Source organism: Cornus florida, unplaced genomic scaffold (assembly GCF_030987335.1).
Source record: "Cornus florida cultivar Cherokee Brave unplaced genomic scaffold, ASM3098733v1 CherokeeBrave_3.0.0_Hap2_Chr06, whole genome shotgun sequence".
Classification (NCBI taxonomy): domain Eukaryota; kingdom Viridiplantae; phylum Streptophyta; class Magnoliopsida; order Cornales; family Cornaceae; genus Cornus; species Cornus florida.
This window is the reverse complement of record NW_026775576.1, coordinates 87,405,007-87,477,095: the sequence shown is the minus strand read 5'-3', so window position 1 is coordinate 87,477,095 and position 72,089 is coordinate 87,405,007. Positions and strand designations below refer to the sequence as shown.

The 72,089-nt window shown below is 32.7% G+C and overlaps 5 protein-coding genes and 2 pseudogenes across 12 annotated transcripts; 4 read left to right on the top strand and 3 right to left on the bottom strand.

Annotated features, from left to right (window-relative positions):
- The first annotated feature begins 14,083 nt into the window (after window positions 1-14,083).
- LOC132314517 (phospholipase A1-IIdelta-like) lies at window positions 14,084-15,394 on the top strand. Its single transcript, XM_059813374.1, has one exon. It carries the CDS (start codon window positions 14,084-14,086, stop codon window positions 15,392-15,394), a length of 1,311 nt encoding a protein of 436 aa, XP_059669357.1.
- A 1,137-nt stretch (window positions 15,395-16,531) lies between these two features.
- Window positions 16,532-16,828, bottom strand: LOC132314516 (stamen-specific protein FIL1-like). The gene has a single exon (XM_059813373.1). It carries the CDS (start codon window positions 16,826-16,828, stop codon window positions 16,532-16,534), a length of 297 nt encoding a protein of 98 aa, XP_059669356.1.
- A 3,117-nt stretch (window positions 16,829-19,945) lies between these two features.
- On the bottom strand, window positions 19,946-24,024 carry LOC132314998 (probable methyltransferase PMT15). Its single transcript, XM_059813757.1, has 6 exons — window positions 23,217-24,024; window positions 21,660-21,870; window positions 21,235-21,532; window positions 20,641-21,033; window positions 20,476-20,553; window positions 19,946-20,384 (listed from the first exon to the last, which is right to left on the bottom strand). The coding sequence occupies exons 1-6, from the start codon at window positions 23,925-23,927 to the stop codon at window positions 20,144-20,146; spliced, it is 1,932 nt and encodes a 643-aa protein (XP_059669740.1). The 5' UTR covers window positions 23,928-24,024; the 3' UTR covers window positions 19,946-20,143.
- A 2,387-nt stretch (window positions 24,025-26,411) lies between these two features.
- LOC132315118 (U2 spliceosomal RNA) lies at window positions 26,412-26,540 on the top strand (annotated as a pseudogene).
- Window positions 26,541-39,195: 12,655 nt separating this feature from the next.
- Window positions 39,196-45,577, top strand: LOC132312622 (DNA-directed RNA polymerases II, IV and V subunit 6A-like; annotated as a pseudogene).
- Window positions 45,578-49,043: 3,466 nt separating this feature from the next.
- Window positions 49,044-55,467, top strand: LOC132312621 (E3 ubiquitin ligase BIG BROTHER-related-like). Of its 8 annotated transcripts, none has more exons than XM_059811055.1 (11): window positions 49,111-49,187; window positions 49,963-50,026; window positions 50,447-50,512; window positions 50,623-50,640; window positions 50,754-50,957; window positions 51,055-51,292; window positions 52,771-52,829; window positions 52,925-52,981; window positions 53,414-53,538; window positions 54,411-54,519; window positions 55,153-55,467. In XM_059811055.1, exons 5-11 carry the CDS (start codon window positions 50,832-50,834, stop codon window positions 55,189-55,191), a joined length of 753 nt encoding a protein of 250 aa, XP_059667038.1. In that variant the 5' UTR covers window positions 49,111-49,187; window positions 49,963-50,026; window positions 50,447-50,512; window positions 50,623-50,640; window positions 50,754-50,831; the 3' UTR covers window positions 55,192-55,467. The 8 variants fall into 8 exon arrangements, with proteins under 8 accessions (XP_059667040.1, XP_059667037.1, XP_059667033.1 ...); XM_059811051.1 differs by having other exon boundaries at window positions 50,623-50,660; XM_059811054.1 differs by lacking the exon at window positions 49,963-50,026 and having other exon boundaries at window positions 49,104-49,187.
- A 563-nt stretch (window positions 55,468-56,030) lies between these two features.
- LOC132312620 (probable transcriptional regulator SLK2) lies at window positions 56,031-67,266 on the bottom strand. The gene is made up of 10 exons (XM_059811049.1): window positions 67,186-67,266; window positions 65,156-66,553; window positions 64,775-64,906; window positions 64,480-64,528; window positions 63,036-63,250; window positions 62,875-62,943; window positions 61,306-61,406; window positions 57,795-57,888; window positions 57,619-57,688; window positions 56,031-57,238 (listed from the first exon to the last, which is right to left on the bottom strand). The coding sequence occupies exons 2-10, from the start codon at window positions 66,200-66,202 to the stop codon at window positions 56,316-56,318; spliced, it is 2,700 nt and encodes an 899-aa protein (XP_059667032.1). The 5' UTR covers window positions 66,203-66,553; window positions 67,186-67,266; the 3' UTR covers window positions 56,031-56,315.
- Between the last annotated feature and the right edge of the window lie 4,823 nt (window positions 67,267-72,089).

Sequence of the window (72,089 nt, the reverse complement as noted above, 5' to 3'; positions counted from 1 at the left end):
TGAAAAACAGCAAGCTTGTGCAGAAGCAACAAACAAAAGCAACATTAGACACAACATTCCATCATGCAGGTGTAAACTAATCCATAATAAACCAAAGGTGGCCCCCAGCAGATGAGCAACCCGGCAAAAATAATTGATGAAGACCAGCCAGAGAGTCTATCCTCCTTAGCTCATTGCCAGTTCTCAGTATAATTGTAGCAAATCTAGCTCAAACGGTACTTTTGATGAGTGATATGGTACACTGTGGGGGTGAAGAGGTGTTCCTGAATGCTCTTGCATTCCTCTCCTGCCATATGAAATATATTGCTGCAGCAAGAGTTTGTGGGTGATGAAGCATGCATCTTGTTGTCCAATTACAACTACACAAAATAATTGACTCATGCCAGCTGAAAGGTTGCAAAGAGAAACCAGCTGTTTGCTGGACAAAATCCCATATAATAGAACTGTATGTACACTTAAAAAATAGATGATCAAAGGACTCCCAATCTGACAGGCAGAGGTAACAAGCATTTGTGTAATGCTTGCTAAGCATTGGCTTGGTGTCTAAGGTGTACAACCTTTTCCTCATTGCCAGCCATGCAATGGGGTTGTGCTTTGGGATATGGTGCTTGACCAAAGTATGTGGTGCCAAGGAAAAGCTTTGGAGGGAGGAATAAAGTAATCCCTGGTATGTTTCTGTGAGAAACCTCTTGTGGGACAAGGAAGCCAGTCCACCAAGTCAGGAGCTGTTGAGGGGGTTGGAAGAGAATGTAACTGATCTATGAAGGAATGAGACTATAGGAAAGGAATGTGATGAAGATGAGGTGGCAAGACCCAATGATTGTTGGAAATTAGACTATCAACTGAGACATGTGTCCAGTTGAAGAATTTCCACATCATTAAGGTCCAATTGCAATATTTTTTTCCAAAAATAATAAAAAATCAAATTGCTCTCTTCTTTCAAGGACCGCATAGCGGAATATGTAATCTATTGTCACCAATTTTCAAAAATATAATTTTGTTTAACGATATTTTTGTATGAATATAACGAATAGTAATATTATTTTGGCCTAAAATAATCTTATGGGGAAAAAAAATTGAATAAACAAAATATTGATTAAACACATTTGTTTTATGCTACTACACCATTGGTTTCAGCCAATCATCATTTAGCAGTTACTCAAATTATTGAATAAACACTTTGTTTAGATGGCAAATGGTGATTGATCCGAGACCATGTAATAATTTCTTGAAGTACAAATTTTTTTTTTAATATTATCTGACTTTATGAAAAGAAAAAAAAAAATGAATGAATAAAATAATTAACTCTACAACTGTCCCAATTTTTTTTTTCTTCATAAATTTAATATAGGAAAAGAAAAAATATATTTCCATTCCACTTTCATTCAATTGTAACTCTAATAAATAAAATGGGTATTGGGAAGTAGAGTATCAACTAGCCTCAAGGGAATATCCTAAAAAAAATTATAAAAAAAAAAAATAACGAAGGAGAAAAAAAAAAAAAAAAAAAAGGATATAGCTAGTATCAACTCAAAAAATTTGTTTCATTATAAGTATTTGACATTAGGATTTCCCTAGCAATTACGAAGCTTAAAATGCCCTCAAATTTTCATTAATATGCCGTGCTTGCATATTCTATTATTGCTAAATCCATTTCAGAGAGAACCTTCAAATATCACTGGAGATGTAAGGACCTAGCCATCTCCCATGCAGATGATTTACCACTGTTTTCACATGGAAGTCTTGATTCAATTAACACACTGAAGCATGCCAACACTTATTTCTCTGGGCTCCATATCAACAATGGTAAAAGTCAATTTTTATTGTCTAGTGTAAGTGCCCAATTGGAGTCAAATATCCTTAATCTTCTTGGATTTGACAAAGGCATCCTACCTGTGAGAAACCTTGGGGTTCCCTTTGTTACCTCAATGCTCAGAGCCAAAGACTGCAGATCCCTCATTGATAAAATTACAGCAAGAATTGGCCATTGGACAAGCAAGAGTCTATCCTTTGCAGGAAGACTCCAACTCATCAGGGCAGTGTTATACTCAACTCAGATGTACTAGAGCTCTAAGTTTATTCTACCAATGGCAATCATTCATGAACTTGAAAGTATTTTTGGAGCTTTTCTTTGGTCAGGTCCTTCATTGAAGAGGACATGTGCTAAAATGGCTTGGGACAAATGTTATCTTCCAAAAAGGGTGGGCGGGCTGGGACACAACTGGAATGAATATGCAATTATGAAACACCTTTGGCACATAATCTATGCTAAGGATATGCTTTGGGTGAAATGGATTCACAATTATCTACTGAAGGGAAGAAGTGTTCCGGAAGTAAAGGTACCTGGACAGTACTCTAAGAACTGGAAAAGACTGCTGAACCTAAGACAATCCATGCAGCCTCTTGTTAAACTTGAAATTGGTGATGGTTCCATATCTAATTTTTGGTTTGACAAGCGGTGTTCTCTTGGACCACTTCACCTACTTGTTACACACCAACAGTTGCTGGATTCAAGTTTTGATACGAAAACAAAATTGAGCGCCTTCATAACCTCCAGTACATGGTCCTTTCCATCCACCATCACCACCTTATTACCACAGTTTTATTGCACAACAACCTTACCTACCCCCAAACCAAACTACAAAGACAAGTTTTTATGGATTCCTTCTTCCTCTGGTGTATTCTCCATCTCCAAAACACTAAAACATTTCAACAAAAACCTTGCCACTTTACCATGGACTCACCTTGTATGGTCAAAACCATTTACACCAGAACACTCATTCACTCTGTGGGTTGCAATCCAGAAAAGACTCCCAACATTGAATAGGAGATGTACATCTCATATCAATTCATCCACATGTGTTCTCTGCAGCACCGAATTGGAGTCCTATGATCACTTATTCTTCAAGTGTTCCTTTTTCAAGCCCTTGTGGTCATTTATTCAAGCACGATGTGGATTTCATATACAACCATCATCTTAGAGGGACCTCACTGTTTGGGCTTCCCATCATTGGCGTGGTGTCTCTGATTTTCACTATTACTTTGTCTCCAAAATGAGTTTGGCATCTCTTGTCTATTATGTTTGGAATGAGAGGAACCGCAGGATATTTCAGAAGAAAGCTGCTTCACCCAACTCAATCCTTCGATCATCTCACACTCGAATCAGTCAGAGCTAAGCTTCTCATCTCTTCAATCATTGATTCCCTAAACTCTAGAAGAATTTCACTTGAATGGGATATCCCAGAATCAGTTATCCGTCCTCCAGAGAAACCACCAGACTAGGGACTCAAATTGCATTCGTCGGAAGAATCTCCCTTGTTCACCGGATCTAACTGCTGGCTTGTAAAGGTCATGTGCTTTGTTGGGCTGCATGAGCTGTTCCATGGTTAATTTGTGGCTTTTGGGCCTGCTTTGTATTTGGGCTGTGGCTCTATAATTAGCACTGTGCTAGCTCTTAGACTGATGTACTGTTTTATTTGGCAATGAATTATCTTTACTTTTCAAAAAAAAAAAAAAATTTATGCTACTAATTTTCGGATAAAAAAGTTTTTACGTATAAGGTTTACCTTAACTTCAACGTTTGTATTTTTGTTAAATATTTTAGGGTTTTAGAGTTCAATTTAATGTTAAAGTTTGAGTTTAGGGTTTTGGAATTTTAAAATTACTTCTTATGGCATAAGTTAGGTTTACAAACTTAGGTCTTAATTAGTTTTTGTACTATAAACAAAGGTTTTAGGGTTATGCTCTTGCAAAATCGCATTATGTTTCAATTCAGAACCCAACAATTGATTTGAGCATGTTAGAAATATTGTTTGTTAAGATTGGATGCAATCGACCTTACAGTAGCTGTCCAACGACCACACTTAATCAACTCCTAACTGAAATAAAATAAAGCAGCGGATTTCTTTCATGCAATTACAATGTATCAATTTGATTCGAGTTTCAAATTATATTATTCTCGATTTCTTAGCTCTTCAGCCATATAATATAAAAACTTTTAGTATTTAATTTCTTTTTTTCTTTCTTTAAATGTTCAAGCCAACTCATACACGTACACTCATAATATTACGTCTAACACTTAATTTCTTCTTGCGTAAAAAAGATCATACTATCTCGATCAATGCTCTCATTATTGAGTTTTAGCAGTTTAACATAAGAAATACAGTAAAACTACTAAGAGATTCCCCTCACAATGTTAGCAGTGGATATTAGCTCATCCAGTGATAACAGAGTGGAGCTTTATAAATCTTTGATGTAATTGAGTTTGATATGTTGTCTTGGGCGTGGTTGGCTACCTCATGCCTCTTTGTAATTTAGTGGTCAAATATGAGATAACATTATTTTAAAAAATTAAATCAACAATTGTACCGTTTGGTAGACTGAATTCAATTAATGCAGACATATATGAAATTCACAAATTCAAATTTTTGAATGATGGAGTCATCTATTCAATGCCTTTGGCCCGCCTCATCCACCACCAAAAAAAAAACCACTGTTCACACCTTAGCCCAACCATTTCCTCAATTTATATTGATCCTACCATAGCTGTTTTATATTGTATCATGATTTCATATCTCCTTTTAATTTTGATCTGCCTTGCAAAAAGCTTGTAAAATTTAGTTAATTTACCATAATTTGGCGTCTAGCTCCTACACTTCTTGAAAAAAATGCGAGGTTAAAATTTATCTAATACGTTAAACCAAACATTTAACAGGTTTGAAAAAAATTATTTTCAAACTTAAACATTTTCTCACATGCACTTGAAAGTTTATAGCTTTTTTGCTGTACATATGCACGGACATCATGAAAAATTAGTAGATGATTTTTAATTGAGAAAATGACCATACAATAATGTATTACTCCATAATATATTATAAGAAAATCATAATAACAGTCTGAATTAACTGGTTCGGATCTAGAATGATCTAATAATTCTTAGGACATTTTGTTTACTCAAACTATCAAAATAAATCGTTGAAAAAGGCTCAAAAATGACTAAAACTTCCAAAAAACAGTTGGAAACATTAATTATTTTAAATTTATTGGAGGAATAGCTACCATAGTAGTTGGCCGGAAGAGCTGGACCACATAATCAAAACTAGAATAAATTTATTCAATTAATCATCTAATATAGTCTGGTTCAGATTTTTATAACCCGCCTCGTCAATAACACCACAACAAAAAAAATAAAGCACAAAAACCAACACATCAACCGCTAGCTTAAAACAGGGCTAGGGTTTTTTTCAAATTGTTGAATGATGGGGTCATCTATTTAATAAATAATAATTGAGTGAAATTAAATAAAAATTTTGTTTATTTTATCCCTTGTGTTGATATATATATATATATATATATATATATATATATATATATATATTATTTATTTTTCTTTTCTAAGAAGATTAAACAAATATATAGATACGTTCACAGAGATGTATAGATATGGCCCTAGGGTGCCCAATAAAAAACAATAAAAGAGAGTCTGCTATAAAGACATATAGCTCCCTCAGAGGGAGATATACACACACACAAGAGAGAGACTGGAGAGAGATATTCTCAAGAAACAGAGCTTAAAACGGAGCTAGGTTTTTTTAAACAATTCCGTAAGCATGATATGATGATGATGTGTGTATGTGGAGACTTACAAAATATACAAATATACATTTAAATAGAATGGGAAGGACAGAGCTCGAGATACATTACCTGTGAAGAAAAGTGAAATCCAATTAAAGCTCTTTTTATTTTATTTTATTTTATTTTTGAATAGTCAATTAAAGCTCTTTTGTGAACAAGAAAGTAAGAGAGGCTTAAAGGAGAGAAGTGAAACTCAATTAAAGGGCTTTTTTTTTTTTTTTCTCTTGAATGGCCAATTAAAGCAGGGCTAGTTTTTTAAAACAATTACGTAAGCATGATATGATTATGATGTGTGTATGTGCAGACTTACAAAATCTATAGATGTACATTTAAATAGAAAGGTAGGGAGAAAGCTCGAGATACATTATTTGTGAACAAAAAGGTAAGAGAGGTTTAAAAGGAGAAAAGTGAAATCCAATTAAAGCTCTTTTTTGTTTTTTTTGAATGGCCAATTAAAGCAAGGCTAGTTTTTTAAAACAATTACGTGAGCACGATATGATTATGATGTGTGCATGTGCAGACTTACAAAATCTATAGATGTATATTTAAATAGAAGGGGAAGGAGAGAGCTTGAGTTACATTACCTGTGAACAAGAAGGTAAGAGAGGCTTAAAGGAGAGAAGTGAAATCCAATTAAAGATCTTTTTTTTTTTTTTTTTTTGAATGGCTAATTAAAGCTCTTTTGTGAACAAGAATGTAAGAGAGGCTTAAAGGAGAGAAGTGAAATCAAATTAAAGCTCTTTTTTCTTTTATAATGGCCAATTAAAGCAAGGTTAGGTTTTTTTAAACAATTCCGTGAGCACGATATGATTATGATGTATGTATGTGGAGACTTACAAAATCAATAGATGTACATTTAAATAGAAGGGGAAGGAGAACTCGAGATACATTACTTGTGAACAAGAAGGAAAGAGGGGCTTTAAGGAGAGAAGTGAAATCCAATTAAAGCTTTTTTTTTTTTCTTTTTTTTTTTCAAATGGCCAATTAAAGCTATTTTGTGAACAAGAAGGTAAGAGAGGCATAAAGGAGAGAAGTGAAATTCAATTAAAGCTCTTTTTTTTTTTTTTTTGAATGGCCAATTAAAGCTCTTTTTTTTTTTTTTTTTTTCAATGGCCAATTAAAGCAGGTCTAGTTTTTTTAAAACAATTACGTGAGCACGATATGATTATGGTGTGTATGTGCAGACTTACAAAATCTATAGATGTACATTTAAATAAAAGGGGAAGGAGAGAGCTCGAGATACATTACATGTGAACAAGGAGGTAAGAGTGGCTTAAAGGAGAGAAATGAAATCCAATTAAAGTTCTTTTTTTTTTTTTTTTTTTTTTTTTTTTGAATGGCAATTAAAGCTCCCTTTTTTTCTTTTCTTTTTTTAATGGCCAATTAAAGCACTTCTATTTTTTTTTTTTTTTTTTAATGGCCAATTAAAGCTCTTTTGTGAACAAAAAGGTAAGAGAGGCCAAAAGGAGAGAAGTGAAATGCAATTAAAGCTCTTTTTTTTTTTTTTTGAACAGCCAATTAAAGCTCTTTTTTTTTTTTTGAATGGCCAAATAAAGCCGGGCTAATTTTTTAAAACAATTACGCGAGCATGATATGATTATGATGTGTGTATGTGCATACTTACAAAATCTATAGATGTACATTTAAATAGAAGGGAAAGGAGAGAACTTGAGATACATTACCTATGAACAAGCAGGTAAGAGAGGCTTAAAGGAGAAAAGTGAAATCCAATTAAAGCCCTTTTTTTTTTTTTTTGAATGGCCAATTAAAGCTTTTTTGTGAACAAGAAGATAAGAGAGGCTTAAAAGAGAGAAGTGAAATCCAATTAAAGCTCTTTTTTTTTTTTAATGACCAATTAAACCCCCCCACCCCCCCCCCCCCCCCCCCCCCCCATTTTTTTTTTTTGAATGACCAATTAAAGCACTTTTTTTTTAATGGACAATTAAGGCAGGGTTAGGTTTTTTTAAACAATTCCGTGAGCACGATATGATTATGATGTGTGTGTGGAGACTTACAAAATCTATAGATGTACATTTAAATAGAACGGGAAGGAGAGTGCTCGAGATACAATACCAGTGAACAAGAAGGTAAGAGAGGACTATAAGAGAGAAGTGAAATCCAATTAAAGCACTTTTTTTTTTTTTTTTTTTTTTGAATGGCCAATTAATGCTCTTCTTGTTCATCTTTTGTGAACAAGAAGGTAAGATAAACTTAAAGGAGAGAAATGAAATCCAATTAAAGCTCTTTTTTTTTTTTTTTTTTTTTTTTTTTTGAATGGCCAATTAAAGCTCTGTTGTGAACAAGAAGATAAGAGAGGCTTAAAGGAGAGAAGTGAAACTTAATTAAATCGCTTTTTTTTTTTGAATGGCCAACTAAAGCGATTTTTTTTTTTTTTTTTTGCCTTGAATGGCCAATTAAAGCAAGGCTAGTTTTTTTAAACAATTACGTGAGCATGATATGATTATGATGTGTGTATGTGCAGACGTACAAAATCTATAGATGTATATTTAAATAGAAGGGGAAGGAGAGAGCTCGAGATACATTACCTGTGAACAAGAAGGTAAAAGAGGCTTAAAGGAGAGAAGTGAAATCCAATTAAAGCTTTTTTTTTCTTTTTTTTGAATGGCCAATTAAAGCACTTTGTGAACTAGAAGGTAAGAGAGAAGTGAAATGCAACTAAAGCCCTTTTTTTTTTTTTTTTTGAATGGCCAATTAAAGCCGGGCTAGTTTTTTAAAACAATTACGTGAGCATGATATGATTATGATGTGTGCATGTGCAGACTTACAAAATCTATAGATGTATATTTAAATAGAAGTGGAAGGAGAGAGCTCGAGATACATTACCTATGAACAAGAAGGTAAGAGAAGCATAAAGGAGAGAAGTGAAATCCAAGTAAAGATCTTTTGTGAACAAGAAGGTAGGAGAGGCTTAAAGGAGAGAAGTGAAATCCAATTAAAGCTCTTTTTTTTTTTTTAGTGGCCAATTAAAGCAAGGTTAGGTTTTTTTAAACAATTCCGTGAGCATGATATGATTATGATGTGTGTATGTGGAGAATTTCAAAATCTATAGATGTACATTTAAATAAAAGGGGAAGGAGAGAGCTCGGGATACATTACTTGTGCATAAGAAGGTAAGAGGGGCTTAATGGAGAGAAGTGAAATCCAATTAAAGCTCTTTTTTTTTTCTTTTTTTTTTAATGGCCAATTAAAGCTCTTTTGTGAACAAGAAGGTAAGAGAGGCTTAAAGGAGAGAAGTGAAATTCAATTAAAGCTCTTTTTTTCTTTTTTTCTTTTTTTGAATGGCCAATTAAAGCTCTTCTTTTATTTTTGAATGGCCAATTAAAGCCGGGCTAGTTTTTTTAAACAATTACGTGAGCACGATATGATTATGATGTGTGTATGTGCAGACTTACAAAATCTATAGATGTACATTTAAATAGAAGGGGAAGGAGAGAGAAAAAGATACATTACCTGTGAATAAGGAGGTAAGAGAGGGTTAAAGGAGAGAAGTGAAATCCAATTATAGCACATTTTTTTCTTTTTTTTTCTTGAATGGCCAATTAAAGCTCTTTTGTGGACAAGAAGGTAAGAGAGGCTTAAAGGAGAAGTGAAATGCAACTAAAGCTCTTTTTTTTTTTTTTTTTTTTTGAATGGCCAAATAAAACAAGGCAAGTTTTATAAAACAATTACGTGAGCACGATATGATTATGATGTGTGTATGTGCAGACTTACAAAATCTATAGATGTACATTTAAATAGAATGGGAAGGAGAGAACTCGAGATACATTACCTGTGAACAAGGAGGTAAGAGTGGCTTAAAGGAGAGAAGTGAAATCCAATTAAAGTTCTTTTTTTTTTTTTTTCTTGTTGAATGGCCAATTAAAGCACTTTTGTAAACAAGAAGGTAAGAGATGCTTAAAGGAGATAAGTGAAATGCAACTAAAGTTCTTTTTTTTTTTTTTTAATGGCCAAATAAAGCAGGGCTAGTTTACGTGAGCACGATATGATTATGATGTGTGTCTGTGCATACTTACAAAAGCTATGGATGTACATTTAAATAGAAGTGGAAGGAGAGAGTTTTATATACATTACATGTGAACAAGAAGGTAAAAAAGGCTTAAAGGAGAGAAGTGAAATCCAATTAAAGCTCTTTTTTTTCTTTTTTTCTTTTTTTTTTTGAATGGCCAATTAAAGCTGTTTTGTGAGCAAGAATGTAAGAGAAGCTTAAAGGAGAGAAGTGAAATCCAATTAAAGCTCTTTTTTTTTTTTAATGGCCAATTAAAGTAGGGTTAGGTTTTCTTAAACAATTCCGTGAGTATAATATGATTATGATGTGTGTATGTGCAGACTTACAAAATCTATAGATGTACATTTAAATAGAAGGGGAAGGAGAGAGCTCAAGATACATTACCAGTGAACAAGAAGGTAAGAGAGGACTATAGGAGAGAAGTGAAATCTAATTAAAGCTCATTTTTTTTTTTTTTGAATGGCCAATTAAAGCTCTTTTGTGAACAAGAAGGTAAGAGAGGCTTAAAGGAGAGAAATGAAAGCCAATTAAAGCTCCTTTTTTTTTTTTTCAATGGCCAGTTAAAGCTCTTTTGTGAACAAGAAGGTAAGAGAGGCTTAAAGGAGAGAATTGAAACTCAATTAAAGTGCTTTTTATTTTTATTTTTTGAATGGCCAATTAAAGCGCTTTTTTTTTTTTTTTTTCTTGAATGGCCGACTAAAGCAGGGCTAGTTTTCTTAAACAATTACGTGAGCACGATATGATTATGATGTGTGTATGTGCAGACTTGCAAAATCTATAGATGTACATTTAAATAGAAGGGGAAGGAGAGAGCTCGAGATACATTACCTGTGAACAAGAAGGTAAGATAGGCTGAAAGGAGAGAGGTGAAATCCAATTAAAGCTTTTTTTTTTCTTTTTCTTTTTTTTTTTTGAATGGCCAATTAAAGCTCTTTTGTGAACAATAAGGTAAGAGAGGCTTAAAGGAGAGAAGTGAAATGCAACTAATGCTCTCTTTTTCTTTTTCTTTTTGAAGGGCCAATTAAAGCTCTTTTTTTTTTTTTTTGAATGGCCAATTAAAGCAAGACTAGTTTTTTAAAACAATTATGTGAGCACGAAATGATTATGATGTCTGCATGTGCAGACTTACAAAATCTATAGACGTATATTTAAATAGAAGGCTAGGGGAAGGAGATCGAGAGCTTGAGATATATTACCTGTGAACAAAAAGGTAAGAGAGGCTTAAAAGAGAGAAGTGAAATCCAATTAAAGATCTTTTGTGAACAAGAAGGTAAGAGAGGCTTAAAGGAGGGAAGTGAAATCCAATTAAAGCTCTTTTTTTTTATTTTTTAGTGGCCAGTTAAAGCAAGGTTAGGTTTTTTTAAACAATTCCGTGAGCACAATATGATTATGATGTGTGTATGTGGAGACTTACAAAATCTATAGATGTACATTTAAATAGAAGGGGAAGGAGAGAGCTCGAGATACATTACCTATGAACAAGAAGGTAAGAGGGGCTTAAAGGAGAGAAGTGAAATCCAGTTAAAGCTCTTTTTCTTTTTCTTTTAAGGCCAATTGAAGGTCTTCTTTTTTTTTTTTTTTTTTTTTTTTTAATGGCCAATTAAAGCTCTTTTGTTAACAAGAAGGTAAGAGAGGCTTAAAGGAGAGAAGTGAAATTCAATTAAAGCTCTTCTTTTTCTTTTTTTCTTTTTTTGAATGGCCAATTAAAGCTCTTTTTTTATTTTTGAATGGCCGATTAAGGCAGGGCTAGTTTTTTTAAACAATTACGTAAGCACGATATGATTATGATGTGTGTATGTGCATATTTACAAAATCTATAGATGTACATTTAAATAGAAGGGGAAGGAGAGAGCTCGAGATACATTACCTGTGAACAAGGAGGTAAGAGAGGCTTAAAGGAGAGAAGTGGAATCCAATTAAAGCACTTTTTTTTTTTTTTTTAATGGCCAATTAAAGCTCTTTTGTGAACAAGAAGATAAGAGAGGCTTAAAGGAGAGAAGTGAAATGCAACTAAGGCTTTTTTTTTTTTTTTTTTTTGAATGGCCAAATAAAGCAAGGCTAGTTTTTTAAAACAATTACGTAAGTACGATATGATTATGATGTGTGTATGTGCATACTTACAAAATCTATAGATGTACATTTAAATAGAAGGGGAAGGAGAGAGCTTGAGATGCATTACCTGTGAACAAGAATGTAAGAGAAGCTTAAAGGAGAGAAGTGAAATCCAATTAAAGCTCTTTTTTATTTTTTGTTTTTTTGAATGGCCAATTAAAGCTCTTTTGTGAACAAGAAGGTAAGAGAGGCTTAAAGGAGAGAACTGAAATCCAATTAAAGCTTTTTTTTTTTTTTTTTGAATGGCCAATTAAAGCACTTTTTTTTTTTTTTTTTTTAAATGGCCAATTAAAGCAGGGTTAGGTTTTTTTAAACAATTCCGTGAGCACGATATGATTATGATGTGTGTATGTGGAGACTTACTAAATCTATAGATGTACATTTAAATAGAAGGGGAAGGAGAGAGCTCGAGATACATTACCTATGAACAAGAAGGTAAGAGAGACGTAAAGGAGAGAAGTGAAATTCAATTAAAGCTTTTTTTTTTTTTTTTTTTTTGAATGGCAATTAAAGCTCTTTTGTGAACAAGAAGGTAAGGCTGGCTTAAAGGAGAGAAGGGAAATCTAATTAAAGCGGTCTTTTTTTTTTTTTTTTTTGAATGGCTAATTAAAGCAGGGCTAGGTTTTTTTAAACAATTCCGTGAGCACGATATGATTATGATGTGTGTATGTGGAGACTTACAAAATCTATAGATGTACATTTAAATAGAAGGGGAAGGAAAGAGCTCGAGATACATTACTGTGAACAAGAAGGTAAGAGAGACTTAAAGAAGAGAAGTGAAATCCAATTAAAGCGCTTTTTTTTTTTTTTAATTGCCAATTAAAGCTCTTTTATGAACAAGAAGGTAAGAGAGGCTTAAAGGAGAGAAGTGGAATCTAATTAAAGTTTTTTTTTTTTTTTGAATGGCCAATTAAAGCTCTTTGTGCTTCTTAAAATATTCAATCAATTTTTTAAAATATATATAAATAAATTCAAGTTAATTTTTGCATGAAATATTACCCCAGAATTGGGCAAAACTAGAAAAAGTAAGAAAATTTTAAAGCGGGACCAAGACACATCCAGTAAAATGTTAGACAAAACATTGGTCATTATGTATACGGCGCTAAAGAAAAGGTAACATTAATTAATTACTCGTATATCAAATAGCCTATGGGCATTAACAGCCGTTAGATTTCGGCCCCACATTCTCGTACTAATACTACATTACATATGATTAATAGAGCAGAGTCAGGAGCAAAGTGAAGTAGTGAACTGTCTCAATATGATTTATTTATTTTCATATCTAATAGATATTAAAAAAATAATATTAGCTTGCCACTTTTATATGTTCACTTATTAAAAGTAGTATTGTCAACTTAATTTTTTGGTTAATTGCTGGTATATAACATTATGATTTTCGTGGCAATCACAAAGCTTAAAATGTTGTAAATTCCCTAAAATTTTCATTAATGTAGATAGCCTGCATCCTTTACTAAATATTATAGACCAAATATTTTATGCTACTAACTTTAAGATAAAAAAACATAGTAAGAAAATAGTTTTTGCAGATCAAGAGTTGAAGGTGGTTCCAATAATCAAAATTTCACAATTAGGTTGACTTTAGTGTGGGGATTCTTTATTATTATTCTGAAGAAACCTTTTTAGGGTTCAAAACTTCTAGAGCTCAATTTAATATTAAACTGATGATTTAGGGTTTTAAAATTTTAAGATTATTTTTTAAAATAAATTATACTGATCTTTTGTTAAGTTAGACAAATTACACACGGATAGAGCGTTTGACATTTATTATTTTAACATTCCTTTAGATTTGGCGCATATGCTGAATGACATTCACTGCCGCTAATGAAAATTTAAAAAATGACTAAGTTGTCATTTCTTCAATAATTTTATTTTTTTGACATAAAATAATTTTTTAGAATAATACAACTTTAATCTGATGTCTTATAAGAGTTACGTAAGTAAAAATATAATTCTACAATAATGTTAAAAGGTTCACGACTTTATTCACATAACCCTCAATATTCTTGCAACCCTCTTCGAAGTATGAAAATACTATTTATTATGAAATAATTAAAAGATTAATTATTTTTATTTTTAAGATGTTGATTACCACATGTAGTTAATAGTTGTTGGAAGACTAGGACTAATCAAAAGTCAAGTCACTTCATTCAATCACCATCCAATATACAGTATGTAACATATATGCTTGGTAGTGATAGATATAACCCACCTCATCAATAACGCCACAAAAAAATCCTGACGTGCCTAAATTAACCTTTAACCATTTCACCGGTCTATTTATACCCTACCATGTCACCTCCGCAATGCATGCCCTTCCCAACCAACACCTCTTCTTCAACACATAAATTCTACATTTCTACTGATATTCTTGATATCATGGCACCTGATCAGCAAACACAGCCAACATGGGCAGAACTACTAGGAAGCAATGAATGGAAAGGTCTGATTGACCCTCTTGACCTCAGCCTCAGGAAACTCATCCTGAGCTGTGGTGACATGAGCCAAGCCACTTATGATGCCTTCATCAGAGATCCAAATTCCAAATACTGTGGCTACGGCCGCTACGGCCGCAAGTCATTCTTCCACAAAGTGTTCCTACCTTGTGCATCAGATTACCAACTCATCTCCTTCCTCTATGCCACTGCAAGCATTGATGATGACTTCTTTGACGACGCCATTGTCAGACCGAGGTGCCCCGCCGTCCCACTCCAACGCCAGTCCAATTGGATCGGATACGTTGCTGTCACCACCGACGAAGTCAGCAAGGCCAACGGCAGGCGTGACATTTATGTGGCGTGGCGTGGAACCGTCCGACCAATTGAACTAGAAGTAGATTTACACACTAAGCTCGTGCCTGCCACACCATTAATGTCCGGCTCTCGACGAAATGACAATTATCATGGTGGTCATAAGGAAGATGCCGCCAAGGTCATGGAGGGTTGGCTCACAATTTACACCTCCAGCAACCCGGACTCTCCATTTCCAAAAACCAGCGCGCAGACTCAAGTTCTATCAGCCATCACAAAATTGATGGAAGTGTACAAGCACGAAAACGTAAGCTTGATATTCACGGGACATAGCCTAGGTGGGGTACTTGCTGCTCTAAGCGCTTTCAATGTGGTGGAAACTGGTGTAGTTGCAGATCATGTCCGGGTAGGGGCTTTCGTGTTCGGTTGCCCAAAGTTAGGCAACAAAGTGTTCTGTGACAAGCTTAAGGCTCTGCAAAACCTGCGAATCTTACATGTGAGGAATGTTTTAGACCTTGTACCAAACTTCCCGGTCACAGTGCCCGGGTATGAACCATACGCAGGAATTGAGCTACAGATTAATAGTAACGATTCGCCATTCTTGAAAGCTTCGTTGTCTCCATGGGACTGGCATAATTTGCAAGGTATGTTACATGTAGTTGCGGGTTGGAATGGAAAAGGAGGGAAGTTTGAGCTGAAGGTGAAGAGGAGTTTGGCTCTTGTGAACAAGTCTAGTAATTTTCTTAAGGATAAATATCAGGTTCCAGAGTCATGGTGGGTTGAAAAGAATAAAGGCATGGTGCTTGATAAAGATGGAGACTGGGTTGAGGCCAAGCCATTCCAAGAGGACTAATTATCTGTCCACGAATTTCACCATTATCTGGCTCCATTAATTCATACTCCTGTTGTTGTTGGCTCCTAGTATTTCAAAAATGGTGATGTCTCTGACAATATTATGTGTGTCCTAGGAACATCACTGATTACTTTTTATTTGTTTACAAATTACAGTTATTGTGTCTGCCGGCCTGAATGTGTGTTTGCAACTATGCATATTGTGAACGTAGACTGGTATGAATAATAAGTGAATGAAAGCAATAATTTCACAACTGTTCTCTGTTTGTTTTGATATAAAATATTGTTTTTGAAAAATATTTTTCTATTTCAGGTAAAATATTCTTTTATTTTTACTTTGTCCGTATTTGGTAAAGGTGTACGTCAAGGTTGAGATCGAATTCATCGGGCACGGCATGTAAAATAACTTGCCGAAAATTGATGGATAAGTTATTTTTATTAAATTTTAATATTTTATTTCTTCGTAAATATTTTACTACAACCAAATACCAAAAAATAAAAAAATATTTTCTGAAAAATGTTTTTCGTCCAAACAAACGGAGCCTAAGTGACAATTTTTTTTTTTTTTTTTTAAAGGTAAATTGAATCACTTGGCTTAGCATTCACCTTTCAATTATATAGTATCATTTTCATTATTAAAGCCACAAGAATATATAGCACAACTTGATTGGATCATGGTGATGTTGACGGGTAGTATTATTTGCATAAAAAAAATAAATAAATAAATAAAAACTTGGATCAATTTATTATATAATTTGCAGTTATTAGTTTAGCTGTGTTTTCCTTATTAATAAAATTTTAAATACTCAGAAGCTGCACATGCTATGTTCCCTTCAAAAGGAGAAACACATAATTTCTTTATTTCATGACAGAAAGCTAGCTCTTCTCTGACCTACACCAGCAGATCAGAATACATCTAAAAGAGTACAGAAACAAAAACAAAAGAAAATCATGGAAACTCAGATATTATTCGTGGATTACTCGCACCTCCCTCAATTAGCTGCATAAAGAAAGAAAGAAAAAATTAGAATATTAATACGTATAAGCTAGAAAAATGACAATTATCTAATTAGCACAATGTTTCATTAACAGTTGTTGTAACCATGTGTGTGCGTGAGTGTGTGAGGGACAGAATAAATTAACCATTGCAAGTGGCAGCAGGGATGTTGCACTGAGAAGGGAGGCGAGCGGAAATCCTGAGTGTGCTGCAAATGCAGTCATTGTCAACTGCTTGGAGGGCACCACAGCATTCTCGGCTAGGTGTGGTGTTGGCACCGGGCACCACAAATGGTGCGCACACGTTGAGATTGCTTAGCTGTGCAGAGCAACCCTGGTTCTGGGGCTGAGACTGAACCGCCCGGGTTAGCACAGCAAGCATGATGAAGAGCAATGTGGCCCTGGAGCTCAGAGAAACAACTGACTTCAAACCCGCCATCACTAAAATTTTGTTGTGATATATAAATCTATATATCTCTATCAGCTGTGTTTGTAGTTATGTGTGCTTGATAGGTTTCTACCACCATTTATATAGTTAGTGATTGATCCTGGATTAATCTAAGTGGTGATTCTTGCATGAGTCACCTAATCAAAAATTAGAGCTCATTACATTTGTGTTGGGTCCAAATGGCAAAGGTATTTTGCAACACATTTCGGATGCATAACATAATTCCTTTCCCAATACATCACCCAAATAGCAATTAAACTTTTTATTTATTTATTAAAAAAAAACTGAATTTAGAACAAACAACATTTGATCTGTATTATTTCATATCTCGAATAATTTGTTTATTTATGCATTATAAAATTGTATTTGTTGGTGAGTTTGTTTATTTTTGACACTCTTTGGGAGGAACAATAATCTAATTGATGTCTAGCAGACCGGGTTAATTTTTAAAGCTGAGATTGTATTTATTTAGTGGTGACTGTAAATATTTTTTTATTAACAAGCCAATATTTTAAAACTAATTAATGATATTACTACAAACTAGCACTTGCCCCTTCTTTTTCTTATCAATTCAGTGGTCCATCATGAATTAAAATTACCCACTTGGTGAACCTTCAACTTTAACAAGTGACTGTGGATCGAGATTCAAGTGAATAAAGAAAGGAGTAAAAGATCAATAAAGATTGTGTAATTGGGTATTTTGAAGCTGAGGAGTGCAATATAAAATATAAACTTTTAAGACAAAAGGTGTCCTTAAATCTTTCTTGTCTCACTTTCTTCTCTCTCCTTGTTCACCGCGTGCGTATGTATTTATATATATTAATATCTCCTAAGTTCATATTTAGAAATTGAAATTTTTAAGGAAATTAATGCATTGTCCCCTTTTAAAATTATCAAATTATCCTTTTTAATTTTAATATATATAGTTACAAAGTTTGAAATTTTTAACAAAGATAAAGAACAATAATGAAAATATAATGAAAGGATGGTTTGATTTTTCAAAGAGGACAATTAATTTGGGATATGTAAAAGAGAAAAATGAACTACTAATTTGGAATGGAGGAAGTGTATCAATAACATTTTGGATTGTCCAAAAAAAAAAAAACCATTCCGGAAATATATTATTTTCTTTCTTTTTTATTGCCCAAATAAAAAGAAAATATTTTAGGAATGGATTATTTTCTTTTCTTTTTTTAAGAGCATTTCAAGCGGTCTGTTAAAATACTCTTTTGTATGTATGTTAACATACACTGGCACGTCACTGATGTGTAAAAGTGTTATGTATTTTATATTATCACATTAGCATATTTCTTTTTTTCTCTCTTTTGTCGTTTCATTAACGAATCAACCCTATATTAAGTAAGTTTATAAAAATGATGTGGGGACTAGACATAAAATTAACGAATCAACCCTATATTCACGTTCTAAAAATTATATGCAGGCTCTCCACTTTTGTTTATTCATGAATTAAATTACAAAATTAACCCTCAAATATTGTAATAGGTCTCTTTTCTTTTCCTTCTTTTTTTATATGTTTCATTTTTCACTCCAATCCATCTCTCTTCTTATAGGCTTCCTCTCACTCTAAGGGAAATCACCAACACCTATTATTTACAAATGCCTATTTATCAAATATTAAATATTTTGTATACAATGGTGAATAAGAATATACATAATTTTGACAAATTACTCACTTAGATTTTTAAGTGAATTTTAGACGCAAAATTTTAAAGCTATCAAAAAAAAGAAAAGAAAAAAGAAGAAGACTTTTAGAGATAAATACACAGTTTATGATTATAGGCTTTGAAGTTTTTATTAGGTCATATTTGTCTCGTTGTCCTCATCTTCGTAGTCAACAATTCTTTTTCACCTTCTCTTTGTATTGTTGGGATTAATCTTTTCTTCTTTTTTCTCTTTTTTTTTTTTTTTTTTGATAATATAAACACACACATAATATATGTTTGTTTTTATTAGGCCATCTGTATATATATCTATACACACACATTAAATGAGGAAAGGGCCAAAAAACAAAAACTCATATTGGTATAGTTGCTAGCCCCCTAGCACCCCTCTTTGAACTCTTTGAAGCTAGTAGCTTTCTTTATGCCATGTTAGACGGTGAATATAAAGGACTTAGAATCTCTAAGTTAAATATTTTTTAAATTATAATAAGTTGAATTCGTTAGAGGTTGACGTAGCATTTAAAATCTATCTACTGCTGGTATTAAATCACGTGAAAAAAATTTAAAAATAGATAAGAAAAATTTATCAAAATTTAAAAGCTCCACCTTTTGAATTACCTTTTGAATTATGAAAAATTCACCACTCTAACCTCCCTCATATTTTTCATTAAAAAATATATATATATCCTGCTTCCCTCTCCTCTTGCTCATTCCATTGGGAGAATATTTCACGCCAAAAATGAATGTTCTTTACCATGGAATTAAAATGGACAAAAATGTGATTGCATGCAATAGTAATTGTTGGAAAAGAATATATATATACATATATATATAAGCATGGATAGTGATGGAGTTAGGAAAATATAATCAAAAGCCCTATATATAGAAAAGATGAGAGAGAAGGTCGGGTCAAAAGAAAAATAGAGACCATTGCAACTTGTTTAAGATAGGAATAAAGAGGAAAGAGATGGGGGATCTGTTTTTTTGAAAGATTGAGGTATTGGTAAAATTTTCTTTATGTTAAAAGATGCCATTTTTAAAATTTTTTTTTAAATTAGTTGACTTGATTTAATACAAGCAGTAGACAGATTTTAATTGTCAATATTTAACTTAAAAGGATCTAAATCCTAATATAAAAATGCCACTACAGTTTAGTAGTAGCAAAGATTAAATAGCTAGCAAAAACACCATAAAGTCAAAAGCTAGATGATCGAATTGTTTTAAATATTGGTTTATTGGTTTAATTGTAGGCAATTAAGCAGTCGATCAATTGAAAAGTCATGCACAGAACTCAAATTGTAGCACCAGAATTGAGGATAAGGCTATATATTTTACATTAATTAGATACATAATGGCTGTGTTAAATAGGTAATACGAAACACTCACACACACACGTGCTTATATACAAAATATATAAATGCACAGAAATTGAAGATTTGACTACATGGAACATACACCTGCTATATTAGAAACATTAAATATATAAATGCACAGAAAAATCATTTTTGCTTCACAAGTTAGGTTGTAAACAAATGACAAAAGAATCAGTAGATCTAACATGGAAAAAAGAGAGGAAAATTACAACAAAACAAATAGAAAAAAAGAGGGTCAATAAATAAAAGTTCTAAGAAGATTCGGATCCTTGATCAGAGGCAGCCGGAGCCGTCCAATACAACTTCACTGCAAACAGAAGCTTCTCCCTCTCTAGAGGACCATCTTCATGATCAACGATCCGACTCTCCCAATTCATTCCATCTGCAATCCTCTTGATCTTCACCAACTCATCCACATCATCTCTGAAAATCACACTTCCTTCCGGCCTTAGAATCCTATCAATTTCTAGCATAATATCCTCCATTTCACATCTGTAACACAAATGCACATATAAATTTCACAAACATATGTGTGTGTTATATATCACTACAATTTTCATGCCCTAATGCACAAATTGATTACCTGTCCTTGTAGAGGGTGAACACAGAATTGGCATGAACTAGATCATATGTTCTTGGATAAGTAGACATTGCTTCACACCTAAAAATCAAACCAATTACACATGAGCCACAAGCCTAAAAAAAGTATAGTATCTGAGAAACACTCGAATGGTTAGTAGTAGTTTACCAGTTCTGATAAGTTCCAATCAATCCGCGTTCATAAATTGCACCAAGAGTGTTGACCTTCGCCTCAACAGGAACAATGTTCATCACCCAAACCGGATCATTAACCAGAGCAGCCGCGAATCCACCTAAGTATGCATTCATGTCCAAAACGTTTCTATACCTTCCTGCTTGGTCCAGTTGATTGTTCACAGTTCTATAATACGACACTCTCTTCTTCCACAGTATCGAATCTTGTTGGAAAACCTCGGCTGTAACTCCTTCCACAGTCCCTCTAATAATCCTTGGTGGTACTGCAGTCAACCTCTTCGGCCATTTCTCCAATTCCCCACCAGCAGTTTCTTTATAGTCAGAAACTTCAGGCAAAGGAGTCAAGCAAGTCTCCATTTTTGTATACCTGAAATTGGTCATGCTCAATTAGACTTTGGTCCATAAACAAGCATATATATATATATAGAGAGAGACAAACAACACGGTAAGGTTGCTCTATTGTGACCTGGAAAGGTCTTCAGGCCTAGAGACTAGGTCACACTTGTATACATAGTCCTATTTAAATTCAAAGTAGAATGAAGTGTAAGAATAAGAAGCAGATCGATACCAGGCCTGATCAGGATCCTGGGCAGGGCAAAATGAAGGATTCTTGGCGATTGTTCGGCGACTTTTGCAGTGTACATGATTGGTTGGTTTCTGCCAAATGGCAATATCACCCTTCTCCACCTTCTTTTTCCAGCAAAGGCTTTTAGCTACATTCTCAATTACAGTCTGTTCATCATTCAAATCATCCTTTGTTCTGTTCCATCCATTCCAGTACTTGTTCCAACGGATTGGTGGACCAGAGAGGATCCAATACCCACCAGGCCGTAGAATTCGATCAACTTCCATCAACAAAACACCATCTGTTCCATTCCATGATACATAACATATGACACAAATTACAAGTGAACAAAAATTGAGATTGACTTGTAAACACAATTTTAAAATTTTGTTAAGATTTGATTGTAACAATTTTAAGTAGGTGATTACCATATTGACCCCAGGGAATGAGGCAGCGAGAACAATGAGCCATGTCAAAAGCTCTTGATGGGTAAGGAAGCCGCTTAGAGGCAAGAACTCCGATCAAAGCAGGAACTCCTCGCTCAAGAGCGAATTGCACCTGTCCTTCATGAGTGTCTCTTGGCGCAAAAGACATTGTCAAGATGTTTCGCGACAGCAAATAAGCTCCCCAACTTGCAACCTATATCATTATAATTTCGAAGACTTAAAATTCAAGCAAAATTTCAGCAGTATAGTTTAAAGAACAAGGCAATGGCTTATGAAAAACCCAGGAGAGATGATTGGAGAATCCAATATCAAACCAGAACTTATAATTATTAAAAACAACATTAAGTACTTGGAGGTCACGGATTCGATAGATTAGAGAAAGAATAAGATATTTGAATAGAAATATAGTTATTTGATATATCTAAGTCTATTTATTTAGTTAAATATAACTTGATGGTCACTAATTCGAAACTGCATACATCTAACTTTTAAGACCTCGACAACATCTTACTTTCAGAGTTAAAGCTGCAAAAATCACTGTCAATGTTATATTTAAAGGCTGAACATCTAACTTTTTGATCTTTTTTCCCCAGTATTACATTTGGATGCATGAAGACAAATTTTGAAGAATAAAAATAAAAAATGAGATATAAATCAAATGTGGGGTCCATATAATATGGACCTATGAATGTCATCCACGTGTCCAGACGACAACGGATTAAGTTCTATCAAAAAGTGGATGTCCTGTTTCTGACCATCCACTAATCACCAGTACAGCACCAAATCTTATTCTTAATTCAGTCAACCTTTTTCTAAACCTGCACTACTCATCAAGATTGTGATCAGAAGGGGAAGTTACATTTATTTATTTTTACAGATTTTCCTATTATTTTCATAATTCATATTCATAATTAATATATACATTATGTTCACAAAAAAAATACAGCAGAAATTTTTTTCATATATCATAATATATATATTTATGATATAACGTACATGCCTGAGTATATATATATATATAGAAAGAGGTGGTGATATTTTTAGAATTAAATTAATTTATCAGTGAAACAATTTAGGGAAAAAAAAAATATGAAACATGTATAGAATTTTATAAAGAATGAGAAAATTCAGTGGACACTTTTCATGTTTTTATAAAAAATATTTAAGAGGAGAAAATCTAGGGGGCATTACAACCCAGCATTAGCAACAATTATCGACTATGAATTTAACAGATCTATTTTCAAAAAATGTTGAAATCTTTCATTAATTTCTCAAAATTAAAAAAGTTAACAATGACATTGATCCTCTATATTCTATATAACTAATTATGAAACGTATCTGACCATTCAATAGCCTGTATATTAAATGGAAATTTTCCTCGCCCTTGTCTAAAGGAAAACTACATAAATAATATAAAATTATAAATAAACAAATCAAATCTAAAACGAATGTATTTATAATCGACCGGTCCAATTAAACCGACATGAATGAATTATATTTAAAATTAAGTAGTAATTAAGGAAAAATAATAAAGCTTACCCCACAACCAGTATCAATGGCGGTCCGAATAGACCCATCTTTGAGATTGATCAATTTGCCGATATCATCAATATAAGCATCGGCACCGTTGGGGAACATGGTCCCACCACCGGGGAATCTGAACCGTTTACCCTCGTACCTGATCCAATTTTGAACCGCTTTCTCCACCGTCAATTCCTTGTGGGGCACATTGGCGTACCACGCCAGATCCCTGCTCATGGGCCACTTGAACGGGGTTTTGTAACCGTACGGCGCGGGCACACGGCACTTCAATAGTTCCCTCTTCTCCGGACAGTGTCTCTCTCTGTAAATCAACCTGTCTCTCTCGAACTTCAACGATCTGATGGCGTCCTCACACGGCGTGTACTCCCTGTACTTGGAGTTGCATGGTGGGTATGTCTTGACTGTTCCATCCGGTAGCGAGTCGCCGCCGTCAGCCGCCGAGTGGTGGGCGGAAAAATCTAAGGGGGCGGTGGAGGTTGATATGTGAGTGGTGGTGGCGTTTTTGGTGGGAATGCATGGAATTGTGGTGCCGAGGTTGTAGGTTGTGGTGGAGGCGGCGCCGCTGTGCTGCCAAACTCCGAGGAAGTAGAAGATAAAGAAGAGGAGAATGACAATAGCCAATTGGTAGATACGGGATTTTTGCCACAGAGGGTTGGTGGAGGTGGGTTTGAAGGTGGCGGAGTAATATGGTGAGTTTGGACCCGCCATGGTTATGATCAGTAGGCGAACGTTTGCCTCTCTCTCTCTCTATCTATACATATATATGAGTTCTGTGTGTTTGTATATATTAGTTTTGGGGTCTGTGTTATTGGATTATAGAGATTTGAGAAACGAGATGAGAAGGGGTTGAATAGTGCATTGTGTATGCATATATATATATATTTATAATATATATATATATATAGATGAGATTATGATACAAATATGGGAGTGGGGGAGGTTTATATATAGTACTTGATATTATGATACAAATATGGTAGTGGGGAAGGTGAAGAGAAAGAGGAGGGTGTGTTTTGAAATTGTAGAGTGAGAGAGACAGCTAAAATTACGAGAACATATATAACAGTAAATGACAGCTAGTGTTTGTGGGACGAAGTAATATTATAATGTATTAATGAGGTTTACCTTGATTAAAATTATAATTATAATAATGTAGTAGTAATTATTAAAATATTATTGTCCTTTTTTTGACATAAAATATATATATATATATATATATATATATATATATATGCACACACTTTCTTAAAAAAATAAAATATTAGGACAATAGGATGTTGACGGGCCGGTACGGTAGCCCTATGGTAGACCCCCCCTCAGTTCCACTTCAAATTTTGTGACATTAATACTTACATTCACCATAGGAATTTTTTTTTACATTAATACTCACATTTAGCACATACTCCTTTTGTTCTAAAAAAAAAAAAAAATTATTTTTATTTTTAACTTTTCTAAAATAAATGTTTCAATTATAAAATTCAAATAAAATTGTTAAAAAGTGACCTTAAAAAAAATAGTGACTAATTTTAAAACTTATTTACAAATAAATAACCATTTAAGTGCAATTTGATAAATAAAAAAAAACACACACACTTGTTTATTAAATATTCTAAAAATAATTTTTAGATGACAAAATTTTCCTATATTTCTTTTTCTTTTTTTGGTAGTTGCTATATTCATTCTCCTCTCTTTCTCGTTTTTTTTTTTTCAGTTCAATTAAAAATTAAAATTTCTTTAATAACCTTATTTCTTAAACTTAAAATTTCTTTATTAACCTCATCTCTTTTTCAACTCTCTCTACCGTGATCTGAAAAACATGCTAACACATGGCTAAGAATTACATCATTACAAATATTACTCAATCACAATAATAGCTTTATTGGGGATGCTGTTGTCATAAAAATAAATAAATAAAAAATGACGATCAATGATACATTATAATAAGTATATTTTTTTTATTAAATTATTTTTTAATTTATTAGATAACAATTTTTTAAAACACCTCTATTGTTAATTTTATAATAATATCTTTAAATATGAGATTACCATATTTAATAATAGCAACTTTATGGGGAAGGGATGTAACATAAAAAATAAAGTGGGCAAAATTGTCTATTGAAAAAGAGTTACCTAAAATATTCAACCTCGATCTACATACAGTTTTATAAATTAAAATTCTAGTTTCAATTCAAACACTTTATTGAATTAAATTTGGTAACCATTTCAAGTGCCTCTAATGGTTACCAAATCTATTAAACTAAATTTGATAATCATTTAAAGTGCTTCTAATGGTTACCAAACACAATTTTTTATAATAAAAGCATTTTCAACTAGTTGAGAAACAATCTCAAACGGACTTCAGGAAGGTTTATAGGCTTAAAGTTTATATGTTTAGTTGCATTGGCTGCGGTTTGATTTATTACTTAGAGAACAAAAGCTCGGCTGGATTCATTTGTAGCTTGGATCACTTTTATAACAATTAAGGGTTACTAAAAAAAAACCTAACCAAACAAGTAACAACAGCCGCTAGAAGAAAAGAACACTCCCACCGTCCTTCAACCCCATTGCCGATCCCACCATCCGGTCCATCCTTCAACTCATATCACCTCTCTCATTTCGTCTAATGTGATTGAAGGTTTCATAAATCGATTTATGAAGATAGATGAAGACCATATTGATTTGCATCAACAAATAGCTTCACCACCCCGATTGCTATCTAAATCTATATATATATAGACGTATATATTATCATGTTGATATGAAAATTAAGCCAATATCTATATCTATATCTAACCTATTATTAAATATGTAAAAAGTTTCAGTCTTTCAGTATTTATTGAAAAATAATAATAATAAATAAATAAAATAAAATTATAATTCAAATTACAAATTACTTAATAAAATTTATAAAAATTTATTTAAAGAATTTAATTCAAATTACAAATTACCTAATAAAATTCAATTTTCTTGTCCCACATCGGTTTTCAATTATAAAGAATTACATAAAGCCTCTTCTAAAACTATATAACTAAATAAATGTTAATCACACCTCACACCTTTCTTGGTCTTTTGGCTAAGATCAAGTATAGTATTAAATTTTTTTCGATCGGGTCAACTAGAGTAGCTTATTACTTTGTCCCACATCGGTATAGAAGTCTCTTATATAACTATAAACCTAAATAAATATTAATCACATCTTTCTCGGCCTTTTGGCTAAGATCAAGTGTAGTACTAATTTTTTTTGGGTCGGGTCAACTAGAGTAGCTTGCTACTTTGTCCCACATCAATTTTGAGTTATAAAGGATTACATAAAAACCTTTTTATAAAACTATAAACCTAAAGAAATATAAATCACACATTTCTCGTCCTTTTGGCTAAGATCAAGTGTAGTACTAATATTTTTTTGGTCGAGTCAACTAGAGTAGCTTGCTACTTTGTCCTATATAGGTTTTGAGTTATAAAAGATTACATGGAAGCTTATTATAAAACTATAGACCTAAAGAAATAGTAATCACACCTTTCTCAACCTTTTGGCTATTATTAAGTTGAATTTTATTGTCCCACATCGGTTTTGAGTTATAAAGGATTACATGGAAGCCTCTTATAAAACTATAAACCTAAAGAAATATGATCAAGCTGAATTTTATTGTACCACATCAGTTTTAAGTTATAAAGGATTACATGAAAGCCTCTTACACTTTTCTCGACTTTTTGTCTAAAGATCAAGTTGAATTTTATTTTTTTGTCCCACATCAGTCTTGAGTTATAAAGGATTATACGGAAGTCTCTTATAAAATAATAAACCTAAAGAAATATTAATCACACCTTTATCGACCTTTTGTCTAAGATCAAGTTGAATTTTATTAGTCCACATCAATTTTGAGTCATAAAGGATTACATGGAAATCTCTTAAACTATAGACTTATAATCTCTTCGGTAGAAAAAAAAAAGGAATGGAAAGAAAACAGGAGGGAATGAACAAAATTCCTTCCTTCGGTAAGGAGACACAGAGGGGGAAAGGATAATAAAAAAGATGTCTTATCCCTCATTCTTTACAAATTTTCATCCGCCCAAATTTGGGCGGAAGGCAGGAGAGAAAACAAGTGGAGCTATTATAAAATTATTAAATTACAATATTATCCTTTCCAAATATTAAAAATTAAACCCACACATCTCATCTCACGCACAAAAAAAAAAAAAAAAAAAAAAAAAAAAAAAAAAAAAAAAAAAAAAAACCACCTATCAATGTATGATTCATGTGTTATATATATATATATACACCTTCTCTTTTATCTTGCCTTTTAACCTGACCTCTGTAATCCTTATTTGGTCGAAATCTGGATCTTTTATATATATATGTGTGTGTGTGTGTGGATTGTTTGTTATATAATTTCCTTATTAGTAAAAAAGAGAATTTAAAAAAAAAAAAATGTACTATTTATATTAAAAAAACCATACAATGCCATAAAGCATTTTTTTAGAACATATTTAGAACCCAAAAAAAAAAAAAAAAAACTCCATGTTCACAACTAGTTCTAAAAACAATACTTACTTCACTAGTGTTGTCATATATTGTAAGACTACAACTAGTGGTGCAAATAATTTTGAGTGTTCAACGCAAATGGCTGAAAATAAGAATTTTAGTTTGACATGACTCTACTAGGATAATATTTATCAACGAAGTATGTAAATAGTGGGATACATTTTTTTATATTATTATTATTCATGATGAAATATGATTATATGTATATATATATATATATATATATATATATATAATTAAAGCAAACAATAAATTAGAGTGAAATTAATGGCACTGTTCAAATGAGTAGTAAAGATGATGGCTATTTACTGGAAGAAAAAAATAATAATGAAGGGTATAATGATAAAAATAATTTTAAATTCTCCATTCCCTTCTCTTGCAAGGAACAAAGAAATTTGGTAGGTTCTTCTCTTCTCTTCCATCCAACCGAACAAAACGAGGGAAGTCCATAATCTCTTCCCTAGGGATGTCTCATCCGTCCCTTTTTCTCTCCCTTCCATCCAATTTACTTCCTTCCTAACGAACGGAACATTAAAGAAATATTAATCACACCTTTCTCGGCCTTTTGGCTAAGATCAAGTTGAATTTTATTCTATTGTCCCACATCGGTTTTGATTTATAAAGAATTACATGGAAGCCTTTTATAAAACTATAAAACTAAATAAATATATATAATAAATATTTTATTTAAATTTTATTAAGTAATAATTTTTAGCCCAAAAGTTTAGTACTACGCTTGATCCTAATCAAAAGGCCAAGAAAGTTGTGTACATTTATAAAAAGAGTTTCTATAAAATTCTAAAAATTAATTAATAAAATCAATCACCACTTTCAAATTACCTAATGAAATTCAAATTACAAATTACCTAATAAATCTATTTTATATATCTATATCAATATTATTATTAAATGTGTGAAATGTTTCAGTATCTATTTATTAATATAAAAAATATTTATTAATTGATATAAAAAGAATTTTTATCTTAAAAAAAAAAACTCTATAAAATTCTAAAAATTCTAAAAATTATTAAATAAATTACCAATTAAAATTAAATATGTAATTGTTCAATTGAAATTCAATCAAGATATTTCAAATTATTTATAGATAAAATAATTTACTGAATAATAAAATAAATTACCATTTAAATTAAATAGGTAATTATTTAGTTAAAATTCAATCAAGATATTTCAAATCATTATTAAAATAACTAAAACAGGTTACCTATTAAAATAAAATAGGTAATTATTTAATAAAATAATTTACTAAATAATAAAACAAATAACGAATTAAAATTAAATAAGTAATTGTTTAATTGATATTCAATCAAGATGTTTCAAAATTCAAATCATTACTAAAACAAGTTACGTATTAAAATAAAATAATAATTATTTAATAAAATAATTTACCAAATAATAAAATAAATTATCAATTAAAATTAAATAGGTAACTATTTAATTGAAATTTAATCAAGATGTTTCAAATCATTTATATATAAAATAATAAAATAATTTACCAATTAAAATAAATCCTATAAGTTAACAATTAACGAAAATCTAATTATACAAGTAAATATTTATAAAAAAAATTGATTTCTATAAAACTCTACCACAAATTACCTATTTTATTTTCAAAAAAACTCTATCACATATAACTTTATATATATATATATTGGATCAGACTTATTTCAGTATTTATTTATTAATATAAAAAATTATTTATTAATTAATATAAAAAGAGTTTTAAAAAGAATTTCTATAAAACTCTAACACAAATTACATATTTATCTATTTATTATGAGTTTTTTAAAAAAGAAAATCTTATTAGACTATGATTTCAATATTTATTTATTAATATAAAAAATATTTATTAATTAATATTAAAAGAGTTTTCAAAAGAGTTTCTATAAAAATGTAACATAGATTACTTAATTATCTTTTTTAACAAATGAAAATCTAATTAGACAATGATATATTTAAAGAAAATAAAATAATTTATATAAAACTCTACCCCAAATTGCCTATTTCTATAAACTATACCACAAACTTCCTATTTCTATAGAACTCTATCACAAATTATCAATTTTATTTTCTATAAAACTCTATCACGTATAACCTTATTTATCTATTTATTCTGAGTATATTTAGAAAAGAAAATCTAATTAGACAAAGATATATTTAAGGAAAAATTAATAATTTTTATAAAAGTGTACCACAAATTGTATAATTTAAATTCAATTAAGATGCTTCAAATTATTAAATAAATTACCAATTCAGATTAAATAGGTAATTATTTAATTCAAATTCAACCAAGATGTTCCAAATCATTTATAGATAAAATTATAAAGTAATTTACCAAATAATAAAATAAGTTACCAATTAAAATAAATCCTATAAGTTAGCAATTATTTGATATATTTAAAGAAAATTAATTTATATAAAACTGTGCCACAAATTACCTTTTTTATTTTCTATAAAACTTTATCACATATAACCTATATATATATATTATATCTGACTTACTTTAGTATTTATTTATTAATATAAAAAAATATTTAATAATTAATATAAAAAGAGTTTTTAAAAGAGTTTCTACGAAAATGTAACACAAATTACCTAATTATCTATTTATTATGAGTTTTTTAATAAAAGAAAATCTAATTTGACAATTATATATTTAAAGAAAATAAAATAATTTTTATAAAACTCTAACATAAATTATCTATTTCTATAAAATTTTACCACAAATTACCAATTATATTTTGTATAAAACTCTATCACTTATAACATGTATTTATCTATTTATTATGAGTATTTTTTAAAAAGGGAATCTAATTATACAAGGAAATTTTTAAAGAAAATAAAATAATTTTTATAAAACTGTACCACAAGTTGTTTAATTTAAATTCAATCAAGATGTTTCAAATTATTAAATAAATTAAAAATTCAAATTAATTAGGTAATTGTTTAATTGAAATTCAATCAAGATGTTTCAAATCATTTATCGATAAAATAATAAAATAATTTACCAATAAAAATAAATTATATAAGTTAGCAATTATTAGATATATTAAAAGAAAATTAATTTCAATAAAACTTTCTATAAAACTTTATCACATATAACCTATATATATATATATTGGATTTGGCTTATTTTAGTATTTATTTATTAATATAAAATAATATTTATTAATTAATATAAAAAGAGTTTTTAAATGAATTTCTATATAACTCTAACACAAATTACCTATTTATCTATTTATTTTGAGGTATTTAAAAAGAAAATCTAATTAGACAAGGATTTCAATATTTATTTATTTATTTATATAAATAATATTTATTAATGAGTATAAAAAGAGTTTTTAAAAGAGTTTCCATAAAAATCTAACACAAATTACCTAATTATCTATTTATTATAAGTTTTTTAATAAAATAAAATCTAATTAGACTAAAGAAAATAAGATAATTTATATAAAACTTTACCACAAATTACCTTTTTTTTTATAAACTGTACCACAAATTACCTATTTCTATAAAATTTACCACAAATTACCAATTATATTTTTTATAAAACTTTATCACATATAACTAGTATTTATCTATTTATTATGAGTATTTTTTAAAAAGGAAATCTAATTAGAGAAAGATATATTTTAATAAAATAAAATAATTTTTATAAAATTGTACCACAAATTACCTATTTTATTTTCTATTTCTATAAAACTGTACCACAAATAATCTATTTTATTTTCTATAAAATTCTATCACATATAACCTGTATTTATCTATTTATGATATAAAAAGAGTTTTTATAAAACTCTAACACAAATTACCTAATTATCTATTTATTATGAGTTTTTTAATAAAAGAAAATGTAATTAGACAATGATATATTTAAAGAAAATAAAATAATTTCTATAAAACTCTATCCCAAATTAACTATTTCTATAAACTCTAACACAAATTACTTATTTATATAAAACTTTATCACAAATTACCTATTATATATTATATAAAACTTATAACATGTATTTATCTATTTATTATGAGTTTTTTTAAAAAGGAAATCTAATTAGACTAGGAAATATTTAAAGAAAATAAAATAATTTCTATAAAACTTTACCACAAATTACCTATTTTATTTTCTATAAAACTCTATCACATATAACATATATATATATACATTGGATCAGGCTTGTAGTGTGCATATTTTTTATTTTCTCTTTATAATTGATAATTGATGTTTAGAAGTGGTTGATTTAAAAATAAAAATAAAAAACTAATGATGAAAAGACGGTTATAGTTGTCGATCTGGTCTTCTTTTTTCTTTTCACTTTGGTTGAATTAAACAAAATAATTACATATACATAGAGAATCATTGTTAATTTCTAAAATACTCACAAAATTATTATTTTAAAATATGTTACAAGTTTCAAATTAACAATTAAAAAATATTTATGAAAACAAAAATTCTATAGGCCATCGCACGTGTCTTTTCCTAATATATATATATATGCATATTTATTTTGTATGTGACGTCTCATATTTGACATGGCCGGGCCGAGTCTGAGGACACTTTTGAACCTGGTGAGCCGAGTCAGAGCAAACATGGGTATGAAAAAGAGTAAAATAAAAGAAAAATATCTGGAAAGATGATGTTCTAATTTGGAAAAGAAATTTTTAAAATTTCTTCTATATATAACATATTAAGAAATAGTAAAAATAGAAAGGGTGTTTTGAACAAATTAAACACGTATCAATTGGTTTTTTGATCGTACAAAATTCAACCCCATAATATTCATGAATCTTTAATTTCAGTGAAACTACATTGGTTGCATGGTTAATTAATGCATATGTATCAATCAGCAGGCGGGAATTAAAATTGGAATTAAGTTGTTGCCAAATGCACCTTTATTTATTATTATTATTTTCTTTACTTCTCATTTCTCCCTAGTGTTGTGATTGTTATTGTTGATAAGTGCATGGGATCATCTTCTTATTATATATATATATATATATATATATATATATATATATATATATATATATTCCATTCTTATTATATATACTTCTTTGGATATATAACTACTATCAGATATAGTAGTTTTATACTATCATATGTTATATATATTATTCAAATTGTTATTCAATTTCAAATTAAGAAATTAAGACTATAATTGTTATAATTATTAATTGTTACTTGTAATTAAATATCACCAATGAGGTAACCATGAATGCCATAGTTGTATGCCCACACAAAAATTCAAAAAAGGAAAAAGGTTTGCTCTATGCTATGGGCTCGTCTGGCATATGATTCTGCTTTCACACAGAAGAAAAAAAGAAGTGAAAGTTATCACTTTCATTTGGCTTCTACGTCGGTGTTTTGGAACCATAATTTAAAAGAGCTTTTAATGTTAGAAGAGTTTTTTTTTTATCCAATTTGGCAAAATATTTGCTGAAACTCTTTTACTGACAATATAATTATTTTGTCCTTATTATTACGGATGAGAGAAAACGCACTCAAACAACAATATCTTCTACAGATTAAGTAACAACTAATTGGAGTTATCAAATACATTGATTAAATTTTAAAATGCCAAATTGTAAAAGTTAAAACATGCACCTTTATTATTGCATGTGAGTTTTTTTTTTTTTTTTGGAATAAAATTGCTAGTGTGTGGAATCGTCATAGTGAAGTCTAAGTGGATTTTGGATTTGAAACGTGAATTGTCATCAAAATTAATGCTTTCATTGCTCCAACTGCAAGCAAGATCGAGCAAGTGACCTTTAATTTTATGGTTTGGATTGAGATGGTACCACTAGTTATAGAACTCTCAACACACCATTCTCCAAGAAAAGCTTTATGTGGAGTGACTTTGCCATGAGTGTGTGTGTATGTATGTATGTGTGTGTATATATATATATATATTGGTAAGTGGCGTGAGGGTAGTAATTTGTACTCCAACTATTTAATTGAAACCGATGCAACGAGAGTGAAAATCCCACCTTATATGGCGCCAAGTCGTCGTCACCAATATTCTACGAGTAATTCGGTCAAGGGCCATCATTATTAAGAAAAATAAATTAGTCTGTTTACGCAAGATATTGGAATTTGGAAACAATTTTATTTTATGTGAAGCTGGGCTATGTTTAGTGTGAGTGAATGGAATTAAATGAATGTGGAATGAAATGCATTTGTTTCTATTCTCTTGTTTAGTGTGTCACATTAAAAGTGGAATGACCAATGTCCATTCTATCAAAAAAGTGGAATGTCCATTCCACTTCTTGAGAGGTGGAATGATCATTCCATTCCCACTAAGAATTAATAAAGTAATAAAATAATTTAAAGAAATAATTCACGCATACACACACACTATATATATATATGATGTTTGTTCCCCTCTCTCTATCTCGTTTATTTTTTTCTCTCTATTATCTCTCTTCCTTTTATTTTTGCAAATTAATTTTTTTAATAAATTTTTTTTACTAATAATAAAATGTAATTTAAAGAAACAATATAAATTCATTCTATTCTAACTTTCTTACCAAACATAGGAATGAGAATGAGATTCCATTTTTACACATTCCATGTTTATAACCAAACGGTGGAATGAGAATTCTCATTCTCATTTCATTCCTACCTCCATTCTCATTCCATTCCAATTCATTTTACCACACCAAACATGCCTTGAGTTTTCTCAAACTCAAAACCCAAGCTCTTGACAAGGGCCATCATATTGTAATAATTTTGTTATTAATTAATATTCGCTGGACATTTCTCTGCTTCATCAAATTTAATTTAATTAAATTTTCAAGTTGGAGGAAGAGTATATTTAAAAATGGCATCTCTGCTTCATCAAATTTAATTTAATTAAATTTTCAAGTTGGAGGAAGAGTATATTGAAAAATGGCATTTTTCTCATGCATATTTAGTCTTTCGCAAAATAGACAGTTTTCGATTTTAAGAGTACACAAAAAATAGGAAAATGATAGCAATTCTCATGCATATTTAGTCTTTCGCAAAATTGACAGTTTTCGATTTTAAGTGTACACAAAAAATAGGAAAATGATAGCAAAAGTAATAAATGTTACAAGTTTAGTCCCTTACCACACACGTTGTAGTCACTACTGTGTGTAGATCTTGACCCCTAACCCTAACCCAACACTACTACTTTCATTTATAAACTCTTGAGGCCTCACTGAATTTATAAATTAATTAATTTCAATACTCTTAAAAGGAAAAACAATAAATAAATAAATAATAAATAAAAAAGCCGGCAATCCCCATATAAAATATAAATGGATGTAGGTAGTGCTATATCCTTCTTGGAAGGTCTGAAACTTTTAACTGTTTAATTTCTATATCATCTAATTGGCTTCCTTTATTAATATAATATTGAATTCAGGACCAGTAACACCAGCATGATATAGTGTGTACAATAATATATATATATTTTACTCACAAGTTGGAAGTAGTTACACAGATCCGTTATTAATGTTCTAAATTTCTTTCTAGTGTTTTGTTTACAATCCACTAACAGAAGTCAAGTAGTTACAATATATATGTATAGTTAAACAATGGTTTATCATATTTTCGTAATACTTGACTTTGGTAGTCAATGTGGTACGTACTATTTATGTGTTTCAGCGCATACAATTGCATAAAACCCGCTCAGAAATTGCACTAATCCAAAAGGCAATTGCACCATTCGATTTTTTTTAATGAATTCGATCATATTGATATACATGCAATCCATATACATATGCATATATATATATATATATAGCTAGGCAATAAATGACTTTTCCCAAACACCAACTATAATTAATTAAATTTCCCTCAACTATTAAAATGGCAAGAGAAGATTTAAAAAGACATGCAAACAACCTCTATTCCACAATCCACAGTTTATAAAGTAACGAAATTTAGTCATGTTCAACGCGCACACGGCGGTTCAATATTACAAACCTCACATGTTATTTTATTTTTAATTCAAATTTTAAATGTCAAAAATGTAAATATCTATTTAATCCCTATCAAAATACATATTTTCCTCCCTTTATCTCCATTTTCCTTCCTCTGTCAGAATATTTTTTTCCCCTCTTCATGTATAATATACGAGATAAAATGCAACATTTCATTGAAAAGTATGAATATAGTACCGTTGGGTCAGTCACCCGTTGATAAAAATGCTATTGATTTAATATTACAAGTAGAAAAATGTATGAACGACCAAGTAGTGTCTCAATTAGCTATTATTGACTGTATTGCTGTGGATTTATATCATATAAAAGTTGATATGTTTTGCTTTTCCTCCCTGAAATTTCAATGAAATCTCTTACCTTTTTGAAAAATAAAATAAAAATAAATAAATTATAAGGATAAAATTGTTAATTCCGTGTTAATTAATGGTTAGGTAACAGAATGTTCATGTTTGCTAATTCTTAAAAGTATGGAGTTTTTGCTTCACAACTAATATTTGATAAAGGGATTTATTTGCAATTTATCCTTAAATTATGTTTGGCAGATATGGAATTGGAGTTTTGGAATTAAAATTGATAGAATTGAAAAAAAAAAAAAAAAAAAAAAGAAAAAAAAAATGAACCAAAATTTCCTCCAATTCCATACGGCCAAACACAATCTTATTTAAATGATAGAAAACTGGAAGAACTGTAGACAAAATATGATTATACAAAATGGGAAAATCACATGTTTGTAAGAAATTGACTCTTTGAGGGACTGTTATTTGGTATTTCAATTTGCGAGATACATAATTATATAATATTGAACATAAGAATAAGATATTGTCTGAAGTAGTTTGCCTTAACCTAGGATACCACAATGATTCAGTTGACTTCCGTATTAGTAACCCTATTAATCTATTACCGATAACGTGATCAGCAATCAGACTTCAAGGTGACTATACATTTTTTTTTTGGGTAAGTAGGTGACTATACATTGACACTAAGCTCATCATCGTCAGCATTATTTTATCGATCTATCACTCTCAGTTAAGTAACTAGTTTTTCTTTTTCTTTTTCTTTTTTCCGGTTAATAATATAATTTTTCGTAAAATAGTTGAGTAATTAGTTGATCAACTTTGTTCATTATTCATTTTTCAATGTACTTCTTTTTTGTATCCTAACTTCTTGTCCTACCTTCTTAATAATAAGGTTCTTGTTTCTATATCTTTACTAGGATGGGATTTTATTTATTTATTTATTTACTTTTTTAGTAGTCTAACTTTCACAATATTTTAGAAAAATTTTGATCATCTATCTTTTTTAATTTTAAACTTAAATTATAATTTGCATATGTTTTTTTCTAATTGGTTTTTGATGTAAATAGATGGTGCGGAAGTTGTTAATTGATTAAATTATGATTAATACTCTAAATGACTTAGATGGGGCGAACATGTCAACTTACCACAACCACAAAAATAATAACCATAGGACAAGACTTGCCCTAGGGAAATTGGTAAGTAAGTCATCCCTATTAAGTGGTCTAATCGCAAATGCACAAATAGATTGTAATTATAAAATCAGGAAAGTGTTAAGGACAATAACTTTATTTGGAATTAAATTCAATCACCCTTGTGAGTTCCTTATTTATCACTTTTATAATTGTGTAATTGCAGACTATTTGTGCATTTAAAATTGGACCACATTAGCGTCGATAGGAATAACCTATTTAATGGTGAGCTGAAAAGTCTTATTCATAATAATAAAGTAAAACAAGTAAAATAGGGTTTGAGAGATAATATTGGTTTTTAGCGAGAAAACTCAGATTGGTGGAAATCAACCAATTGTCCAGAAAAAATGTTGACTTTCACAGTCTTGAACGTAAAGTACAATGAACTCTTGACTCAAAACTCACACCATTTCGCTCTACCAAATACTAATTGTTGATTGTCCCTGGCTTTGCAACTCTTCCGTTCAACGGCACTCGATTTCAGACTTACTCTTGATCTCTGTAGAAAGAGCACTGATAGATCAACCAACACTCCACGAATGTCTTGATTCCTTCAAAGTGTGATTGAAACCTCCCCTTCCTTGAAATTTGAATTTTGTGAAGGTTTGTAGTAAATCTGATATTATGGTCAACTTGTAATCTAATATAGTCTCTAAGATTCCTTATTGATAAGTAGAAGAATATCACCCTAATCACTCTCATGTGTTAAGCGTGCGATCTAAAAATATACAAAAATCTTCAAAGGTTGAAGAAAAGTTGAAAACCTTTGTTTTTCCGATTGAAGCAATCAATCTCCCTAAAACTCCCTTAGGATTTATGAAAGATGTTATACATATGGTAGATAGTTCTTATAATATGTAAAAAGAGCTTTTAAAATCGTGCAAGGACTACCCTACAAATTTGGGTAAAAATTGAGAACTAAAAGTTATCAAAGTATAATTTTCTGCACATTCAGGTAAGTACATGCAACCGGTTCTACTTGAAAATGCAATCGGTTTTACTTATCCAAATAGCTGATTTTGTGCAAGAAGTGCAACTGGTTCTAAAATGAAATACAACCGGTTGGACTTTGATAAATGCAATTTCTAATCTAAACTCTCATACCTAACTTTAAAGATATTCACAAGTGTTTGTCACTCACTTACATGTTCTAAGTGATGTTCTCGTTGAATTCAACAATAAAAGACACTTGTGTTCAGCTCCAAAAGACCGAGACTTGAAATAAACAAAATTACAACTCAATCAAGTTTAGACTCCAAAATTTACCAACATTGCAAATTTATACTCGTATCTCACAATTGATCCCAATAAATAAGAAAGTAGGATCAATTGTATCTCCACTTGTATTATTCATTTATTAATGCCGTATAAAAATTGCAAAGATGAAAATTTTAGGATGTATAAATGGGATTCCCTTACCCATTTGCTTAATGAAGTGAAAAGATTCAAAAGAAGACGCTGTGTTCATTAAAGCCAAATCCCATGCTCAAAGGAAATTGAGAAGGAAGCCTTATATATACTGCCAACCTCAGCATTAAAAATTTAAATAATCTTAAATTAGTATCAAATTAGATTATTTCCAAGCACTAAATTTTTAAAAAAACTTCTAAAAAATTGCTAACAAATTGTTAGAAAATTAATTATTCAAGGTGTTAACATACATACAATAAATTAAGATTTTAAACAAAGAAATTTTTTTAAAAAAAAAAGTGATCATAATTTGAATACTCCATATATATATATATATATATATATATATATATATATATATATATAACATTAGAATTTAGATTTGGGTTGGGCTCTGTTGACAACTCAAGCCCAATTCTAATTAAGTTTATGTACAAGAAAATTCAATCCAAGCCGAATCATAATTGTTCAAGCCTCTAAAAATTGGGCTGTTTGGTTCAGATTCGCCAGCCCACGTTCCTATCTAGAACCACAAGAAAGACCTGGAAGGGCAAGTACTAATTTTTGTTCGACGCTCAGGTGAGGGGTTTTGTGGTAGGTTTGCCAAGGGGGGAGAGAGCAATTTCAGGTTTTCAGCAATGGCGGATGAGGAGTACGATATGGACGCTGGGTACGTCTTCTCTCTCTATCTCTCTCTCTCGCTCTTCTTACAACCGTCTTTCGCTCTCTGAGTTTGATGTTTGTATCGCCTACCAATGAAACTTAATCCACCTATTTGGTTTATCTGTAGATTTCAAGACTTTTTCTCACATATTTTCTGAAGCGTTGTTGTGTTAGCATTTTGGAAGTTATTCTTAGTGATTACTCTTTTAAATTTGATCCATTTTGGGGGTGTGTGGGCTTTTTTATTTTTTTTTTTTGGTTTGGATGTTCATTATTGTGATAAAGGAATCTTTAAAGTTTCTATCTTGTTGGATAAAAAAGGATCTGCTTCATTTACTGATTTCTTTCCTTTTTCTTTTTTAATTTGTTACTGATTCCGATTTAATTCTTTGGATTTGATAGAAAATATGAATTCTTTTTCAAAAAAAAAAAAAAACTCTACAATATGGTATGATATTGTCCGATTTGGGCCTGAGCCCGCACAGTTTTGCTTTTGGGCTTTACCTTTCCCTTTTCCTTTTCTTGCGATGTGAGATTATGTACCCGTAACTCGCCAGTGGGGTAGCCTATTAGTGTCTCGCACCTGCCCACGGCACACCCGCCCACAGTGTTATCACAATCCACTCCCCTTGGAGGCCCGACGTCCTTATCGGCACACTTCAGGCTGGGTCAGGCTCTGATATCATTTGTAATGACCCACCCCACCATATGGTATGATATTATCCGCTTTGGGCCTGAACCCGCACGGTTTTGCTCTTGGGCTTTACCAACCACCATCTTATAATTTAAATATACTTATAAATAATAAGGTAAAGTGCAAGTTCAATAAATAAATAACCTACATTTTTCAGATTGGGCAAATAAGGAACTGAAATACCTAAAATGTTCTTAAATCAAAATAATAAAAAACATGCTCAAATTTTATTAAGGGTAAGTTCGGATGTTTATAAAAAAAAATTGGTCAAACTTGAAGATCAGGGGCAATTTGATACAAATTTTCAAATTATAGGGATTTATTATATGCACACATACTAAATACTAGCATCTTCCACATTTTTATATAGCAAGGGGTTTTTGCACGTTACCCTAAATAATAAGATATATTGTTAATTTAATCCATAAGAACCTCTGTGTGTCCTACACCTTGTTCCTGCTGACATGTGATTAGTCAGTAGACCACTCAGTCATACTTGAAACACTCACTGAGAATGAGTAAGACCTTTATTTCTCTTTTTTTGCAAATTGTTTCCCAAGTAGTAAGACTATAATGCAGGGTTTTATTCTATTAGATAGTACGATTACCTTAAAGAGGCTACTGTCATAAAAACTAGGATGCTCAAAAACTATATGGGTAATACCTTCTTTCCTCCAAGTATCATCATCACCATCATCCTTGCCTTGGGGGGCAAATGCTGTTCATTCCTTTCGTTCCAAAGTCCGTGGTAAGGATTCCCTACAAGCTATTGAATGTGTGTTAATGACGTAGTTCCCAGCTCTTTATAGCTCACCCTGAAGCTGAGCTATCGGCCCCAAACACCACTTGATGGTAAGTATGTCTTGCTAGCCCAAACCAGAAGAACTGGTTTTGAGCAATCGTTCCCCTTATGAAGGTAGTATTTTATTTACATTTGTTTTCAAATTATGCTTCGGGAATAGATGTGTTGTGCATATCTTTGTTTTTAGTTTTATTTTTTAGACAAGTAGTGTTGAGCGTATCTCATTCCTCGTGTAATATTGGAGACTTGGAGTCGTTGTGATACATTATTTTTTTACATTGGCAAGAGACACACTCACAGCCCCACTCACGCACACTTTTTGCCCACACCCGGGCTTGAACCCCTCCCCTCATCTTTGAGGATGGGGAGGTTATACCATTGGGCTGCATGCCTTTGGTATTGTGATACATTCTTACAGCACCAGTTTGTCATCAAAAAAATTATGTTCAGATTTTGCTGTCATGGGATGCAACAATAACCTATTATAAGAACAATGTGATTTTACATCATGTGATGTTCTAGACTTGAAATACGTGAAGATATAGATGGTCTAGAACACCCGCTAAAGCAATCATGCAATTTTAACGATGTATGTGTGTGCCTGTGCATCATTTGCTTTAACTTTGTCTAATTGAGAATTATTTTCTTCTTGCTCACAGAAATTTTGTTGTCCCTTATTATCTGATGCTGGTGGAATCTTAATTTTTGTAGATATGATGATGAGCCACTAGAGCCAGAGCCTGATGTAAGTTTTAGCTTTGGTGTGCCTTAACTATATGTAGTTTACCTTATTGCCTCTGTATAATTTATTGGTTCAAATTTTGGCGGAGTAACACTGTAATTTGCAGGAAGGGGCAGAGGAAGTAGTTGATGAGAATAACAACGATGACGTTCCTGACCCTCTTTTAGCTGAAAATGAAGATAAACAAGAACAGGCACAAGGAGAACGACCTCGGAAGACATCAAAATATATGACAATTTATGAACGTGCAAGAATATTGGGTTCCCGTGCCCTGCAGATCAGGTTAATTGTTTGAAGCTTTTAGGTCTAAAAAATGATTAGTTTAACTAGTTGAGTTGGCTGATCGGTTAACTTTTCACCTTGCTTGAGCAGCATGAATGCACCCGTGATGGTTGAGCTATAGGGTGAAACTGACCCACTTGAGGTAAGATTCTAAAGAACATTGCTGGATGAGAAGGACTGCATTGTCATTTTCCTTCCTCTGCGTGCATATGGCACCTTAATTTTGATATCAGAATAGTTCCTGTTTGAACTTATCAAACGGTAGCTTTAGAACTTCAATATTGTAACAAATGCATCTCACGTATCACAATTCACAATTTGCATAAGGTAGACACTGCTTGGCAACCTTTTCGACTGTGTTTCATCCTTCATTGTTAGTTTTGTGGTTAAAACAATCATATGCATCTTTTTGAGAGAGTAAGTTGTGTCTGCATGCTATGCAAAAGAAAAGAAGTGACTACTTTGGGAGTCGCTAACCTGTGTGGTTGTGTCCTCGTGCTTGTCAGTTTGAGCTTTTGCCATTGCACCAAGCAATGACCTATGATGAACAATAACTTCAAGCTTTGGCTTTAATCTTTGCTGTTGCTTTTCCTCCTTCAAAGGCAAAACCGATATATACTGGTAAATCTGAAATCATTTTCTTTCTCATTGATCTCAGATTCTTTCTGCAATTAAATTGATTGTTTTTTTTCTTAATCCAATCAAGCCACACAGCCATCTGACAAACCCTCATAAAGATAAGATTTTGTTTCAAACCCTCTTTACTCAACCATATGCATCCCTAAGCTATTGATGCATGATAACACTAAGAAACTTAAAATAGCATAGCCTATATTGATTTTGTGGTGGATGTTGGTTATGACAGAACTTGTATGGTTAGAGTCTGAAGAAGTAAAAGAAAGGTTGTAGGGTTTGTGAGTTGAAAGGATTGGAATTTGTTTCATTTACGTGTCAGTTTACAGGAATTTAGGTTTGGGTGCTGAAAATTCTTGTCAGCACGTATTTTAGGACTTCTAATGTTACACTAGAGGTCAAAAAGGCGAGGGACTAGATTGGGGTTGATTAGCTATTGATAGGGTAAGATCTCGGAATTGAATTCCGAGTTGCTTTGTGTTGGTGTATGTGCCACGATACTTGTCGAACTGGCAACTTTTTGAAAATAAGCACATCTGATCGAGGCTGACCTGGCATGCCCCTGACGGGATCAAGTAGGCTCGAGCTACTTGCCTTAAAATCTAAATTTACTGGTCGAGGAAGGGGTCGCTACCCTTCATCTCCTGTGGACGCGCCCCGCTCAAATCGGATGGGACCCTCCCCTACTTCTCCGAGGTTACTTCCTGTAGGCGTAACCTCGGGCATTCCTCTCATTGAGCTTTCCCTTGAGCTGAAGGGATCTCGAGGCAAGGGTAAAAGCTCCACGAAGTCGAGAAGGCAAGACTTCGAAGGAAGGGACTCTTCTCCCTATCTTCAATCATGGGAATCTAAGGGTATGTGGACAGGTGGCTGTGATCCAAGGGGGCGCTTCTACAAGAGGTCAATGCAAGGGGGAAAGGACATTCGAAGCCCTAACTCGAGCTTTAGGTATGGCAAAGGGAACATTAATTATGATGAGACACCTGACAAGATTTGCATTAATTAAGAAGCGCCATTATTCCTTCGGACCAAGGGGCAAAGCGCCGCAGTCCACTTGTCAATATCCCATCTGTCAAAAAAGGAGACTCTCGAACCCGTGGGTAAGAGAGGGCTTGTTCTGAGGACCAGTAGGCAATAACCGAGGGGTGAGACCTATAAATAGGAGCATTAATCACACTTTAAGACAACAACAACCACACTTAAGCATTCATTAATACGGAGCTCGAGTTAATAAGGTTTCAAAGTCAGCCTTCCCTTTCTTAATCTCTGATCTCAGAGAATCCCTTGTGTTGCTTGGATCTCCACCCGGACGCTGATCTCAGTTCTCCTGGCTTATGTGGAATAACGTCCTCATTCTATTAAGAACTATCATCAACACTCTGAAACCATGAATGGAGACCTTGAACAATAATCAAAGAAAAGAAAAACATAAGAACTTAGAAATCTCACCTAGAATTTTCTTAGGACTCACCCCTGGAGGTTAGGTTGCATCACAAATAGCAAAATATATAATTTCATATTCAACACCATTGAAATAAAGTTGGGTTTTTGTAGGCTTCACTATTATACTTCTATTAGGACCAAGATTCCAGAAACGGAACTTCTTTACCTACTAAAACTATATTCTAGACATGCTATACCAGTTACAAAAACTGAGAACGTTACCCACAAGATGACGTGTGGATCATTACTATCCATCTTTTTGACTCCTAAAAGATAAGAAAGCATATGAAAACTAAATAAAAATTGTAATACTCTAAAATCAACACAAACTAAGAATTGATTTACCCTTAGTTTTTTTTTTTCTTTTCCTTCTGAATGGATTTAACCCTTAACTTCATTTGACTAAGAACCCAAATGCATCCAACTCCATATTGAAAATTTTGAGTTGCACCAGTTCTTCTAATGTTGCTTTGCATCAATTATTCTACCATCAAACCTAACCCAAGTCTCCTAAATAAGTTGGATCTTAAAAAGTCTTGTGAATATGGTTGCATGCATCTAAAATATTATGCTTTTCTTTCTTTTTCTTTCTTTTTGTCGTAGTACCATTTTAATCGGTTTAACCAACATTATACAGCTTACCATAGGGACAGACCTGCATCTTTAAAGAAATTTATTTATTTATTTGGTTATAAAAAAAATTTGTGACTTGGTATTTTCTCTAATTAGTAATTTCATGGATTTGCTTTTCATGCTTCATTAGCTCTCTCTGATAATTTTGTCATTTGTTATAGATTGCAATGAAGGAGCTCCGACAGCGAAAGATACCTTTTACCATTCGCCGCTACCTGCCCGATGGGAGGTAAGATTCTCAGTTTTTTTCATAATTGAAGTTGAATTGTTTCTCTTTCCCTTTCCCCCAACCCTACATCTTCTTATTCTATTTTTAATTATATGTATATGTATATGTATATACACACACACAAATAATGTCTTGGTTCTGCGATTTTTCCAGTTATGAAGATTGGGGAGTTGATGAATTAATTGTGGAAGATTCGTGGAAGAGGCAAGTGGTAGGTGATTGATGTGCATTTCCTTTTTTGAGGAGATAGGTTCTTGAAGGTTACGTAGTATTTTTTATATTTTTTATTTTGGTATGGTATTAAACCTATTAGCATATCCTCCCGGGTTAAGTTATTATGCAATCTGTGTTTTAGTTCATGAATCTCTCATGTTTTAGTGTTCTAATTGCATAATCTACAAGTGTGGTGTTACCCCTCGAGTTACATGGAGCAGTAACAAGAGCTAGACCACAAGTGTTAAATGTGGCTGCTGCTAATTTCCTTGAGGAAGGTGAAATGTCATCTCCGATGCCAACCTCAGCAGCTTGAAACGATGTTGATGGTCTTATGTGACATGGTCATACCTTTTCAACGTGATTAATGATTGTGCTGATAGCTGATAGAAGATGGTTATAAGACATGGAATGTGGCTTTAGAAGAACATACGAAGCAAGTCCTCAAGTGGGGTAGAACCAGCTTGGACTGGCCATTGTGTTTAATCATGGACATGACTCTACTAGTTAATGCCAATTGCTCTGTGATCTATGAATTGGCCCACATGAGTGCTGGTTTTTTTTCTCATAATATTATCTACTTGGTTACATGTTCCTTTTTCTTTTCTTTGTGTGTGTGTGTGTGTGTGTGTGTTTTCTTTCTTTTTTTGACTCCTGTTGTTTATGCAAACCATATTTTATCATGTGATAACTCATCTGGATTTATGATCCATATGGCATAATAAAGAAGAGTCGTGATACGACGGACATTCGACTATGTTGACATTCGACTATGTTGTATCACAACATTCGACTGCGTTTATGTGAGCACAATGCCGAATATGATAGGAATTTCAAGTTGTTAGTGCCGAAACCATAGTCTGAACTCCAATAATTGCTTCCAAATGCTGTTCTTTGCTATGGTATATTTTAATGCAGGGTAGGTGTACAATCACCATCTGCCCAAAATCCAACTAAATAGTACTCTTGATCTAATCTATGCCGTTGGAGCAGATTGTGGTGTGTGTTTGTGATAGTGATGGCTCAAAAAAGGTTGATTTGGGACTGCATTGGCTACTTTTCAAGGGCAGTTAAATGATTGATCGCACATATGCAATAATTTCATTCCAGAATCATTCTTGAACTCTATGCTTTAATTAAATTAATTTTTTTTTTAATGGAATTAAATTAAATTTTAATTATGAGTTGTAATATTCATCAGATGAATTTATTTGTCAAAGTGAATTTATTATTCTTTTCCTCAAACTTTGAGTAGATGTGTTGCAAATTTAATCTGATTTGAAGTTGAATAGAATGAATTAGCAACTTCAGTTAATTGTTTGTATAAAAGTATATTATCTATATATTTTTATATATAAAAGGAGTAGGTGACCTATGGCACTTAAGATTTGAGAGCTAAGTAAAAATAAATAAATAAAGTAGCGAAAAGAAGCAATTTTCTATATTGGAAAAAAAAAAATACTTTAATCGTTTAAACAAATATTCTTATCATATTGACTCAGAGCATCAGATGCGAGTGTCACGATTACTTGCTATTTTTTTAAGTGAAGAAAGATGCTTGGCAAAAAAAGAAAAAGTAATAAAATAATATAGGGTAATTTGCACTCCACCCCCTTGTGAGTTGGGTTAACACCACTCAAAGGTCGGTAAATGCACTAGTTTACATCGACACCCTTTGAAGTTTCGAACGTGTTCATACACACCCCCTCTATTTGAGAAAATGACTATTTTAACCTTTAATTTGGTCAACAAATACATGAAAAGTGTAAATTACTAATATAACCCTGTAAACTAAAATTTGAAGGACTAAAATACCCTTCATTTTACATCTCTCTCTAACCCTACACAATACACCTCTATCCTCAAGGTTTGGCAACAAATGTTCTAGTAGAGAATAGCGCTTGGAGGCAATACTGTCGAAAAGAGGTTCGGCAATGGCAAGGTTGGAGGAAAGCTTGGAGGCGACGACGTCGAAGAAGAGGTTTTCTTGGAATAGGGTTTTGGAGTGGAGCTGCGGCAGAGATTAGCGCTAGCCGACATCCCCAATAACGAGCCACCATTCTAAAGGAATTGTCGATTCGTTCCCCGATTTGAAACGTCAACGCGTCGAGCGACGGTAGTGCTGTGTAGCGACGTTAAGGTGTTGTGGCGGCTGCGGATTCTACGATCTTGGCCTGGTTGGAGTTGGTGACTTTTGACAATTGCTCCACCGCGTAGTATTTGGGCTAGTCTAACCTTGAGCGAGAATGGATTCATCTTGGTGGTGTGTGTGCACGTGTGGGTGTGGCGGTGTGTGTGGGTGTAGCAGTGGTGGTTTGTGGCATTGGTTGTGGTGTCAATGATTGCGTTACTGCTATATAGCAGTGGTTGTGTATGGGTGTGGAGGTGACGGTGGTTGTGGTCGTGTGACTGTGGCGGTGGGTGTGGCGGGTGTATGGGTGTGGCGGTGGTGAGTGGGAGGGGATTAAGAATATTGATTAAGGTTATTTTTGTCGATTAACAGGTTCGAAGTAAATATGACTTTTGAAACTTTAGAGGGTATAAATGTAAACTGGTGCGTTAACCGTCCGTTGAGTGGTGTTAACTCAAACCTCAAGGAGTGTAAGTGCAAATTACCCAATAATATATTTGTATTAAAATCTCTTTTTAAGAAAATTAGTTGCAAATTATCCATCATTTCTAAAATCGAGTTCCAAAAATGGTCTTTTCGCATCTAACCAAGAAAAAAAATAAATAAATAAAAATCAAATTTCATTTACTTTTTTTTTTTTTCTTGGGTAAAAGTGGAAATGTTATAATAAAATATATTCAACCACCTTAATTACCCCTCACCTCGTATTCGAAATAGTTGTTTCTTTGTTTTGAACGCGTGACTACGACGACCTATATGCAAGTAATTGTCCCCTTAAAATTTTTTATTTTATTAATTTACCTTGCTATTTTTGCCCTTTTTCATTATATAGTTATTGTATTCCAAAAATTATTAAAAAAAATTATTCTTGCCCCCCTAAGAGCATCTTCAATGCTAAAACCTATTATCACACGCCAAATCTATATTTTGACAGGTGCTACAGTGCCAAAATGCTACATTTTAACAATTCTGCTCCAATGGTACATTTCACGCAAAATGCTATTTTTTAACACAGCCACTATTATTTTTCAACTATCATTTTCAGCATTCATATTTGCATCAATATTAATATTAGGCACATTCCAAGTCAAGTTATAGACATTAGAAGGAAACTAAAATTAAACCTAATTAAAAATAAGTACAAATCTAAAATATCTGGTCAAAAAAGGACAAAAAAAAAACAAAAAACAAAAAACAAAACAAAACAAAATAAATTTTTTATAATTTTTTTTACCACAATTTGTGAATTAATTTTTTTATATAATTTTTTTTTTCAAAAATTTATATATAGTATATAATATATATATATGTATATTATATATATAATATATTATATATTATACCTACAAAGATGCGAGTGGATAATGACGGGTAGAAACGGCACCATTTTGGAAAATGAGAGACTTGCCAAAAAAATTTAGCAGCTGCCATAACTCTCATATTTTGAGTTTGAGAGGTCCAAATGAAAGAGCATTGGAGTTGCCCTAACCTAATATTTTAGGTCCATTCCTAAACCTTTACATAACACGTGACCTCTACATCACAACAATATTTAAATTTTAATTACTCTTATATTATGTTTGGTGGTCTATGTCCTTAAATTTCAAATTGACAATTTTTTAATACAAATTTTAAAATAAACTTCCTCTATTACTGAATTCAAAACTATAGATTCAAAACTTTCAAGCATAACATTGGTCGTGTTGGATACATATGAATGTTTATCGTGCGTGTGTATTAAACATCTGTCAGACAGAGTTAGAAGTAACAGTTTTCCGAATCGATGAATATCACTTACAGAATTTACTTTAGATTTTAGTAAAAAAATAAGAGGATTGAACAGAGTGCTGTGGCCTGAGGATGTAGATGATGGTACCTTCTTTGGTTCCTCATGGGGATGTATCCACCATTTATTGCATCCAGACATTTTTTGAAAAAAAAGGTCAAAGTGGACCCACAGTTACTCTCCCACCAGCTTCGAAGACAAACAAACAAACAAATGATAATTTATCTGCCTCTCTTTCCAGAGTGAGGACTAAAGAGGGACACAGTACTGTGTGAAGAACCCATCTCATTCAAAGGTACTTCTCACCCCTTTTTTTTTTATCTCCATATTTTGATTTTCAGATCATCAATTCAATAACCCATTTTGATTCTCTTTAAATTAGAAAAATAATATGTTTTTAATGGCCCATATTCAGGTTTCGAATCAAGAATGATCTTCTTTTTCAGTACTGTGTTTTCTGCAAAATCTTTTAAGAGACCTCTCATAAGTTCATGGGTGTATTGAATATTTTAGACTTTTTTTTAGTACTTCAATGTCTACATTAGTGTCTGAGACAAAGGACAGTACTAAGTCATAACTATCTTGACCCAGTCAATCTTCTAAGAACTGACCCTAATCTTCAACAAATAGAGAATTAAATATTAATTAGCTTCCTGATTCTGAATTTAAAGATGATGAACACGATTCATAATCTTCATGAAGGCCCTTATAATTCTTCTTATCTATCTAATGGAAAGAATCAATCGCCAAAGCCTTTTTGTTTCCCCTTTTTCTGTTGCAATTATAGAAAATCTATTCATATATATATATATATATATATTTGCAGAAATTTTCATGCCTCATGTGTATATCAAATCTTTTATTTATGTTTGATTTATTGTAATGAACAATCAACAATGACCCTAATTGTCATGGAAGTTTGCATTAAACAGTGATTTGATGGTGATGCCTTTACGATTTCTTCTTCTTTATGATATTTGAAGTTGAAAATTCTAGTTAATTTATATCTATTATGGTCCTCCTTATCTTAATTTTCTCTAATCCTGTGCAATTGTTTGCTTCCCACGTAGGAAATAAACGATTAGGAAGTGTGATGTCTTGTTCTTCGAGAATCTTTTGTTTTCAATTGTCATGGTTAGTTCTTGCTTTGTAATTGACATTTTTTCTTTCTTTTTTTTTTATTAAAAAAAAATTAGTATCTCCTTCGCAATAAACCATAATATGTCTTCACTTATCATAAATGAATTCTAGCACCTCTTTATGCCTTAAGAGTTATATTTAATTTTCATTTTCTTTAGCACCTGCATTAGTCTGTGTAATAGGATCGATGACCAGGAACAAATCATTTGGAGGAAAACAAAATTAATTTTGAATTCTGAAACTTGTGTTTTAAATTGTAATTTTAGTTTCAATTGACAAATTAAATTCCTTATAATATATTAATGCATAATGCATTAAGATCTCTTCACGGGGTTAAGAAATTTACATTCATATTAATGTCTGCATCAGCAAGTGAGAAAGATAATGATAAGTAATGGCCATTTCCATATGCAGACCAGTCAATCTATTAGTCTAAGGAGGAAGATGGAGATATTCAGATTTAATTCTTGAAGTCATTAGGTATTGATATTTTTATGGTCTGCTATTTGTTTCATGAATTTTGAATTTCTTCAAATTCTTTTTCTGCTTTTAGTAAATGTTTTGTGATTGACTGATGTATGATATTCTAGGAAGCATAGAAGGAAAAGGTTCTCTTCAAAATTTTCTGGTCTGCTATTTGTTTCATGAATTTTAAATTTCTTCAAATTCTTTTTCCGCTTTTAGTAAATGTTTTGTGATTGACTGATGTATGATATTCTAGGAAGCATCGAAGGAAAAGGTTCTCTTCAAAATTTTCTGGTCCGCTACTTGTTTCATGTGATTGACTGAAACAGTCACAATGACAACCGAAGAAGTGCATGACCAATATATAGTTGCTCAATTCTCACCCGAAATTGTGAAGAATTTTAAAGAACTTTTTCCTGAACACGGTGATCTTACTTATGAAGAAGTTCTTGAACAGCAGGTACTGAAAAGTTAAGGATTTTGGTTCCATCGGACAATCTTGCTCTTAATTTTTACTGTGAGAAAGGTAATTCTATTATTTTCCAATTATGTTTCAGGTAAGTGTTTATCAGTCACTTCAAGGAAATGAGAGGAACAAGGGTAGTACCTCTGATGTAGGCCAAAGTAGTGACTGGAGTCAATTCTCAGGCCAAGAGGGTGAATCTTCAAGGGGAAGAAGCTGTAGAAGTGTTGAATCACAATTAGCTTTGGATGAAGCTCTTGCTAGATCCTTGCAGGACTTGGGGGACAACTTCAGTGATTTGTACACATCTGAACCCATTGATAACACAGCCGGTAGAAAAACAATCTTTTGTACAAATTTTATCTGGCTGCTTCTTTTTTCTTCTCTTTCTCCTTCCCCCTTCCCCCTAAACTGTGATCTCAGGTCTCCCAGTGCATCTACCTAGTACCTAGTAACTTTGCCAATTAGTTTTGCTGGCTCCTTCGGTTCATTTCTCAACCTACTGTGTTGTGAGTCAATTGACAATCCAAATAATTTGGCTCCTAGGATTCAAAGATAACTGCCATGTTGTAGTTTGCTTAGGTCCATTGTAATTGCATTGTAGCTCTTTTTCCCCCAACACACTCACAATTTCTGAAAAATACAAATGTTCTCACATTTTCGACACGATTTGCAGTGGCAGTGAGCCATGTTGCAGTGGCAGTAAACCATAATAGAAAATCTACCGGACCTCTCTCTTATTTGGCTTTGCTGTTCTTAATATACTGTAGTTTTATCTTTTCAGAAAATTGGATTGTTTATGGAGTTCCTCTTCCCTACTTTTATGGACGTGGTTTCCTGTAGAGGGATGTGGAACGATCCACATAGGTGTTGATGTGGCCTAACGAACTAGTAGTACTAAGCACTGCAACTGGCAACCATAATCATATTGCTAACTTGGATAACGATTATAAATCTGGAATGTAAAAGCATAAAAGTTTTTCCATAGCCATCCTCTGGGTCCATGTCCTAATATTTTAGTTATGGCATTGGAACTGGTTTGCTGGAAAGAGAATCATACACTGCAAAACACTACCTGAACTGAGCAGCCAAATCACATGCTGCCTTGTTCTACCATTTGCCAGTTGGTGCAAAAGCAAAATGAGCCTACATCATCATATGCTAGTCCTTCATAGTTCATAGATGAATAACATGACATGAAGAATCTAGCTATTGATCTTACGTTGATGCATATGCCATTACATTTGTACTGCATGGGCAACTATCCGACAACTTTTGGTGATTGCTCAGGTTTTTGTGTATATACTGTTGGATCTCATCTCATCATCTGCTCTAAAAATTTTATTCCATATTGATTTTTAATGTATGGGGTCTTTTAGAGACTTCATAATTTTGGACCTGTTAACTATAATACTATATATTATTGGATCTTGTCACTTCCTTGGCTTTAGGACTCTCATTCATATGTGAAATATGGTACTGAATTGGCCGCGGAATGTATCTGGGGAACGAAAGATTCCTATTTGAGGATAATAGATGTTAATAAATCTAAACATCTACTGCATCATTTCTTTTTTTCTTTTTTTAGAAATTTCTGCTGGGAATTTCATTTCAAGTCATATTGTGCATATTTTTGGAAGCCAATAGAACCATGAATGAGATTTTCAACTTCAGCAAATTGAATTTTTCTTTTCCACATTGAATTGTTTCATGTTATTAATAAAAGGCAAACTTACACACACACTATTTCTTCAGACAAATCAATTACGTTTACAACATGGAAAATAACCTATTTTCACATATTTTGCAGGGAATACAGGAGTTAGTTCTATAGGAACTCCCAGTAGCTCTATAGGAACTCCTGTCAGGGTATCTCTACAACTTTTTATCACTTTCCTTAATGTTTCTTACATCTGAAGATTTATAATTCATTTATGAGACTGGATTTCTATGCTTAAATGTAGTCTGGGAGTCCAGATGTGAGGCAAGATGACATTGATCCAGATGGAATGACTTATGAGGTAGGTTCCAATCTTTTGCATAATGTGCTTTGAAATTCTTATTGGAACTTGTCTATTGTAAAACATGTGACTGTGCACACAAACTATGACAATTTTTCTTCCTTCAATTTCTAAATTAATCCTTTGGGACCATAAAGTACATTGCAGCCGACTGATTGAGCTAAGACCATAGATAGGGATTATCTTAAGGATTTCTAGAAATGACTTTATTTCAATTTTATTATAGTTGTCATGACTACTTCCCCTTTGCTAATAAATTGTTCTTTATAATGGTTTGTTCCTCCAAATACTAGTAAAGCTCAAAGGAAATTGGTGTTTCCAAATTTGTTTTGGACTTTTAAACCATCTGACAGGACTCATCCGCGCTGTTTTTGTGCAGCTATGTATTTTCATCCATATCAATTTAACTTCATGACTGTTTTACCATGTTAGCAATTGCAATCATTGGGGGATTCCATTGGTTCTGAGAGCAAAGGATTGTCAGAAGAGCTGATCTCGAGATTGCCATATTTCAAGTACAAAACAGGGTTGTTCTCAAAGAAAAAGAAAAAAGAGGAGTAAGATCCCATTATTCTAAAAAAATTCTATATTATAACACTGTTTGTATGTATTAGACAATTATACGAGCCTGAACACTCTTGTTGAATGACTAAGCCAAGCTCGAACCAACTCCTCGGCTTGGCTTGGCATTCACAACCTAAAATCAATACTATCATCTATACCAATACAGAGGACTCTGGTTAGTAGAATCAATGATTCTAATCATGTTTTTCCACGAAAATGATTATTAGCATTTTCCTATACTACTATATGAGGATAAGAGGGTTTTCTACTTTTGTTGCTGCCAACGCTATATACTACTGTATCAGATTATCTTTAACTCTATGATTTGAAGTCTTTTTGGGTGTAAATCATGACAAACTTGTACAAATATATAGGAAGTCAGACATCTGACTTCATGTATTCATTACTGATATTCGATCAAGATGAGTTCTTGTTGAGTCATAGTTTAGTAGACTCATGTTAGGTTTTGAGTTGACTTAAAGTGTATTAGAAATTCAGAATGTGATTAAGCATGCATAATCTGATTCTATGGAAATCATTAACACTGATTTAGTTGCTTCCTTTTATGATAAAGGGGACACCCATAGTTCAAGAGTCAAAGTTTTATCTTCATGAGGATTCCTTCTATATTGATGTGGAAGTTGTTTTTCGGTAACTTTATAGTCATCCATGAATAACCTAAGGAAATGTCTGACTACAATGTCCCAAAACAAAAGGATTAAACTGTTGCATTATTTGCAAAATATGTGATCTAAGAAGTGTATGACTGCAATTTTTCCCGAAATAATAGGATTTACTTATTGCATTATTTGAAAAATACATTATTTTGTTTTACTAATTCTTTCTTCTGACTTGTCTATACTAGGTGTGTGATATGTTTCACACAGTACAAAAGCGGGGATTATTTGATCACTTTGCCTTGTGCACATCAATATCATTCAAAATGCATTACACATTGGTTGAAGATCAATAAGGTTAGATATACTTTCCCTTTGTGCTACTTTTGTTCTAATCACCATACTATCTCTCTAGTCTTTACAGTTGCCGTAATTGGTTGTTGTATAGTATCATACAATTAGATTAATTGTAGTCTTTGCTTGAATTTGTAATCTAGTTTAACACATCATAACTTTTATAACAATCAGAATCAGTTAAAGAACCCTGCATTTTTATTGTTCAAGTCTCAATTTCGTGCTCTCCAAAAAGTATTTTTTTTAAGTACTGCTGAGGCATTCATGTTGCTGGTTTGTCCAAACACCAAGAAAAGTTGTGATAATAGGTGACAAAGTTTGCTGTTCCAGTTGCATGAGTTGGCATCGTAACCTGCGTTGTCAGATGTAGGCACTACAGAAGTTTCTCAAGTTGTTAGTTTCTTACAATTAAAGCTGGTCTTTTTCATGGTTCGAATTTATGGAAAAAATCACCTCTATTGTTTAAAATGCAATCAGTTTTGCTAAATCTTCGATCGATCTCAAATCAAAGTTCGATCGATCCAACATGATCAATCTCAGCACTTCAAAATGGATCAGAGCCATGATGACATTTTCGGAAAAGTAATTCTTTATTCGAAATATACATTGATCTCTCTCTTTCTCTCTCTCATACAGACCTGCCCTGTCTGCAAAGTGGAGGTGAATGAATACTGATCTATGGACAATTCCATCGCAAGGATACCAGCAAGTGGTTCAAGAATTACTATATCCGCGGTTTTTTTTTTGTTTTTTTCCCTAGTTTTTCTTTAATGTCAATAGGTAAATGCTAGGGTTACTTTTAGTTTAAAGCTGTTGCGTGGAACATGAATTTTTTTTCTCTACTTTTGTGGAAAGGTTTCTTGTTCTAATTTTGTCAACATACAAGCTGAATGGTGATTGTAACAAGGGTACTTTTTACATGAAACACCTTCTTCCTTTACTTTTTTTCAATTTTATGGTCCATTACTTGTAAATGTGCAATAGCAACTCCGAAGCGAAATGAAAACATAAAGATTTATGCAGCCGACCACAAATAATTGGAAAAAGGCTTGATGGTGGTGGTACCGAGGATGCCTATTTTTGTTTGCTGGGAGGGAAAAAATTATCAGTTCTTCCATGCACAATGCGCATGGTCAAGTTTGTGAGGTGGCAAGAGTTGAATTTCCTTAAAAGATTTTCCAAGGACTACTTAATCACAACAGTAGTTGCTTTTGGCTATAGGTTTAGGTTACACCGTAGCTCATTTCTTTTTATCATGATCTGTACATGATACACGTATAAATGTTCATATAATTTTGGGACTGGAAAAAATGAAAGGCTTCTCTCAAATCTACAAGACTTGCAAGAGATGCAAATTGTTTTTTCTTGATAGAAGTTTCAAACTTGTATAATATTCAAAAAGTTCCGAAAACGTTGCTTCTTTCTTCTCTGCACTCTCATACTATGGCATTATAGGATAGTTTCAAGCCTACAAAGATGGAAACCCGAAATGCACATATATGGAAACCATGGAATGGAAGATGTGAAAACCATATTAATGTGAAACTGAAGCTGTTCAAGAGTTTGTCCACTAGATTACAATTGAGAGACTTGCAGAGCCAAAAGTTGGGGAAAAACTAAAAACCTACTGGAGTACAAGTGCTTGACATCACAACAAACTCTATAATTCAAATAAAATAAAATAAAATAAAAATAGACAGACAGAGAGAGAGAGAGAGAGAGATGTAAAAGGGAAGCCCTTCCAAATAACCTGTACAAGACACTTACCTAGTGAAAGCCAATAAAAGGGCCAAATCATGTCAGTCGCGCCTTCCACCCATAACCCACATATTATCGTCAAAGTCACTGTTAAAAAACCCGTTTTCCGTAAAATCATGAGCTATATCATGACCTATGTCCTCGGACAGATGAAGATTCTGGGGCAGATCTGGTACTTTCTGGTTGAATCCGTTGTTGCCACCAGCTGCAGTGGAGTCACTGTTGGAAGTAGCTTTGAAACTGTTGCTTCTGCTTGGTGTGGGACCACTAACACTTCCTGGCCCATTAACAGAGGCTACAGTCGCTGCTGTTGTGTTGCTTACAAATCCTAATCCATCTCTACCCGCATTGCCATTCGCATTCTGTCCAGCATGGGACTGCTGTTGCATCCCTCCACCATTGTTATTGCTCATATCCTGCAGCAGTTGCTGGATCATGTGCTGTTGCAAAGCCTGGCTGCCTTGGGATTGCTGAGGGTGGTTCTGCTGGTGTATGCCATTACCACTCAAGGAACGCTGCTGTTGTTGCTGTTGCTGCTGCTGTTGCTGGGGTAACTGGGGATTTGAGAAGCCGCTAACTGGTAAATTCTGCAATGTTCCTGACAGTACAGAAGTGGGCCCTTGAAACACTGAAGACGGATTCTGGTTAGAATTATTGAAGGAAGATGATGCTTCCTGTTGAAGTGAATTAGAGTTTGAATTCATCGAATTCTGTCTCATCATAAGATTCTGGTAGTTAGTCAGTTGTAAAGCAGCTTGTGCCGAACCACTCAAAGCTCCTCTACCAACCATATGATGGTTATTGCTCATTTGACTGTTTAATCCAGGATGCAATGCCATTAGCTTATTGAGAGTGTTGTAATCGGTTGGCATACTCTGAATGCCTGCTAGTTGTTCCATTTCTTGCATCTTTTGCATCTGGAGCTTGGCTGCAGTGGCATGTCGAGGATATTTTTTCAAGCCATCTGCAAATGAGTACTGTTATCAGATCCAGGCAGAAAAACTGAAAAATATTTGAGGTAACAGTATTCTCTGCACAGTAAATCTATAGGCATTTTAAAACCCTGTTTACCCAAATAAAATGCTGTTACAGAAAAGAAGAATAATTATTTTTTTTGTAGGTGAAGAAGAAAATACATTTTTAATACAGAAAGATAAACCTCTCAGATAGTTTCTCTATTATTTTACCCCTTGGACTGCATATATAAAAAACTGAAAATTCGACTGATATTATCTCTACTACCAGAAGGTGTAGATATAATATCAGTTGAGAAGCATGTAACAGTAACAGTAACAGTAACAGTAACAGTAACAGTAACAGCCACAGCAACAGCAAATAAGTTACCAATTGGCCCAACTTTCTGCTCTCTGCAGAAATCCATCAAGTCTTTCATGCTATTAACAACCTCAGATATCTGTTACAAGTTAAAATGGAAAAAGGTAATAAATCTAAACAGAAAACTAGAATAGTTGATTATCTTTTCACCTGGAAAGCATGTCAATATACAGGAAGAAATATACCTGCAAACACCGGACATATCTTTTTGAAAAGCCCAAGTCATTCAGCGACTGCAACTCCAATGTCCTAGCAAGATGACGCCCAGCTGTCATTACCCTGAGAGGGAATAAATTATCAATGTAAATATATAAATCAGTTTGCCACAACCGCACTGTAATGAGGTAAATGCTACCCAATATAAAGGCCGAGATTACACCGAACCTATTCTCGAACTATGATAAATCCGCCAATAGGACTAATCATTGATCTCACCCAAATGACATGCAGATTTCAATAGCTTACAGAAATTAGATAAACCTCAAAACCGCCAAATTATTAGAGCCAGAATAATTGTTAAGATACCGAAGCTCACTTTAGCATAAAAGTCATACAAAATTATTGGACTACGATTTGGTATGTACACATGCAAGGGAACAAAAATATAATTCAGCGTGAAATATAATGGAAATGATATGGAAAAATAATGGCCATCCCACTCCACTACTTGGCTGCAGGCATTAAATAATCATTTGGTACTAATTTATATGTTGGAATGGAATTGACTTTATACTGATTCTTTCAAAATACCTGTTTCAATAAAAATAAATTAAAAGTAACAAAAAGACCTCGAATACTTCATCGATGGATGCTAATTGGCATTCCATTGTTGTCGAAACATCAAAAAGAGGAAGAACTTAAACAATCAAAGACAACATATGTGCTCACTAAATGTGATTCCATGCAGTGGTTGTCTCATTAACACTACAAGTCTGTAACTGGAGAAAAAAACTTCAATATACACTTGATCATACTCTTATCACATGTTGATTCTGTCATCATATTTCTTCTACCTGCTGCAGCTATGTGTATGCTCTGCAGCTGGCATGCATGTTTGGCATAGTTCAGTTTTAATGTTCCAATTTACTTTACTGGAGCACATAGGTAGGCTGTTGCTACATATACAGAAAAGTCGAGCTGTAATTACTGTAGGTGAATAGAAAAAAAGGGTTATTAGATACCTTAGAAAGGTCCAATAGTGATTTAAAAAGATTTAACTCAAGTCGGTGAAAATGGACAAGAAGAACTGCGAAGGGCATATATTCCAAGTGGTATATCCTCCTACAACAGAAGATTGAGAGTTCAAGTCCCCTTTAAGGGCATGTGATGTATGCCTTACCTATCAAATATATATATATATATATATATATATATATATATAGGTATTAATCTTTACTGATGCCGCATAGTACCGATGTCGCCTACTAGTTTATGCAAGGATTCTGATTATGGCAATGACCTGCTAGGATTATTACAAATGGTATTCTTTGTTGATTAGCACACATATGTTGGATCTTGTGTCAACATAAAAAAATTAAAATGAATGAACTTAACACGTAGAACTTATTTCTAAGTTTTATTAACAATACATTGAAAAATAATAATTTAAAGTAAAAAATAACAATTCTTTTTCCAAGGCCCCCAAGTCAACCCAACTAAGGCCATAAGGCCCTAGCCCGGCCTAAGCCTGGTCGATGGCAATGGGCCAGGATGCCCCTGGACCTAGGGTCAGTCATGGGCTTTGATTTTGGTCCTAGTCTTCAGTTGGACTTTGGTTTTTCATTTCAGCCTGGTTCAAATAATTGGAGGATCCCAGTTGAGCCAGCACGAGGCCAAAATTTTTTGTGTCAAGCCAAGTTTGAACTCCGCCTATTTTACACCCCTAATTAGAAAAGAACATAACAGACGATAACACAGGGTATGAGGTCTTCCTACTGGTTTGATAGAAGTTTCTTTTGTCTAACTTGTTTCTTTTTCTTTCTTTTTTCCTTTCCTTTTTTCCCCCTTTGATAAAATGGCATGCACAATTTCCTAACTCAAAAAGAAGGATGGGCATTGCAATTCTTAGTTTATCTTATGAAACAGTGAAAAGGGAACGGAAAACTAAAATGACAATTCCAATCGACCGTACTAGAAGTAGCATAATTGAATTAGAGAAGGAAAAGAGTTTTAGCATGGCCTTATAAGTTAGTTTGCTTCACGAGCTATCTTCTCTAGCTACTGTCAGGTCAGACAAACACAAAAATGGAGTTCAGATTACCTAGTTAGCAAATGACCACATTCACAATGGCGCCCCAATAGTTGCATACAAAATAGGGTTCCTTTTACCCGAGGGAATCAATAGAGCTGGATAATGCCACATGAAAGGGACAAACTAATTTGACTTGCAAGTTAATTTGCCAAATGCAGTTTATTTCTGAAGATTGAAACAAATAAGGCCATGCTAAAACTCTTTTCTGTGTAAGTACAAAATATCTGGTTGGCAAATGAACACGTTCACATTGGCCCCACTATAGTTGCATGCAAAATAGGGTTTGTTTTACCCAGGGGGCTCGATAGAGCTGGATCATGCCACATGAAAGGGAGAAACTAATTTGAAAAGAAGCTTAATCCTTTCCAATATGACCGCCATATGAAGCATTCATCAATGCTGAGACAAATTATTCATTTAACTGCAGCCTTGACCGAGTCTGGGGATATAGACAAAATATGGAATTCTTGGATAAAGAGCAACTACTGCTCAATATTTTAATGTAGCCGACAGGAATATATATATATATATATATATATATATATATCACTTATGACCAAAGTAGTTTTTTGATAAGTAACACTTATGAACATAGTTGTTAAAGGCTCAAGACGCCAAAGGCCTTCTGGAGCCTAAGCGCAAGGCACAGTATAAGGCGCGAGCCTAATCGAAGTAAGGCGCGTGTATATAATAATGCATATTTAACAACATATTATTATATATATTCATAATCAAGCAATAGTTGCAGTTAATGTTAGTAGTGAACAATAAATTTATGAATTTTGTCAAATATTTCATAAGGTTAAACAATACGATTTATGCTATAGAACCTTTTAATTTAGTAGTCATTAAGTAAAAAAGGAAAATGATATGAATAAATTATTAGAAAATACAAGGCGCGCCTTTTTAAAGCCTGGAGCCTACTAAAAAGTGTGAGCTTGAGGGCTTTATGTGAGCTTGATTGAAGGGGCCTGGCTTGTAGTAGGTTGAGGCGCTCTAGCTGAGCCTTGACGAGCCTAGGGCTTTTGTGGAGCCTAGGCGCGCCTTTAACAACTATGCTTATGACTAAGAAGGTCACTACTTCAAGACTGACGTTTGCAAGATACTTACCCAAAAAAAAAAAAAAAAAACTGAGGTTTGCAAGACATCAACTCCAGTTGCTCCACTAACCCATGATTTCAATTTTGATATCAAACATCTGTCTGCATCTAGTAAAACAAAATGTTCCTAATCCAAAAGTTTTTGACAATCACAGAAAACAAAAATTAGCAGATTCCAAACAAGTTCTCAAATAACTGGGATGAAGCTTAAATAGATTCGGCTCGAATATAAATTATCAATTATGATTTTAAAAGAATTCAACCAAAAAGGGAAAAGGCTGAACAATAAGGAAATAACAAGCAGTCAAAATAAATAAATGAGTTACTACTGTCTAATTAACTCACAAATTACTGTTTGTCTGTAAATCCTGCTGAGGAACCCCATCAGGTCCACCTTCAGCAATTGTGTTCTGGCATTTTTGTGCAACCTGTAGCAGCTGATTCACCTGCACCAAAAAATAATAATAATAAACAAATAAATAAATAAAGTTTCATGATTTCAAGTTACAAATGTTGAAAGGCTCTCTTTATCTGTCTTGAACAAGTTAAATGACTGGATTAGTTCAAATTTGAAATCAGGATAGCTTCATAATATGACATGCATTATTTTATAAAAACTTATCGCATCAAATGAGCTCCTTCGAGACGCATATACAGATGTTCCAGATAGGAAGATACATTACTGGAATATAATGGGTACTTGAACAATTTTATTCAAGTAGGTTTGGTAGATAATTACCATTTCTTCCGAGACTTGTCATTTTGTTAAAAATTTCAATCATCGGTTCATCAAAACAGCAACACTAATGTATAAAGGAATTTGCATCTGAAAAACAGCATTTGTTTTCTTAATCCTAAGTGGTTATTCTATATTCTTTGTTTTATAACTTATATAGTCAAAATCCATCCCCTTCATCAAATGAAGTGGCACAAAAATAGTTGAGCTGTGAAACCGAAGATGTTGTGTCCACCCAAGTAAGTTGTATTGAAGGAGAACTGTACAAGATAAAAGGGTGCTTAAGGTGGACAAGACCACCCAAGGAACCAGCCCCTAGGGAAACAAAAACAACCCAAATAGGGCGACAAAGCTCGGAAGAGCAGGCAAAGTAATACACAAAATTAATAAAAGCAAAGCAGAAACACAGCATTAAAATCTATAGACACGGAGCAAGGACAAGCTCAGCAACACACTGGCGCACCCATGGCTCGCAACAACAAGCTCCACCAAAACAAAAGACAGGGACACCATCAACTATAAATATATATATATATATATATTATTATTAAAGGTGAGGGATAAGGGGATGATATATGTAAAAGTTTATGTTGATATTTTAAGAAAGCTCATTTATATTTCTGTTACAATTCAGATAGTTTGCCAAATATGTAATATATTTTCACAAGACTTATTTTTGGACTTCATGAAACCAAGTTCTCTATCAAATTCATTAGCAAGAATCCTTACCCAACATGTTTCTCACATTTTTGCAGTCTATACCCATCAGGTTTGTGTTTCGATAAAACTCAGGTGTGTTTATATCGCAAAACATGGAGACATTATTTTTTTTTTTTTTGGTCTCTTGAAGCATTTGTAATCTCATTGAAAATTATTAGAGAAGGGTTTCATTTCACTCAACATTTATCATTTTCATTGTACTCTCATAGTTGTTCTTGCATTCAAATTTCAGAAAGATTCTTCCATGGTACACCTCATCTTTTTGATCCAATAAATGGTTAAAGAAAGAAAAAAGAATAAACTGCTCCAAAATATAAAAATGCATAAGATAACTACACCCCAGCAAATATAATGATGGTAATTGATAAAATTAATATATTTCAATAATATATATAAATCATTTACTATATATAAAAATCAAGTTCAAGCAAGAGACAGGAAGAATGCAGATTTTGTACCTGTGGTGCAACCAATCTACGAGGAAGAAGTTCTTCATGGCGCCGTGCACAAAATTCCCAAGACAATATCTGAAACATGTATAGGCAGAAGTTTTAACATTTTGTTTAAGAGAATAGAGAAAAATTGAAAATACTTCTGTATAAAAAATTATTTCATTAACCTTCAAATCAGGTGTGAATATGATACGAAGCTGGCCCTCACGAACAACACGAAGTTGCTCATATACAGTTTCTTGAACAGCTTTTCCATACTCTAACATCATTATTCCAGAAGGGAATCTACATTCACGGGGCAAGTCCAGAAACAGAAGTTCGTCTATGACACCACTGCCAAATTTGATTTCATTAAGTCTTGGGAGTACTTCAAAAGTTGCCTCTGTAAATAATCCCAACAAAAGAAAAGGAATAAAATAAATTAGAACAGATAGATTTTTTTTTTTTTTTGTGGGTATATGATGACAACTTTCACAAGAGTAGAGCATATCTAGAGCATTGTTTGACGACACAGATGCGATAACGGACACAAAGCTGTATCAGGTGTAACATAACATAAGCGGTTATCGTTGTCATGAAATCTCATCGAACATGCACACCATCAGGTGCACTGGCTCGTCGGCTGATACGGAGAACTATGATCTAAGGGGAATGCCATATATTGGACCCTAAGCATTCCTTACTAGTAAATACAACCCATAGTTGTTTCACAATAAACTATAAAAATAATCTAGAAACTGAATCATTGAGGTTCTAGATCCTAAAGACTGAACTTCAACCTGGCACAAATTCGCTCAGTGTGATGATTCAAAACCAATACAAACTAATCATCTTATGGCACATAACTAAGTTGCCAACCATTTGTGCCAGTGTCATATTGAAACCTATCAAAAATATTGTTTTTTATTCAAAAAAGTTCATATCATCTAAAAAGTGAAGAATGAAAATTTCCATTAAGATCTATATATTTGTGAAGAATACAAAGAATTTATATTTATTCACGTCATCAAGATCTGTTTCATGTTTTAATGTAATTGGTGAGATTATGGCCTTGCTATTGTGATCACTACCCGTGTCGTTATGCAAGGGTATGACAAGTTTAAAGCTAGCAAAACATCTATTTATCACAATAACCATTCAAAGCTCCATAGAATGAATCCAATATTGTATAGATATCCCACGTGCTTTTCTTAATTTAAACAAATCCAATACCAAGATTGAATCAATCAAGTTGTTGGAATGAAATAATTTATTTCATGCCTGAAATGAGAAGGATATGTGACACACGTATATCTAAGAACCAACTGTCAACTCCCAAGGGTAATTCTCGGACAACTCTCTTATCAGAAGGCTAACAAACATTGATTAAAAAACCCTCTTATTTTTTCCCACCATCTCCTATTAGACTCGAGAATGTCTTACAAGTTAACCTACACAAAACAAGCACAAGATATAGCAGTAATATAAAGCAGAAGCAATCCGAAGAGCTTTTTCCCGATTAATCAGTAGTATAATCATAATAAAATGGACAAGCATTGCAAAAAGTCACAAGAGAATATAAATACACCAGACCATAACATACAACAGTAAATAAAATTCTAATTCGCTTACCAAATCCCCTGCCAGATTTTGAACCACAAATGTCACATTGCCACACATCCTGACCAAAAAGGAAGGAAAGAAAATCTAATAAATTTGCTTGTGAGAAATATCATCCCAGAAAAATATGAAAGAATTGCATAAAACAAGGCAGTGTAAATATAGATCAGAAATTAACCCAATGTAATGAATTAGAATGAATATCTGCATATATTCAATCACATAAATTGAAAGTTTAATTTATGTATACTATATTAAATATTTTTCTATAATTTATAAAAACAATAAATCGAAAACTTAAACTGACCATAGTTGCCTGGGGGAAAACACCTAGTGAATGATGCCCAACATTATCATATAAAGACAAGCACCACCTTTTCTTTGCGCGTGGGGAATAATATTCTGCCACAAACTTCCTCCAATAGGCAATGGTATTATCCTATCACAATAAAGAATGCCATGACAGTGTTAGACCAATACTTACCAAAAAATAATAATAAAAACAGTGTTATACCAATGTTGGAGCTTCAGATGGAATTGAATTCAGAAATGTGATTAATATAAAGGCCGTTAATGGACTGTTAGTGAATATCTAATAAAAACAAGAAGAGGGGGAAATTCCGTATAAAGTGGAAGAAAGAAAAAATTACTAAGAAAAACAAGTGATTCTAGTAAGATATCCACTCACAGGTGGCCGCTGCCGCTGATGATAAAGGTATTGCATTAGCCTACGAGAACAGACACCACCATCATAGGGGCGCTTCATGGCAGATACAGGCTGCACGGCTTGTTGTTGAAGTTGTTGTCGCAAGTGCTGTTGCTGCAGCAACTGAGCTCGCTGCACTTGTGGCATAGACTGCAGAAGTTGTTGCTGTTGTTGCCTTAGTCTCTGCTGCTGAAGTAAAGCTTGCAACTGAGGATTGTGGGTCTGCAACTGCATGGAGTCCTGTCTCTGCAGCTGCATGGAGTCCTGTCTCTGAAGCTGCATCGAGTCCTGTCTCTGCAGCTGCAAGGAGTCCTGTCTCTGCAGCTGCATCGAGTCCTGTCTCTGCAATTGCATCGAGTCCTGTCTCTGCAACTGCATGGAGTCCTGTCTCTGCAACAACTGTTGCATAACCTGCTGTTGCAGAATATCTTCCTGCTTGATATCAAGTCGGGGTTTCTTCTGCGCTTGGGACATATTATCTGGCTCCTGAATGAAGGATCCAGGACCCCGTTGGCCATTGCGAATTGAAACTTGGCCCATTCGTGATGTGGGCAAGGACGAAGCATTTGAAGCACCTTGCTGCTGCTGGGCTTGTTGGGAGATTGGGTCTTGATTGGAGCTCTGCTGCACCACAGGTCCGTCCATAACAGATGAACCCGAAATGCTTATATTATTGGATGAGAATGACATGGGCGATGCAGGTAGGCGCATGTAAGAATCTGTATTAAAGCTGGCACTTCTCTGAAGATGAGGACCTCCTGAAAGTCCAGAGTTGGCATCTGTAACTAATGAACTAGCCCCAACACTTGGCCCTGAGCTCGCCACACTGTTCAAGATGGTATTACTCACATCACCAGACACCGGACCAAGGTTAGATCGTGCAGTTCCAGGAACTGATGCCGAAGAATTTCCAAAAGACGAACTTAAGTGAGAGTTTCCAACAGCTTGGGACTGCCCATCTCCCTGGAAAAAGATGCCAGAACTAGAAGAAGAATGTGCTAACCCCCCAGTCACTCGAGAAAGCACCATGGGCAGCACCACCACCACCTTGTGATCAGAATCTAATTATCTAAATAGCTATCCAGAGACAACCCTTATAGATTTATTACTAAAATAATGCCCTCAAACCCCGCAATGGAGCACAACAAATTAATCTAAACCAGAAACCCCAAGATATACAAATCCATAGTCTCAGAGAACAAGAACTGATATAATTATCCCTGCTCCTTCAACGACATACAGAGTCAGAACGTGTCTGTTGTATGAATCGTCTCACTGATCACTGATCAACACAAGAAAACAATAAATCCACAAATTCTTCAGTGACTGGATCGATTTCCCTTGTGATCTTCCAAAAAATTGTTGCAGATCCAAACCTCACTGGAAAAACAACGTAGAAACATTAGCAGGTAAAAAGACCAAGTTTAAAGGACGCCCAAGACCACACCTAACAGACCCAGTACATAAATCAGAACTGAAAATCAACTACAGACACAAAATTAGCCCCATAGATATTCATTCCATACGCAAACTGTTAAATCCCTGATTTAATTTACAAAACCCTAATTCTTGATTTAGCTAATCACAACAAAAAATTTACACTCAGCAAAACCCATGATTTCTATAACGAGAAGTAATTCAATTTTTAGACAAATCAAAACCTAAACTTTCATTAAAATAAAAATAAAAATAAAAATCGAGAATCGCGAAAAGCGATCAAGCACGAAACTTTTCGAATCCAATACACAATTATACTTACATCTACAACACCAAAAGCTAAAACTCAGTGTGAAGTGCAACTTCACATCAATTTAAGATTACGTAATGCGTACAACTGAAAGATCGAAGAAATAAATAAACGGAAAAAGAAAATACAGAATATAAATTATAAAAAAATGGGAACTTTCACAGTTACAAGAGGTTGATCGAGACAATGAAATTAACAAAAATAAATATAAATATAAATATAAAAAACAATGATAGAAAATAGAGAGTTGAGAGCTACTACTAACCTCGAAAAAGCGAGCTAGTGAAAGAAATTTTTGGTGACTAGTTATTCGGAACTAAATCGCAGAAAAAGGAATTTATATACCTAGCGGGAATTAAAGGGTGTGATGACCGGCTGCAGCGGTGGATAACCCTACGGGACCGGCTGTAGCCGGTGGAAGAATGGTTTCGTATATGGATGATGATTGTGGGTTTCGTAGTCGGTGTTAGATCGCGCGGTGGCGACGCGAGGTCGTAGGGTTTGACGCGTTACGTGGCACCATCTTATTCGTTGATCGTGAAATTGGGATGTGGATTCAGTGAACAGTCTAACTAGGTCGTATTTGGTTGAAAAATCACCATATGAGTTTTTAATTTTTTAACTCTCATGTTATATACTTTTAACTCTCATGTTATATACTTCAATTTTTTAACTCTTCGTGTTATATACTATCATTAAGGAATGCTTCAATCAAAGTCACAACAGTCTTAAAAATATTAAATATTATATATATATATATATATATATATATAGATAAATTTTAAAAGTATAAAATCAAGACAGGTTCATTACTAAATTCACCTCCATTTTAAACCCGTTTCGAATTTTTAATTATTTTATCATATTCGTTTCAAATCTATCCTACTAGGGGCGGGATGAAAATTTGTTGGGTCGGAGGAAATTGTCATTCCAAATCAAAAAGAGTAATGTTATGTTTGGTGTGTAGGAATGGAATGGAATACAAGTGGGAATGGAATGAGAATGGAATGATCATTCTCATTCTATTGTTTGGTTGAAAATATGAAATGTGTAGGAATAGAATGATAATAATCATTCTAGTGTTTAGTTAGACCAATTTAAAATTTAGAATGGAATAAATTTCTAATTAAATTCTCCAAAATATCCCTCTTAATAACAAATAAATTAAAATAACAAAATGATATTCTCTAATAATTTTTTAAAAATAAATGGTGGCAGTGGCGGTGGTGAAAGGCGGTGGCGGTGGCGGTGGTGAAAGGCGGTGGTGATGGAAAGTGGTGGGCAATGGTGAAAGTCAGTTGTGGTGGAAGGCAGTGGTAGTGGTGGTGGTGGTGAAAGGCGGAGATGATTGTGGTGAAAGGTAATGGTGGTTTTTAGACTTGGAATATAAGAGTGTTTTGGGAAGTCGATTTTTTAAAATAAATTACTTGGGAATGGAATGGCCATTTCATATGTTTAGTTGTGGAATAGATTTTCATTCCAATGGAATGGCCATTCCATTCAATTCCTACACACCAAATAAAAGAATGGTTGGAATGGGCATTCCATTCCATTCCATTTCTGCACACCAAACGTAGCATAAAGGAATTCGGGTTCGATACAATACAGATATGTTCATGCAATAAATTTTAAAATAAAAAAAATAGAAAATGATATTGGGTTTTGTGGCTTGAAATATATATTTGTATTATCTTAAAAGAGTTGGCCCATTGTAATATTTTTGAACTAGAATTATTTTTGATTACCGGAAAAGTTGAATCGATCCAACTTTTATTGAACGGGTCTAATTTAATAGTTTTCTAATCAGTTTTTAAAATCACAAGACTTAGGAAATAGAAGCTACTCGTAATTGATATGATAACTCGTTATAGACAAGGTGAAAATTATTGTCCAACAAAAAATTAGGTCAAGTGAAGAGATGTAGACTCATGAGTGAGAGTGAGTAGGATTTTGAGATCTGATTGTATGTTCTCTTTATTAATTCATAACAGTGAAAATCTCTCTCCATGGACGTAACATTAGAATTTGCTCAATTACGTAAAATATTGTGTTATCTAAATGTGTATATTTGTTATCTCCATAAATTTTTGTATTGATGTAATGTGATAATATATGTTTGTGTTGTGTTGATGTGATGTGATGTGATGATATCGTTTGTGATGAACGAGAAATTTAAGTTTCAAGAATAGCCTCTCTTTGAGTCTGTTGAAGAATTTTAATTTCGTTGAAAAGTTTTAATTTCCCTAATATACGAGTACCTCAACAAATAATATTTGTCCGCGTTATTTCAAATGAATAAAAATTAATATTTTTTTAATTAATCCTGTCCGCATTGTTTCAAATGAAATTCTAAGTTTAAACTTAGAATTATATATCCGTTGTGTTTTTTTTTTTCCCTAAAATTTTATATTATATTTTAATCAATTCAAAATATATTTTAAAAAAAATGCATTGGAACGACATTCTCTAAGTAATCACAAAACTATCTCACCAAGTCCGGAAGTTTTTCAAACACGTTCCTTCTAATTGTATCCAATATCTGTTTAAGTCGTACGTCACACCTGTCTAATACCTTCAAAACAATTCTAAGAAAAATGTCCATACTTTTTAAACTATGAAAAAAAAGAAACACAATTCATGATTTAATCATCAAATAATGTTACTAAGAGATCTCTCTCATTACAAGAGGCTAGTGTCACGAGCATACTAAGTAAAACAGTAAAAATTACTTAAAACGTGATACGAGGAACAAAAGGGTACAAGTGAAGAGATGTAGACTCACGAGTGAGAGTGAGAATGAGTAGGGTTTTGAGATCTGATTGTATGTTATATTCATTAATTCATAATAGTGAAAAACTTTCTCCATGAATGTAGCATTAGAATTTGATTAATTACGTAAAATATTGTGTTGTGCGTGGATGATGTGTATATTTGTTATCTCCATAAATTTTTGTATTGAAGTGATGTGATAATATATGTTTGTGTTGTGTTGATGTGATGTGATGATATTGCTTGTGATGAATGAGGAATTTAAGATTCAAGAATAGCCGCTCCTTGTGTGCGTTGAAGAGTTTTAATTTCCCTAATACACGAGTACCTCAACAAATAATAGTCGTAGTACAATTTCTTTATTATGTATAAATAAAAATTAATATTTTTTTAATTAATCCTATCCGCATTGTTTCAAATGAAATTCTAAGTTTAAACTTAGAATTATACATCTGTTGTGTTTTTTTCCCCTAAAATTTTATATTATATTTTAATCAATTCAAAATATATTTTTAAAAAATGCATTGGAATGACATTCTCTAAGTAATCACAAAACTATCTCACCATCTCCCGAAGTTTTTCAAACATGTTCTTTCTAATTGTGTCTAACATGTGTTTAAGTCGTACGTCACACCTATCTAACACCGTCACCACAATTCTAGGAAAAGTGTTTATACTTTTTTAATCATGAAAAAATGAAACATAATTCATAATTTAATGGTCCAATAATATTATTAAGAGAGTTTTCTCATTACAAGAGACTAAAGGATCACGAGCGTACCACGTAAAATAGTAAAAATTACTTAAAACATGATATTAGGAATAAAAGGGTACAAATTAGGAAGCTATTTTCACGACAAACTTGTCCCTCAAGGATGCTTAAGATTTAATGGAAGATGATATTGGCAGTCAAAAGATAAATAGTAAAAAAGGCAAAAGGTGAAAGCTATTATACAAGGGACTTCTATTGAACTGCCCAATCACCTTCTCAAGTTAATGAACTCTTTTGCTATTCTATAATGAAGTGGTTTTAAAAAATGACGTGGCATTTACTAATTGGGATCATATAATGTGTTAACTCGGAAAAATTGGTGTGGAGCCCCCAGTTGAGTCTGTTTCACTATTTTGAGGTAGAAGACAGAGACAGATGGTCAGATTGCCACGTGCGGAACAATGCCTACAACAAGCAAGTCACGTGTGGGGTTTCTGACCAGCCGAGTACCAGTACATTGTACACACATTTATTTAATTCTTACTGTATATATGAATGAAAAATCATGACTAGCATTCATGTCTTTTAGTTCAATAATAATGTTTATTACTAAATATGTAAAGTATAATGAAAAGACGACAACAAGGCAAAGTCACGTAATGTAACCAGGTCTCATATGAATGAAAATTTGATCCGAAGTGAAAATACAGTTGCTAACGATGTGATAAAGTTGAGGTTGTACAAAGTCCAAATTCCAAACAATGCACATGAAACATTGTTGTTATTTTATATTATAGTATTGAAAAGGTCACACTAAACCGTTATTATAACATGCCTGCATCATCATCGTCACCTTAACAAAATTTAATAAACGAAATAGGTAAATTATGTGACACTATCTCTTCTATTGTTTCATGCAGGTCATGAATGGAATGACTCAGCGAATTATTATATTAAATATTTTAATTTATATTTAAATTATTTTTTATTTAGATTGAAAGCGAATTTATTGACACGTCTAATTATAAGATTTATAATTAATATATGTAAATTTAATGATTTTTTTTTTTTTTTTTTTCAAAGTAAAATGTGTTAGAAGTTAGAGAGTCAAAGTCTGATACTCCAAAATCTGCCGAAAATATTAACCAATTAAACTATCGAAACATCTACATATAAATTTAAATTTAATCAATTACACTATCTAAACATCTATATATAAATTTAAATTTAATAATAAATAACTAATATCATTAAATATAGTCATTCACCTAGCTTTATGATGAGGTACTGAAATTGAAATTGTGATTTCAATGAGTCCAATGTTCATGAATGAGTTTGGGCTCGATGCATCAAAAACCTTGATTCTCATTTGTTTGTAATTAAGTAAACAAGTTGAATTTAAGTTTATATTAAAAACTTATTTATCTAACGCGTGAGACTTGAATAATAATAGATTACTATTATTATTTCTTATTATTTTAAAATGATTCATATCAAATAAAAAATAATAAAAATAGTAATATTTCACTGTAGTGAAGTCAATTCCGTATTTCATCATTTGTTAAAATAAAAAGTCAATGGGTCAAGTTTTATGAGGCCAAAGTGACTGTGTGAATGTATTGAAATTAAGATTATAGAACTGTTGATTTTAGATCAAGGGTTAAATTGGGAAAATCAGTAGTTGGCAC

Excerpts from the sequence above, each read along its gene's own strand:
- LOC132312621 (XM_059811057.1), top strand. The coding sequence starts at position 50,832 with ATGACAACCGAAGAAGTGCATGACCAATATATAGTTGCTCAATTCTCA. Across the intron at positions 51,293-52,770 it reads ACCCATTGATAACACAGCCG|GGAATACAGGAGTTAGTTCT; the intron begins GTAGAAAAACAA and ends CATATTTTGCAG. Across the intron at positions 52,982-53,413 it reads CAGATGGAATGACTTATGAG|CAATTGCAATCATTGGGGGA; the intron begins GTAGGTTCCAAT and ends TTACCATGTTAG.
- LOC132314517 (XM_059813374.1), top strand. The coding sequence starts at position 14,084 with ATGTCACCTCCGCAATGCATGCCCTTCCCAACCAACACCTCTTCTTCA.
- LOC132314516 (XM_059813373.1), bottom strand. The coding sequence starts at position 16,828 with ATGGCGGGTTTGAAGTCAGTTGTTTCTCTGAGCTCCAGGGCCACATTG.
- LOC132312620 (XM_059811049.1), bottom strand. The coding sequence starts at position 66,202 with ATGGTGCTTTCTCGAGTGACTGGGGGGTTAGCACATTCTTCTTCTAGT. Across the intron at positions 64,529-64,774 it reads TTTTCCCCCAGGCAACTATG|GATGTGTGGCAATGTGACAT; the intron begins GTCAGTTTAAGT and ends CTTTTTGGTCAG. Across the intron at positions 57,239-57,618 it reads GCAGAAAGTTGGGCCAATTG|ATGGCTTGAAAAAATATCCT; the intron begins GTAACTTATTTG and ends ACTCATTTGCAG.
- LOC132314998 (XM_059813757.1), bottom strand. The coding sequence starts at position 23,927 with ATGGCGGGTCCAAACTCACCATATTACTCCGCCACCTTCAAACCCACC. Across the intron at positions 21,533-21,659 it reads CATTCCCTGGGGTCAATATG|ATGGTGTTTTGTTGATGGAA; the intron begins GTAATCACCTAC and ends GGAATGGAACAG. Across the intron at positions 20,385-20,475 it reads TTCACCCTCTACAAGGACAG|ATGTGAAATGGAGGATATTA; the intron begins GTAATCAATTTG and ends TTTGTGTTACAG.